Here is a 72,089-nt window from a genome sequence, read left to right as displayed (position 1 = left end):
ATCTCATGACCTAACATTCAAGGGCAGGGTCTTAAAATCATTGATTATATCTAAAATAGGGTTTGAAATCGAAATGCGAGGAATACCTAAAAAAATATAAAAAAGAAATAAAAAACATCATGTGGAATTTTATATGGGAGGGAAAAGTAAATTTAATTAAAAGGGACGTGTGTTGCTTACCAGTTAAGGAAGGGGGGGGTGGGTATGATCAACATAGACTCGTTTATTTAATTTAAACAAATTGAAAGTATGCAAAAGATCAGAAAATGATAATTAGAACACGATAGCCAAATGGTGGTTACAGAAAATTGATATCAAATATAATTGTGAAATTTTTTAGCAAAATGTTTTGATTTACGAGGATTACAAATGGAAAATTTTCCAAAATTTATCTTGATTTACTAAAAACGTTGTCTAAATTTTTAAGTATACGAAGTCCAATAAATAGAAATGATATCTTAAACCAACAATTATTTGGAAACATAAAAATTCAATATAACAGAAAACCTATTTTCTTCGCTAACTTCGGAAAAAGTAGAATTCATACAATTAAAGATATTTGGGATGAAATATCAAAAGCGACAACTTTTATATAGTAATACAAAATCCTTATCCTTAAAGATAAAAAAAAAAAAAAAAAACGGGATTTCGGAATGGACAAGACTGAAATTAGTTATTCCAAAATCGTTCAAGGACAGACTAAAAGACGTCAATTTACAACCCGAACCACACAAAAATGGTTATTACGTTAAAAATACTTTTGAATTATACGATAAACGGAATAAAGTAGTGAAAATATATTTGAAATTAATCCAATATTCGTTAAATTAGATATGGTTCCAAACTGTGAAATAAAATGGAATATTCAGTATAATTCGGAATTACCTTGGAAAAAGTTATGGAGAAATTTACATAAAAATTTGTCCTCTAGAAAAGCAAATCAAATTAGCTGGAAAATTGTTCATAAAATTATCTACACGGAGCAGAAACTATTAAGAATGGGCAAATCCAACATTATAAAGTAATTTGGGAACATATTTTTGATGCTTTTAAAAAGTATAATGGTTATTACGTTAAAAATACTTTTGAATTTTTACGATCAACGGAACAAAGTAATAATCCAAAGTGAAATATATTTGAAATTAATCCAATATTCGTTAAATTTAGATATTTTTCCAAACTGTGAAATAAAATGGAATATTCAGTATAATTCGGAATTACCTTGGAAAAAGATATGCAGAAATTTACAAAAAAATATGTCCTCTAGAAAAGCAAATCAAATTAGCTGGAAAATTGTTCATAACATTATCTACACGGAGCAGAAACAATTTAGAATGGGCAAATCAAATAATGGTATTGACATTTTTGTAAAACAGAAAATGAAAACCTCACACATCTTTTTCACAGCTGTATCATTATGAAGGTTATTTGGGAACATATTTTTAATGCCTTTAAAAAGTATAATGATTATTACTTTAAAAATACTTTTGAATTTTACGATAGACGGAATAAAGTAGTAATCCAAAGTGAAATACCTTTGAAATTAATCTAATATTCGTTAAATTTAGATATGGTTCCAAACTGTGAAATAAAATGGAATATTCAGTATAATTCGGAATTACCTTGGAAAAAGATATGGAGAAATTTACATAAAAATATGTCCTCTAGAAAAGCAAATCAAATAAGCTGGAAAATTGTTCATAACATTATTTACACGGAGCAGAAACTATTTAGAATGAGCAAATCTAATAATTGTGTTGACATTTTTGTAAAACAAAAAATGAAACCCTCACACATCTTTTTCACAGCTGTAACATTATAAAGGTTATTTGGGAACATATTTTTGATGCTTTTCAAAAGTATAATGGTTATTACGTTAAAAATACTTCTGAATTTACGATCAACGGAATAAAGTAGTAAAGTAATCCAAAGTGAAATATATTTGAAATTAATCCAATATTCGTTAAATTTAGATATGGTTCCAAACTGTGAAATAAAATGGAATATTCAGTATAATTCGGAATTATCTTGGAAAAAGATATGAAGAAATTTACAAAAAAATATGTCCTCTAGAAAAGCAAATCAAATTAGCTGGAAAATTGTTCATAACATTATTTACACGGAGCAGAAACTATTTAGAATAAGCAAATCTAATAATTGTGTTGACATTTTTGTAAAACAGAAAATGAAACCCTCACACATCTTTTTCACAGCTGTAACATTATAAAGGTTATTTGGGAACATATTTTTGATGCTTTTCAAAAGTATAATGGTTATTACGTTAAAAATACTTCTGAATTTACGATCAACGGAATAAAGTAGTAAAGTAATCCAAAGTGAAATATATTTGAAATTAATCCAATATTCGTTAAATTTAGATATGGTTCCAAACTGTGAAATAAAATGGAATATTCAGTATAATTCGGAATTATCTTGGAAAAAGATATGAAGAAATTTACAAAAAAATATGTCCTCTAGAAAAGCAAATCAAATTAGCTGGAAAATTGTTCATAACATTATCTACACGGAGCAGAAACTATTAAGAATGGGCAAATTCAATAATGGTATTGACATTTTTGTAAAACAGAAAATGAAACCCTCACACATCTTTTTCACAGCTGTAACATTATAAAGGTTATTTTGGGAACATATTTTTGATGCTTTTAAAAAGTAAAATGTGCTGAATAATACAACATATATCTCAATGAGAGAAGAACTTATCATACTAGGAATGTACGATAACAATAAAAAATATAATATCATAACCAATACGATTCTGAATACAGTTTTATGAATTATTTAGAAATGTAGGAATATAATCAAATATCAGTCTAAAAGTTTTACCTCCAGCCAATTGATATCACAAGCAAAACGGGAACTGGGCAGTTTAATTGAATCTATGGATATATCATTATCTAAAAAAAAAAAAAAAAAATACGCAGCTGAAATAAAACTTATTGCAAACCTTATACCTAAAATAAGTTACTTATCAATTTTGTACTTACATTCTTTTTCTATTTTTAACATTATACATCCACCAACAGTAATATAGTATAAATGAAATAACAACGTCAAGCATGTGACCTATTAAAATCACTGACCGACACATAACAATGTTACAGGTGTTAAAAGTACAAATTTCAACTATAAGTAAAGGTAATGTGTAGATTGTAGTGTGTCTTTTGATGTTTTTATCTAATGTAGAATGTTATACTGTTTGATCGCAAATTCTGTCTGTGTATTGAATAAGAATGTAACTTATGTGCTAAACATAGAAAATAGATTTTTTTTATAATAGAGTCCACCGTTTTTCCCTGGACGATGGAACATTGTAAACACAGGGCTCCTTGTGTATACCTCCCTGGGTTATACAAGGTAAATTACATTCAGGTGTTTTTCAATAAATGTATTTCAAGTATTAAAAAAATAATAATAAAAAAAACAAAAACAAAAAAACTATTCAAAGTTTTCTGATGGGGTTCCATCAATATATCCTCCATTACTAGAAATTAAAGAAAAAACAGACGCGGCTTCTTCCTTCTCATGTTTAGACTTATACCTCGAATTTGACATAAGCGGTTATCTCAGTACCAGAATCCTTGACAAACGAGACGATTTTAGTTTTGAAATTATAAATTTACCCCACCTTAGCAGCAATATACCAACTTCACCTGCATATGGGATATACATTTCCCAACTCATTCGGTATTCCAAGAGCTTGCAGCTGCTACTCAGACTTTATAAAACGTCACCAGTGTCTGAGCAGAAAGATGATGAACCAGGGTTATATCAAAGAACGTCTCGTCCTTTTTCTAAAAAAGTTAATCGGAAGATACCAAGACCTCGTCGATTAATATTCCGTATCAACTTCACAAATGACACATGATGGTCTTGAAGTATAGATTCTAGGTACTGACGTTGTTTATCATCTTAATTACGTGTTATAGTGTTCTTTTTATTTGTTTTTGTATATTTTTAACCTTTACTGTTTAGTCCATTTTTGGTAATATACTTTTGGCATGGCTCGATCTTTACACATCCCACCATTGTGTTATTGTGCTATGGCCATTTTTTGTATTCTTAAGATTATAACACAATGTTGACTGCTGTACCCCAAATTTTGACAATTATGTCTGTTTGTTTTGCTCACACATTGTTGTCAATATAATGGAATTCTATGCGAATGTCATACATGAGAAAGGTATAGCTAGCTATAAAACCAGGTTTAATCCACCATTTTATATAAGGAAATGCTTGTACTAAGTCCGGAATATGACAGTTGTTTTCCATTCGTTTGATGTGTTTGAGCTTTTGATTTTGCCAGTTGATAAAGGGCTTTCCGTTTTGAATTTTCCTTTGAGTTCGGTATTTTTGCTATTTTACTTTTCATGGAATTTTGTTTGTCAGAAACAAATCGGATGAGCACATCATTAGTGTACGACGGATTTACTCTCCGTATCTACAGAACACATAAGCGAGGGGATATTTGATGGCGATGCATCGTATATAATTGCAAAGGTATTTCACCAGATTCCCTTAATCCTCTAAGTCTTTGGGCATGACTACCATCAGTAGAATCCAGGCGTAGCATAAACGTTCCGGAATCATTCTATGCTCACTACAATGATCAATTTTATTCAGCACAATGTTTGTGTTTTGTGTTTTCTTAAAACAGTGGGCTTCCAATATTCAGCACGTTACGACATGTAATTATATAGAATCAGTACTTTTAATCTTTAGATTTGGTATGTTTTTACATTTTTATCTGTATATATTTCCAGGACTAAGTGCTTGTGCATAAATACGGACTTATCCTGCTCGAAAATAATAGTTAAATAAATACAACCTACCTGTATTTACCTGAGTTTACCTGTAAAAATATGCGCGCAAATGTAATCAAAAGCTGCGCGCAAACGTAATGGTAATGCGCGCAAATGTTATGCACTGCATCGGGGAGGATACCAAATAAAACATGTGTTTAAACAACAGAAAACGAAAACGATTCACATAAAAAATATAACCAAATATACAAAAAAAGCCTGTGACCATTCTGCTTTGTACCAAGTTTGATAAAATCCAACCAAAAATTACCCTCTTAATATTTAAAAAAAAAAATCATAGTTTCAGAATATGAAATACACACAGTAGCATAAAATTGTAGATGACGATACACATGTATTTTTTGTCGATTATGTGAATGTGTGTTGATCTAGAAAGACGTTGTCATGTTTTTTTTTTATCAAAACACAGCGTATAAGGTATGTGAATGCAATCTGAAGTTTTAGCACATATTTCATATTTTTATAAAAAGGAAGAAGATACTAAGAGGTTTATCGAACAGTAGTGCAAAACTAACAAGTCAAAGAACAAAGCGAATAAAAAGGAACAACGAGAGTCAGCCCTCAAAATCTACATAAACAACTTTAAATTGAGCACGAACACGAACCCCACTCTTACATTTATCTCAATATAAGCAAAAGCTATGTCATTCAACCTCAGAATTCGACTTTATCCAAAGTTACAGAAAATTAACAGTTGACTTCTATTCCGTACGCAATTTTTGGGAAAGTAAAATCTAAATTCAGAATCATTTCTGAAACTGAAACTACCACATGTGTGATAAAAGTAGAACATGACTTTTCTTCTTTATCATTGTCTTCAAATTCCTAATTTGAAGGGGTAGCGAAAATTGTTTTCTTTTATTGTGCTTTTGTGTATCATTCAGAAGTAGTGAATGAAAGTTTGTAGTCGAATTTTTCTTTTCTTTAAAGTCTCTGACCCTATAGAGTTTCTGACACTTTTTAACTGCAATTTTAACCCCTTCAAGATAAATGTAGAGTAGTTCATTTGATATTTGGTGGAATGAGAAATGAAATGAGTTCAGACTCTTACATTTTAATAGCGGTGTAAAGACGTTGTTTTCTTAATTTATCAATTTTCATAACTTCTTTAGAAAACTATCAAATAAAATACTCTTCTCTATCACCCTGGTCAAAATTTTACAACAGGCATTATATACATTCCATTTTCATTATAAACAGGTACATTTCTTAAAGCACTACACTAGGTTAACTCACATAGCATTACATTATAAACAGCCTCCTTGCATTACACTAGTTACATTCTTAAAGCAATACATTAAGTAAATATATATAGCATTACACTATACACAATGTTGAAGCATAACACTAGTAATGATCTTGTAGCAAATGCACTGGGTGTGCCGAAGTATTCAATTTGTTATCTTCTTGAATATGCATAAAATATGTGCCACTGGATGTTAAACTATAAAACTCCAATCGCTTTGAAGTTTATTTATTTTTAAATTTATATCCGGATTCTATTTTTGACTTTATTACAGCCATACAAATTTTCAAAATAATATAGTATATCATTTTAGGATAAACTGGTTTCATAAAAGTGAAAACTAATTCTTTTCAGGAAATAATTATAGTTAGTGATCGATTTGAAATTTACCCTCCATTCGTAATACGTGACGTCATTGATGCGTCATCCAAATCTGAAAAGCTGCCCGAATTCGTGGTCAAAACCCACCCACCTCCCTATTCATCACCAAATATGAAATATTTTTTTTGAAATGTCAGGTCAGCAGATGTGATACTACAGAGATAATTGTATGTGATATAGATGTAGAGTCGTGGATTTGTAAAAACAGAACGACTGGTATTGTGTTTCACAGAAAATTTTCAGTTTATTGTCAATGAAGGAACGATCATGCCATAGATTCTAGTAGTTAAGGATGTATTCTTCTGACGTTTCAGTCTCGTTGAAATCACGTTCTGTAATTATTTCCAAACTATATAATACAAGTGGAAAATATCAACGAATGTAAAAAATATCATAATCAAACTTAACTGTGTGAAAAAATTGTGATTTACAATAAGTATTTTTTGAGTAATAAAATTTTTCAAATTTTATAACCAATCAAGTCAGTCTCTTTAGCCAAAATGTCCTGAAAATGTGTGACTGGTATCAGAAAAGAGGGACGAAAGATACCAGAGGGACAGTCAAACTCATAGATCGAAAACAAACTTACAACGCCATGGCCAAAAATAAAAAGACAAACAGACAAATAATAGTACAGATGACACAACATAGAAAACTAAAGACTAAACAACACGAACCCCACCAAAAACTTGGGGTGATCTCAGGTGCTCCGGAAGGGTAAGCAGATCCTGCTCCACATGTGGCACCCGTCAGAAATGATTTTACCAGAAACATGTACATCCCATATCAAATGTTTCTTTTCAATTTTCTTAGATATGTATTTTTTCAATCATTTATAACAAAGAATAGAAAAATAATATGCTTTTTGTTCTAAAAAAAATTACAAAATTGACAACATAGGAAATTTGACACGAAAAAGCAACAAAATTTTCTAAAACTTTCTAATATTAACACTTACCTATAGTGAAACTGTGATATTTTGTTTTCATGATAATAGCCCAAAAATGGGTAAAAATTGATAAAAAATGGGAACATCATCAAAATTGGGTACTTTCAAATGGCCGTAGCACAAATGAAGTGCACCACCAAATGATTTTTTCTTCACCAATTATTTTTTACAGTCCTATAAACCCAAAAATCTGGTTAAGAAAAAAAGTTTAATTCTAGAAATTGTTGGCTCCTTAGAGGTGTACATTGTTAATACGATACCGTTTTGCTAGTTTACATGTCCGATGATCTAGACAGTTCGGAGTTCAGGTGTTCTCTTTGAATTTTAACAAGTTGTACATTTAAACCAAAGAGTTCTTGGGGGAAATATTTGCGACGCATCGGGGCTCATTTTCCATACGATCTCTCTATTTGCAATGAACGTAGAAGAGTGTAGTTTTCATTGCCTACCAGTGAAGCACAGGCTTGCAAAAAATAATGGTTTGGCGGTTTGTACGTTCTTCATAGTCTTACCTTATCTTGTCCGCACAAACAATTCATATTGTGGCCATATCCATCCATAATATTTGTTGTTGTCATTAACCTTGACTAAACAAAAAAAGATTGAATATGATATTGTTCAAAAACTAAACATGGGTCAGAATATAGGTTGACCGTACACGAAACGTCTGCAAAATGAATAGAACAGATATAAGATATGGTGTATCACTACATGACACAAAATCACTGCAAGCACACGGAAAACCAAGATCAAAGAAACAACGCCCTTCTTGTTGTTCTTCATCTCAAAATCACCGTGGGTTCTAACGACAGCCATTTTGAAACTTTGATAAATATACAGTTTTTCAGCCGTGCATGTGGATACTGAACAATTAATGGTTCATATTTTCCTTTGTTACTGCAACTCGGTTCAGCCAGCAAATTAAACAATATATCGTGCTTTGTCATATAGCTAAATAAAAAGCACAAGCGATCGAGAGATGACATTTTGTGAAATAAAATTGCAGAGTTGTGTGAATCAGTTAATATTGGTTTAGGTGTATACTAGACTGAGCGCAATATCTCGAATTCATAGCACTGGAAATAACTGGGATAAAAAGATGCAACAAATGAGGCTTTGTTTTGTGAATTCCTAATAGTTATCAAAGGTACCAGGATTATAATTTCATACGCCAGACGCGCGTTTCGTCTACATAAGACTCATCAGTGACGCTCAGATCAAAATAGTTTGATTAAAATATGTAGGTTTGTTATTCTGTCGACGCTGTGTTAACCGGGACAAAGTCACACTCTATCAGTAACTTTTGGTATTTGATTCGTAAAAATCAGGACAAAACATGCATTACACAAAAGGTGCGGACAACTGTTTAATTTAAAGAGAAGATGGAAGATGATCGAATTGACTATTGAAAGCCGACAGTAACTTTCTTGCACGTGAAGTACATTATATATTTATCATGCCAATTTGCATTTTTTATTGGTGGCAAAACATATTTATGAATATTAGTCAGCTTATTTTCTTATCAATTGGATACGCTTTTAATTTAGCATTTGTAATAATTAGCGAAATGGCTGATACATGTACACACTGACGCTTTTCATACGACATGGCACAATAGTGTTACAGCGTTACATATATACATGTTACACTATTGTTTCAGAAAAAGGGTGAAGGTTTGGTACCATTAAAACGTTTAAACCCGCTGCAATCTGATGTTCAGTAGTTGTCGTTGGTTGATGTGGTTCATAAGTGTTTCTCGTTTCTCGTTTTTTATATAGATTAGACCGTTGGTTTTCCCGTTTGAATGGTTTTACACTAGTAATTTTTTGGGGCCCTTTATAGCTTACTGTTCGGTGTGAGCCAAGGCTCCGTGTTGAAGACCGTACTGTGACCTATAATGGTTTACTTTTATAAATTTTGACTTGGATGGAGAGTTGTCTCATTGGCACTCATACCACATCTTCTTATATCTATTGTATAGCGTAGAAGTTGTGGCGACGTCAATGAAAACATCAATAATGTCGAAAACGTAATGATATCTTTTTCATAGAAGAACACGTGACATTGTTATAATTGGATTGATTGATTGGTGTTTAACGCCACTTACAACATTATTGTGCTTTTTCGTGGCGGTCAGTTTTTATTGGGGGAGGAAGCCAGAGTGCCCGGAGAAAACCACCGACCTTCGGTAGGAAAACTGACAATCCTAGTCAATTAAGATTGGAGTCGAGTGCACCTGCCCTGTGCACAACCTCAGTTTTGACAGGCTAGGGATACAGTAGTTCGACTACTTAGACCATTCGGCCACCGAGGCCCCGTTATAACTGGATGGTGCATACACCATAGTTAGGTATTATGCACAGTATGATATTTTTTTTCTTAAACTGAAGCATGCATACATTACGAAATAACTAAATCATAAGTAATAATATCAAGAATCAGTACCTCAGTGATTAATTTAAAAACCATCAAATATACCAGGATTATAATGTGTTAGGGAAGACACGCGTTTCGTCTGCTTAAGAATCATTGACGGCCCTCCAATCAGACCAGTTGGAAAGCCAAATCGAATACCAAGTTGATGAACATTAAAAACAACAAGACTGAAATCTCATTCTACATAAGACTCAACAGAAACGATTTACATATATACACCTGTTTAATTCACCTGAAACGTATTACCAATACATAACTGTTCTATCTTACTGTAGAGCAATATTACCTGTTTATCAGAAAAAAGCAGTAAAATTGTATCCTCTTTATTTTTCTTATCACTTACCGTTTATAAAAGATACGTCCTTCTATAGAAACGCCATTATTGATAAATAATACACAAATTCGTATATATTCATTACAAAGGTGTTCAGCATACAGTCTTGCATCCAAACCTTACAGAGTGAAATTTTCATATCTTCTCTCAATTATAAAATGGTTAACTAAAGCTGTAAATCTGTCACCTGATGCTGATAAAGGGTCAGATAATAATACTTAACAAACAGATGTTTAAAACAAAAAACTGAGTTTGTAATAACAGTAGAGATGATAATACACAATGTGGCTAGTTTCTGATATTACCATTCCAGAACAGGAACAATGAAATTAATTGAAATTTTGATTATTTTAACATTTTAATAACTACTCATGGAAATTAAATATTAAAACGGAAGAAGAAAAGTTTGTGATGTTATATTTCCCTACACATTAAAAAAAAATTGAAATTTTTATTTGTCTTCCTATAAATTTTAATTTGTATTACATGTTCACACTTGTAATTAACTAAATATTCACATTTGTATTTACTATTAATTCATTCATGCAACAATTACCACCAATTATCAAGAAAACTAAACATGTGGTATTCATCAACTAACAAACTTATAATTGGACTGACACATTTTTTGGAAAATTTTGTGTATTCTAAGTGGTGTTGGTGATAAGCTGATTTTCCAACCAAAATCATTTTGATGCAAATTCTTGGGCATAATTGTAGAACTGCATAGGGAAAAAACACCTCAATTCAAATTTCTTAACTATCGCATATCTTTAAAATGAATTTGTTACGGACAATAAACTTTTTTTTTTACATTTGGTTACTTTAATATGAGATTTTTCTACCCTGCTTTCTAGGGACAATGCATTTCTTGTTTATATCCCGGATAGTTTCACAGACTGGCAGTTTCGTATAATTTGTATTGCCATGCATTATATCAAAAATGTTAATTATTCTCATACAATTTGTCATATGTGTTTGATTGGTTGATTGTTGGTTGCTTAACGTCCAGTGGCAAATTCATATGTGTTTGTACTACACAATTATTATGATTTATCAACTGCTTTCTTGTGTTTGTTCTCCCCATGACTACATTTTGTTTTGTATCTTCTTTATTTTCCATATGTGTTATTTCAACATAACCGCGGGAAGCACGGATTATATTTATAAAATAACATTAATATCGACACCACTGCTGGTGGACTATAAGTCCACGAGAGTATCATAAGCTCAGTAGTCACTGCATTGGTACTGACAGGTTATAACAATCCTTTCTTAAATTCTTTGTGATAAATTCAGAAATTATAAAGAAACTAAGGTTCCAACTCAATAATGCAAAGTTGACCTTAGACGGATTTCGCTATAACTTTTAGATCCCTTTGGTGTATAGCTGTTCATTAGCGTGGTTCGGCATTTATCAATCCGGCTTGCAGATTTTTGGCTTTGAGCGTTCCTGATGAATGTAAGTCCAGAAAACATATACAAAAGTTAGTGCACTTAACTTTCTAGTTCTTTGACTTAATAATAAAACTTTGAAGATTTCGAAGACTGCAAAAATGTGAAACAAATGCTTCAAAAAAAAGTAAGACTTGTTATACTATACACCAATGTTCGTGAAATCTGGTAATTCTGTGAGTCATAGACCAATTTTTTATTTGAACATTTATTATATTTGTATGTTGTCAAATACATAAATTCTGGTCGACCTCAGTTGAAATCCATGTAAAATATAAATGATGTATCCTCGTTTGAAAAATCCTACATTCATACGTGTATTTATTGTCGTCTACCCTTCTAAAATCTACGAACTGTTTTAATATTGTACTTTAAGTTGTGAATGTTCTTGTTATATTGACGTCACAATATTATTGCTAGCTGGAGGTCATCAACTAACATATTAAATATAACTAAACCAGGATTTATAAAAACATATTTATTACATGTAATGTTTACATCTAATTAATATCAGTGATTACATAAATGTATGAGATATAGAACAAAGGTAACACAATAATGGCCAGTAACAACCTTAGTCGTAGTGTGTTTCTGCTAACGCCTCGGACCTTGACCTGAGTACGGGTGGCGAAGAACTCAACAGCTGGACGTTGAGACTTATTTTGCGCCATTACAATTCCACTTGAACAAATTCCTTGAATATGAAGGGAAAAGAAAAATGTTCTGTTGTGTTGTGTTTTTGTTGTGTCGTTGTTCTCCTCTTATATTTGATGCGTTTCCCTCAGTTTTAGTTTGTAACCCGGATTTGTTTTTATCTCTATCGATTTATGAGTTTCGAGCAGCGGTATACAACTGTTGCATTTATTTCTGTATATTTCAGATTTAGACAACTTAGAAGATTTTGAACTAATGAGCAAACCGACGAGAATGTTGGACGACAACATACACCAGACAAGGTGCATCTTACCATGATAAAGAGCTTTCCTGAAAATACGGTCAAAGTTAACTAACTGGGAAATAAATACCTATAAATACGCACGCAGAAGATCGCATTATGATTATGCTAGAAACGAACAATCCTCTCTAGTGAACCATATACTCTAGTGCCTTCTTTAAGTTCAATACTAACTAATGAAGAATCGGATATCTCGTTTACCAAGTTTGTTTTCGAGGTAACTTACACTTCATTGTCCACGTATGCGTTAAAATATCATCAAAAAGTTGACAAATATTTTTTTTATTAATCATTTGTGTATCGGAAATATATCAATCTTAAAGTTTGGGAATTCATATTCTCAACGGATAACTATATCCTATTTGGGTGATTCCTTCAAATCTGTTGAAAACTTTTTTTTATTTCTAGACAGACATTTTTTGAAGATGTTTTTGACAAGCCTAGAACAAATTTCTTTCCCAACAAAGAAAGTCAACAGTTTGCCAACTTCTGGCATACTTTAGATGGAAGAATTTACATGAATCGCATCAATTTTAACATACCAAACGGATAAAACCCACTATGCAGTTGAAGAAAACTAACTTTTGACCAGTTTGGTCTTTTTGTATTATAAAAACGTATAGCTTTAGCAGCCGCTTAATAGATCAAAAGAACCTAAAAAATTAACGCTATCTAGACAATCCAAAGAAGCGTGATTGATTATCAATATCGACGCCTTAGCATACCGTTCAACATAGATATACAAGCTGCTACGATATTGAACGCATTCCAGTTCTAAAACAAAAACTATTTCAGGTAGACCAGTTGTCATCAATTTCCTTAAGGATTTTACCTTAAAAGAGAACTAAGCTGCCGTTTTCTCTTTCTTTCTAGCAACTTGTGATACAGAGTCTCATACATATTTGGATAAAAATGTTTGACGCAAACCTCTCTTCCTTATTCCCGAGTTTTCATTATACTCTACATATCGATTTCTTTAAATGCATTTAACATACCAGGGATCCAATAAAAAATGCTTATCAAACCAAAATAAAAAGTGAATGTATTCCTTCAGGTATTGAAAAGGGTTGTCGAGTAGAGAAGACAATACCAGGACGTCGAGTAGATACATTTGTAGATTGAAAAGGATCATCAAACCTAGAACTTCATTATGACGTTAGATTAGACTTCGACTTGAGAAAATCACTTTAGACGGACCTCGATCTGAGACCAACGGACACACATACATGTTAAAGACTGCTAATTGGACATAAAAAAAATCTATATATAGCTATCCTTGACGATCGAGGATTACCGCTGTAATTTCTTCCAATGGTTCATATATATAACAGACATTTGTATTTTATTTATTGTTTTTTTTTGTACATACAAAACATGACAAACAATTTCTCCAGTCATCGTAGGACACTGGTACATAACTTGTCATCAATCACCAATGGTGTGTTCGATGAGCAAATTTGTATTCTGCGTGAATAAAAGTTAATAGGTGTTACTGTATTTGCTAATGAGTTTTATTTGATGATATCTATAATAAGTCTATCCATGGTGAAAGCTGGCCAAAGTCTCGGAGGCAGCAACGAATGATGTTTTATTTTATGTGTTGTTGTTTTCTGTTATTTAATAATAAAAAAAAATGGTACCCAAGCTAATTGAATGAATACTAAGTAGTAAATCATTGAAATGTTTTAGGAAACTACAGCAACATCGGTTTTTCGTAACAATTTCGATAAACAGCACATAAAAACGCATACGAGTCGCGAGTGACGTGGCGAGAACTTACAAAAGAACCAGCGAAGGTAAAATGAAACAGATGTCTGACGTACTTCAGCCTCCGACAGATGCTGTGCAAGTAAAAAAAATCACCAGAGATATAAGACTTTTAATTTTGTAAGTTAGGTGGCACTGTTCCTCTATAAAATACTCATCAGGGACGCTGTTATCAAAAAGTTAAAAGGCCAAATAAAGTACAAAAATATATGAACTTGAGGACCATAAAAATCTTAAAGGTTTTGCAAATTACAGCTTGGGTAATCTATTCCGGGGGTAGAAAATCCTTAGTACTTCGACAAATTCAAAGTTTGTAAACAGTTAATTTATATATATGACCATATCAAAGATATTTCATGCAAACACAGAAGTTTGACTACTAGGCTGGTGATACTATCGAGAAGGTAACCTCAACCAGTAGAAGTATCGACCCAGTGGTTGTAAATAAAACTCATCAAAGATACCAGTTTAACATGTTGTACATCAGACGCACATTTCGTCAACAAAAGATTCGTCAGTGACGCTCAAATCATATAAGTTAAAAGGCCAAATAAAGTACGAAGTTGAAGAGCATTGAGGATCAACAATTCCGAAAGGTTTAGCCAATAACAGTTAGTGAACCCATTCCAGGGTAGAATCCTTATTTTGTCGAAGAATTCAAAGTTTTGTAAACAGTTAATTTATATATATGGTTGTACCTGAAGTTGTACTGTGAAATACATGGAACCATTTTATGGTTACAATTACTCGTGCAGTCAGTTTATTCATAGCCATTAAATTAAATCGAGTATATGGAACATAATCAGATCTTTTTATAAATATAATCATGATGAACATCTTTCATATAGATAATATTTATAAAAACAGATCATTTAGGTCACAAAGTGCATGATAGAACTTCTATGAATGCATAACAACGTTTCCATGTAACAACCATTCATTGCATTAAGATACAGTTTTTCAATAGATCTGCGGGAGGCAAAGTAGTTACAAGTAATTGTAATTCATACTTCTTTTCGAACATAATTGATTTGTGATTTTTTTTTTTAGATAATATTTCCCTGATCTACGATACAATTATATTTAGTAACTGTAACAAAGATAGCATTGTTAAGGGTAAATACATTTTAAAGATAAAGAAAAATACTAACGGTTTACAATTTAGTTTTCAAACAGGTATAGAAAAGATATTTATATGTATTTCAAATATTGTAAATATCATTTCAAATTCCTTGAAAAGACCATAAAGTTTAACTGTATATTTATCAACCTTTGCAAAATTTGCTATTACATTGTCAAATGAAATAATTATTAATTGTAGGAGGTAATATTGGCTTTGAATGTATATAATTATTTGAATTTCTAAGAAAAAGGTGGTGCAGGTAATTGTGATTCATACTTCTCTTCGAACATAATTGATTTGTGATGTTTTTATTTAGATAATAATTTCCCGATCTGCAATACAATTATATTTAGTAACGGTAACAAAGATAGCATGGTTAAGGGTAAATACATTTTAAAGATAAAGAAAAATACTAACGGTTTACAATTTAATTTTCAAACAGGTATAGAAAATATATTTATATGTATTTTAAATATTGTAAATATCATTTCAAATTCCTGGAAAGGACCATACAGTTTAACTTTATATTTATCAACCTTTGCAAACATTGCTATTAAAATGTCAAAAGAAACAATTATTAATCGTAGGAGGCAATATTGGCTTTGAATGTATATAATCGAATTTCTAAGAAAAAGGCGGTGCAGGTTTTTCTTATATAAAACCATAGACTTGAGTTGACATTTAATTGTTTTCATACGATAATGCTAAACATTTAATCTAGCTTTTTTGTAAGTAAGGTAAGAATATAGTATATGATACAAAAGAAAATAATAGAATTACATAACATTTGATCTACAGTAAATGAAAATAACACTTTACAAATTTTGCGCGTCCGACATGCTTTAAGGGATTCACATTCATCAAACCCAAACATTTGAAAGTCAGGGGTGTATAAATGCGTAATAAAGTTACAATCTATATGACCAAAAGATACATAAAAAGAATAGCCAAATTTGGCTAAATAAATACATCTTATCTGTATGAGTAAAACAAATTTTATGTTAAGGTATTATAATGTTACACAAAGGTTAATCATTTTCATGACTCTAAAAAGCTTTAGTGTATTTCACCATTCAGTTTTATAATTAGAACGAAGGTTAAAACTATCTAGAGATATAAAATTAAAAGATTCGACTCTAATAGAGTTTCATAATCGTAGTTAAAATTCTCATTAAACAATGAACTTAACAAAGAATTATTGAAAGATAAAAAAACAACATACTTTTAACGTTGAAATCGCTTAGTTTCAACATCGTAACATATTGAAGGTTATACTACATGAACAACATTGTTTTCCTCAAATAATATAAACTAAATAGTTTTATTATTCCCCGAGGAAATCAAATTCTCATTTTCTTTAGATAATTTGGAAATTCGGAAATGGATCCTACACCTCTAACAATATTTTGAAAAGATCCATTGTGGTATCGTTTTTTAAATATGTTCAAGTTACATTTGTAATTAAACATAGATAGAGGTAGATGTGGCATAAACGTCTATGACACACCAATCAAACTAAAACATTATACACATCTAGATGTCCGCATACGGTAATCGACAATAAAATGGTGTCTGCACGTAGAGATACATATACAAAACTTTTTATATGCTTGGTGTACCTTTTGAACTCATGAATATTCTCATTTTATATTAATGTCCCAATTTTCCTTAAATCTTAAAAAAATGTTTAAATAATATAAATATGCATTTATACACAGAATCTTAAAAAACATTCCCTTAATAGATATGTGTGACAAGTATAAAGATGTCACTGCTATATATTTTAGTCGTGATGGTCAATCTTTCGTTTTCTGTGATTTGTTTTTAAAACTGATTGTCTTTTTGTCGTCTGTCGTTTTGTTTTTTGTCATTGCGTCCTCATTTTTGTGTAGAATTGAGTTTTTAATGGCCTCTTGGTATTTTCCACCTCCTTTTAACATTTAGAGATTTTTCAATTGAGATTTCTGGTAAACAGGAGATGGTGCACATTTAAAACATCTTCCAATACCCCATAACAAATGCATTATACATGTACATATGTTTGAAATGCAACTATACTTTATGTCATTTTCAGAGTCACTTTTTTAGGTCCGTTATTATTCAGGAAACAATGCAAAAAGACCAAATAATAGGCAAACTTAAACTTAAACTCTGAAATTACTTTAAAACCAATAAACATGTATTTTCAACATTTATACTTTGAATTTTTTTATGATCTCTTCATCTTTACTCATAACTCCAATAGTTGAATGCAACACATGCATTTTAAAATTATAAGTTTTGTGGAGAGAATAAGAAAGAAGTGAATGGGTAAGATAGATTAATTCGGTAAATTTGAATTACAAGGATACACATTCAGTTGTATGAATAATTTTTCACTCGAAATTAAACATTAATTTTATAATTGACACTTGAGGCTTGATGATTGGTGATATTAATAGCAATGTATGCAAAATTTCCTGGTAATCGTTTCTTAGAATTTTTAAATTTAAGATCTTATATCAACATTAAAATTAATAGCGTACAATGTAGGTGGGGTATGTTTACGTTTATATTTACGATGTACTTTTGGTTTCTTCTCATAAGGAAACATTTTACAAATATCAAACTAGATCATTCACAGAGACTTTCCAAGAGTTTTTACTTAATTTTATAACTTTACTGACATAAAAGAGAATAGTTGTTTTAACATGATGCAATAATTAGCATTTAATATCATCTACCGTATAAAAGTAGTTGATCTACTAATAAACGTTTTGATTTGCAATACATATTACCTGTATAAAAAAACTATTTCTTTGAAATTTTTGCTTGATATAGGATTGTCAAATGCTGAACTACAAGTAATTTTTTATCAGTCATCTTCGATTTATGACCTTATTTTGACATCAATAATTGCCGACCTCACAATACAGATGGTAATATGTTCTTCTGCAGTTATTAAGTGAGATACGTAAAAAGCCGAGCTCCTCACCTCCCTCCACCCACGCACTAACAAAAAATGTTTAACTTATGATGATTATATTGAAAGCGCTGTACATACATATAGTTGAGCCCCACGCTCACAAAGATGTAAATGCGACCAATTCAATTGAATATTCAATATTATTTACCGATCTCCAAGGGTGACACGATGTGTACTGAATATCACCAAAATGCACACACGACTTCTTCATGTTCCTTGTATTTAATTAAAATTCGAGTTGTCATCAATGATTTCTAAGGTAACTTGTCAGTTATGATATTATTCAATGTGTGTCCTTAGTTTCAATTTCAGGTATAACGTAATTTTTCAACCTTTCTGTTAATATTTCCCTGGTGGGGATATGTATACGTAACCTTTTTATAAGCATGGTAAAGACTGTTGTTTTTTTGTTCCTGTTAGTTACTGATTATTAGACGTGTTAGGAAAGGGATTTAAATACTGCGCTGATGTTAAATACCAATACCGATACAAGATTTAAGTGTGGACTTTCTCAAAATGCAATTGCATTGAAAAATATCCCTGCGTACATGTAGTATAATTTAGCTTTGTGGGATGTTTGATAAATTTATGAAGCAAACGGTTAACGTCGACTCTTCTAAGACGTGCATTGGTATTGCGTAGATATTCATACATTCATTTGTATTTGATTTATGAGTGCAAAACAAAACTTACAAAAAACATATGTAAGGGTCAAGAATGGAAATGACGGAATTACCAGGCAACAAGTCCAGAAATATACATTTAATATGAGTAGAATATGTTTAATAGTAAAAAAAACTCAGTTTGCCTCTCCACAAGTCCAGCACACAATTCAACAGTTTTATTTCATTCGTGTCTTGAATGTCTCCACAAAGTGCCGATAGCCGTAAAAGTTTTTAAACGTCTGATGGCGTGTTCAACATAAACTTGACATTCTGGAATTCTTCTATTTAGTTTTTTTTGCATTTTCTTTTTTCCCTTTGCGGTTTTGTCTTATTTGGTATCTCCAATATGGCGTAACAATTTGTAAAAGGTTCGAATAAATCTTATCACATAAATTAACACAGTTTGGAGGAAGATTCAATTCCAAGTTGGTGACAATTCATGGAAGAAGGTTGTCTTGCTGTGCATCGTTTTAATGTTCAAGAAAACCACCTTTTACGAGCCGTATGTGATTTGTATTGTCTATTTCTATCTGGGTATGAATGGAAAGATAGACGAAAGCACCCATCACTTTATACCTGCCAATTTAGAAAGCGGAGTGTATAGTGAATATTAGGCAAAACAAAATGAAAGAAATCGAGAAAAAAAAAATGGCCCGATGTATAATTTAACAGGCTTTGTAAGAGGTGAAAAGAAATATTCCATTTTCAAAAACCTCCTGACCCAACAGTAATAAAAAAACTTCCAATCCTTCTCCAAAACGTAAATATAACATGCTTGATTAATGCCTAAATGTGGTAATCTTTTAAAACTTAATTCGATAACCTCTTTTGTCCGAAAAATTAACTGTTGATAGAAAGAAAATGTCAGTTAAAATGTGATTTAGAATAATTAATGCACACATTTCAACAGGTTTTTTTTCCAGGTATTTTCCTTTTTCAGTATTACATTTAGTTGCCATAGTAACCTTACTAGATGAAATAAAAACAATAAAAATAATCAAATTGAATACGCTTTTGTTTCATTTTTTTTTTTTTTTTTAATTGTCAAGTACACAAATTTCTAGTTTTTTTTATTAGAATTTTAAGCTACACATTTCTCTATTATAGAAAATGATTTAAAAAAGGAGATGTGGTATGATTGCCAAAGTAGACAACTATCTACCAGAGATCATATGACGTAAATGTTTGCTACTTTAGGTCACCGTATGGCCTCCAACAAGGAGCAAACCCCATTCCGCATAAAAGCTAAGAAAGTTCCCGACATTGAAAAGTATATTTAAATGAATTTCAAATAAACGAACATTTCGAACAAAGATTTATTTAGAGTAAAAAATCGGATTCGGATGTGATTTGATTGCAGTGTTTTTTTTATTCATTTATTTTGATCACTTTGCAGATTTTCCTTGTAGTCGTTCAACAAAATAGTAAGAAAAGGGGGAACAACGATCTTAATCTTAATCGATCACTACTATGAAACAATGCAATTTTATGATAATAATATAAATAATAATCGTGTTGTTTTGCTGAATTTTCGTCTGTGTATTTCAGAATAAAATGTAATCATCTTATTGTTTAAAAATCATCTCAGCATTATTAAACGAACCCATACAGGTAAATATAATGAATGATTATCTGTGCTTTTTGAGATAGTCCCCACTAAAGCCTGTAGTGGTATTGGTATTTAACATCAGCGTCAAAATCCTATTGACTTTCCTAACACGTCTATTACAAATTAGGTAGCTAGAATTTTTAAAGATCTATACATATGAGGTAAGTGTCTGTTTCTTACAAGAATATCATAACGAAGTTATTTTTATGTTGCATAGTAATATTGATATGATGTTCGTCATTAATATATATGAAAACAAAAACATGTTTCTGAAAGACTGATTAAATTATTGAGAAAAAATAACGTTGTTGTGCGTTGTACACCTCTGAGGAGCAAAATATTTCTAGAATTAAACTTTTTCCTTAACCTGATTTTGGGGTTTATATTACTGTAAGAAAATAATTCACGATGAAAATATCATATGGTGGTGCACTTATTTTTTTGCTACGGCCATTTTAAAGAACTGCATGTTTAATTAGCTTCCCATTTTCATCCATTTTTACACATTTTGGGGCTTTTATCATGAAAAAAATCACAGTTTCACAACTAAACATTTTATCATACTTTCACTAAAGATGAAGTGGACCAATCTGATCAAATTTAACTTAAAAAAACTATTAGTTGGTGTGAATATTAGAAAGTTTTATAAAATTTTGTTGCATGTTCGTGTCAAATTGATCATGCTGTCAATTTTGTAAATTTGGGATTTTTCTCTTTTTTTTTTTAGAACAAAAAGCATATTATTTCAGCTTCTTTGTAAAGAATGATTGAAAAAATACATATCTAAGAATATTGAAGAGAACCCATTTTCTCAACATTTTAGCTGATGACACTGACCGTATTGGTTATAAAATTTGAAAATTTTATTACTCAAAAACAACTTACTGTAAGTAAATAATTTTTTCATAGAGTTTAGTTTGATTATAATATTTTTTAAATGCATTGATATTTTCCACTTGTTTTACATGTTTTGGAAATAATTCCCGAACTAGATTTCAACGATACTGAAACATCAGAAGAATACATCCTTGATGAAATTTTCTCGTGATATGTAATGAATTTTAATACAATTTAAATGTTAAATATTTTTTTCTTTAATAGGTTCCAAAGGTATGAGTGTGATGACCGTTTCAATGCAGACTTTTATCTTGTTTTTTCATTTCATCGTCTGTTTGAAGTCAGAGGTAAGTATGTGTATATACATTTATTTGTTTGATATTAAAATATTTGAAATATGCAGGCATGATTATTTATGTCCATTACGTCACCATCCTAATTCTGTTCTATCAATAATAGTACATGTACTACTATTGTCATAAAATTGAGAATGGAAACGGGGAATGTGTCAAATAGACAACCCAACCAAAGAGCAGAAAACAGCCCAAGGCCACCAGTGGGTCTTCAACACAGCGAGAAAATTCTACACCCGAAGGCGGGCTTCAGCTGGTCCCTAAACAAAACTGTGTACTAGTTCAGAGAAAATGGACGTCACACTCAACTCCGAAACATAAAAATGAACCAAAATTAAAAAAACATACAATACTAACAAAGACTAGAGGTTCCTGACTTGGGACAGGCGCAAACGTGCGGCGGGGTTAAACATGTTTTGTGAGATCTCATCCGTCCCTATACCTCTAGCCAATGTAGAATAAACAAACACATAGCAATACGCACAGTAAAACTCATTTTGAGGAAGTCCGAGTCCGAGTTAGAATAGGTAACAGAAGAAACTAAGCAAAATGACAATGATAACATAAATTAACAATGGACTACTAGCAGTTACTGACATGCCACCTCCAGACCTCAATTAAACTGATTGAAAGATTATGTCTTCATCATATGAAAATCAATCACAATCCCTCCCGTTAGGGGTTTAGTATCATACCATCATAAAATATATGAGAAGAACATAACCCGTATCATGCCATCAACTGGTTTTAGAATAAATGTGTTTATTTCCGATGCAAAGACCCTATGAGTGAATCAATATTAATTCCAAAAAATGCCATATTTAATGACCTGACAACAGTACCGTAACTATATTCCTTCTGAATAAGTCTGTTTGAAGGTTTCGTTAGCTTTTGAGGTGAATGACCATATTTTTGTGCTTTGTATAGAATATTACCATAAAAGATTCGATGTGAAATACCTGAACGTATAAGATGTCTACACGTAGATTTATATTTACGAATAATGTCCTTGTACCGATGATAAAATTTGGTAAATGTTTTGACACGTTTGTAATATCGAATACCCTGGTGTAATAATTTTTCTGTACTACAGCAATTTCTTTCGTTAAAATCAAATACGTTGTTACATACAGGAGCAAATCGAAGTTGATATATATAAACACCATAAGATGGTGACAAGGGAACGTCACCATCTAAAAATGGACAATTAACAATATGAAATGAATTATTATCTCTTTTATCGTAAATTTTGGTATTAAGCTTCCAGTTAAAGATATAGATATCAAGATCCAAGAAAGGACAGTGTTCATTGTTAGTATTAGCTTTATTTAAAGTCAGTTCAGCAGGATAAATTTCTTTAGTGTACATACTGAAGTCGTCATTATTGAGAGCCAATATATCATCCAAATATCTAAAAGTGTTATTCAATTTTTTATCATAAATTGTAACTCCTAACACTACAGAAACAGTACAAATGTCACAAATAGGGGCAGATGGTCTAATTCGGTAGGTCACATTCGTGAAAAGGGAACGGGATTATAGTTACGACATAAGGAACATATCCGATATCATCTGTGAAACGGATATTCCATAACGGTCAACCAACTCGTGATGGCGTCCGTAAAATTTACAAAGTGATGATTTCAACTTCACCATTTGGAACACTTAGTTTAAAAATGAAAAATCACAATTGAAAGCTGAAATCATCTCTTTTGTCGTAAAGTTTTGTTTTCAACCGACCCTCATAGTCAATTTCTAGATATAAGCCATAATCAAATGGCAAAATCAAAAGCTCAAACACATCAAACGAATGGATAACAACTGTCATATTCCTGACTTGGTACAGGCATTTTCTTATGTAGAACATGGTGGATTGAACCTGGTTTTATAGCTAGCTAAACCTCTCAAATGCATGATTATTGTTGTTTTGTTGTCGTTTTTGTTGACAAAATGTTGTAGTACTTCTACCATTATGAAGCCACCATCAATAAACTGCATGATTATTTTGCCACTTTTGGATGCACATGTAATACCATTATTGGAATCAATTTTTCTGCGCCAGATGTAAGTATTTAATAGAAAACAAGGGAGATTATTACTATACATTCCATATTCAGTGATATGTATAGTACTTTGCTACCAATAACATTTTATACGGAAATATTAACGTACTCGTATTTATCGTTGAAGATCTATTCGACTATATGAATACAAGAGATCTGTAACGGTAAATCAAACTCGAAATATTAAGTAACTATATTTATCTTAACGATTTTTGAAGATTTATTTTAACAATTGGTATATATAACTGAAAAATGTCAGGGAAATTACACAAAAAGTCTACTATAATGTTTCACCATTAACCTAAAGAAGTTCTATCAAATACAATTAGAAATAGATGTCGTGAAACGGATCTCGTTACTTAATTTTACACGACGGATGTCGTATGTGGAATAAGGTCTGCTTACCCTTCCGGAGCACCTGAAATAATCTCCGTTTTTTTAAGTTGGGTTCGTGTTGCTCAGTTTTTGGTTTTCTATGTTGTGTTTTGTACATTGCTGTTCTACATTTGATCGTTTTTTGCCATGTCATTGTTATTTTTTTTGTTTTTTTTTTACTTATGAGTTTTAGTTTCCCTTTTGTTTCTTTCGCCTCTCATTTACAGAATTCTCTCAACAACAAAAAATTGTTCCAACTTAGGGTTTATTTTCCCAATCAAATAAACTTTCTTTTCCTTTATGGTAATATTTTGCTTCGTGTGTTTTGGTCTTGTACATCCTTGGCTTTCAATTTTTTGGTTTGGACTCTCCTGATGAAAGTAAATCGATGAAAGCGCCTTTGACGCACAGCATCAGTCAAGTGTTATATTCATTTTATGGCAATTGGATACAAATGTTAAGTTTTGAAATAAACGAATCTTTAGATAACGAACGCTTCATAAAGTGTGCATTATTAGGGATGTCAACTCGATGAAAAATTACTAATCGGAAACTCTTTGGATTTACCAAGCAATACTCAAGTACTTGTTCAGAAAAATATCAACGAATTGGAAACACAATTAAAAGAATTTTAAGTTTTGTCACAGTCTAATGGACGTTAAACCCGATACATTATTATCGGGGACTACAAAATGGTTTCAGGAATTATATACAATAATTTTATAGCGCATTCTAAGATGACGACCTTATTTCCCTATGTAAACAAATCCGTGTTCTAATTAGCACAAAATATGTTTGACACATGTGCACAAGCTTACTGTTTACATTCTAGTTATTTTCATTATTATCGTAATAAAATATATATATTTAAGTTGCTTGCAGAAAATTATATTACATATTGTTATTTTACATATATTTACCCTGCTATCATTTTTTTAAACTTATCAAATATGTAAATGTAATGTACATATTTCATTGAGAGGAAACGGGAAAAACCAAGCATTCCCAAGGCATTTTCGTACGCGTCGACCGATGAAAGTACTGTTTTTGTCCTATTAGAATCGTAATAATTCCTTAATTATGTACATGTTCTGATTAAGAAAACAATAATCTTACCAATAATAAACATCTATTGAATATAATAATATGATTACAAAGTTAAAGCAGATAAGCAACAAGTAAATTGTGTAAACTTATAGAAAACACATTAACACAGGCGATAATTAGAAGTTACTGATGCTCACGACCGTCCGTTAAACGTTCTATTGTTCTTTGGAAGGATTTTCGCTTTGAATCTCCACCTATATACTTCAACTTCTCAAAAATTCAACTGTGATTAATCAATGATTACTATTTTAATCTCCGATTGGTGCTCTCAAGAAAATACTCCTTATGAAGAGAAGGGGACAATGTCCTAGCATGAAACCGAGTATTATTTTGGTATTCGATACTACCGAGCAGTGCTCCTGAACTGAGTTTTCGTTGAAATTCCTATTTTTTTATCAACATTTTAAACTAATATTTGATTAGTTTTTCATATTCTTAACTATTCTTGACTGATATAAACATTTTGCCATTAAAGTCGACCAAAGAGACTGAATCGACAAATAAAAAAAATAATCTTTAAATTCAGCAATAGATAGCTATACAAGACGTGATATTTCTTACATTTATGCAATGTGTTACACTAGGTTTTGGTATTATTGTCATCGGTAGCAGCCGATTGAAAAAAAAACATTTAACTTTGGAATTTTATGCGACTATCATACAAGTGAGAGGTTTAGCAAGCTACAAAACCAGGTTTAATCCACAATTTTCTACATAAGGAAATGCCTGTACCTGGACAGTTGTTTTCCATTCGTTTGATGTGTTGAGATTTTGATTTTCCCATTTGATATGGGACTTTCCGATTTGAATTTTCCTTGGAGTTTGGTATTTTTCGTTCGTATATAGCGTTCCTGATGAAGGTAAATCTAGAAAAGCGCTTCGGACGCATGAAATTATTAAACGTGTTGTTTTCAATTTTTTACATCACTGGGTCGATACCTATGCTGGTGGACTATCAGTCCCCGAGGGTATCATCAGCTCAGTAGTCAGTACTTCGGTACTGACATGATTTATAACTAACTTTTCTAAAATTGTCCGTTTATAAATTTTAAAATAAATTATAAAGAAACTGAGATTTCAACTCCCTCAGGCAAAGTTGACCTTAGATGAATTTGGCTATTTGTTTTAGGTATTTTTGTCATATAGCTCTTCAACTATTTCGGTATTTATACATCCCTCGGATTTCAAATGTTTAGCATTGAGCGTTCCTGATGAAGGTAAATCCAGAAAAGCGCTTCGGACGCATGAAATTATTAAACGTGTTGTTTTCAATTTTTTATTTCGTACCTATGCCCGCACACATTAGTAGCCCACGACCTGTACCGGTATTTTAGTAGGAGTCCAGTTGACGTTTGTATGATGAGATGCATCATGATGGTCATTAACATTGATTGTTATCCTAAGTGATAAGAATTATATATGGTGGCTAAAAGAGAGACAGAAGATACCAAAGGGACATTCAAAGTCTAAAAAAAAGCAAGGCATAAACACAAAAACGACGAAAAGAACCAAGTTAATTAGTTCATTAAACACTGTATAGCAAACTAACGATTGGGAAACATAAATTTACCCAAAATTTTTTTGGTGATTTAGGAAAGGTAAGCACATCCTACTCTTCTAGTTTCACCTGTCGTGTCACTTATGGTAAATACTTATTCGGTGGTGAGTCTCATTTTGTAATGTCCTATCCGAGCAAAAAGTGAACACGATTGTGTTTACGAAAATTTGAACAAAATTTTATTATTGTCATCTGTGACACATATCCGAAATGGTCAACCAACGAGTGATGTTGTCCGTAAAAAATGAAAACAACACGTTATAAATTGGATGCGTCCGAAGCGCTTTTCTGGATTCTATCCCACCAGGAACGCTTAAAGCCGAACACTTGAAAGTTAAGGATGCACAAGGACCGAACAAATCTACTGTTTTGAACACTTGGTTTAATAGGTTCATTGTAAACAGCAACCATTTATCAAGAAAATCATTATAGATAACGCACAGTTTTGAAATTGTTTATATAAGAGACATATAATCCATATGCAGGCTGTGCTGAAATATTGCTATATAGAAATAAAGTTCACAACTGGAAAGCTGATAATCATTCCTTCTGTCGTAACGCTTGGGTCTCAATCGACCCTCGTTGTCTTTTACAAGAGATATTATCTACAGCAACACAGCACACGAAACGTTTGTCTCATTTTAAATAAATATGTTTGAGCATCGTCTGATTGGTAGTCAATATCAGTTCAGGATATCTTGATTATACTAAGCAATTTTTAATGAAATTCTCTGAATATGTTATTTATCGTTTTTATCTGTGCCAAAAGTAGAATTTATATGGAGACAACAAGTAAAACAAGTATAACTGAGTAAGTTTAATACACACTGTATGCTTATTTTTCTCGAAAAACAAAATGTTGGTATGCATCAACAACTTTAAAAGTTTAGTATATCTTAGCTTTATTATGTTCAATTACAGGCTGTGGGAGGATATGTTTACTACCCTACTTTAAGCAGACATTGTATCCCGTATCTTAATTGTGAACCAGGTAAACTGTTTCATATTTGTATAGTAAATCTCAATCCGTGCAATTTGAATATGATTAGATATCCATGGAAAGCTTTCTGTAAATTGTTTCCCTAAGTTATAAGAGAAAATAATGAATATTAATATCATTAGTCATTGTAAGTATAGCTTAATTTTGGTTTGCAAAGTAATTAAATTAAATAAACACAAAACAATTATCTAGATTCTGGAGTGATCGTCTGAATAACCGACGGAAATAACAATCTTCTATGTTTATCATAATCCTGCAAAAATGAAAACAACTCGGACTAAGTTCTTGTACAAAGTTGTATAACAAACATTTTTAGACTTCTTAAAATGACACAGAAAAAAATGAGTGCTTCCTATTTCCATTCTCAATTTTATTCTAATTAGTTATCAAAGTTACCAGGATTATAATTTAATACGCCAAACGCGCGTTTCGTCTACATAAGACTCATCAGTGACGCTCAGATCGAAATAGTTTTAAAGACAAACTAGTACAAAGTTGAAGAGCATTGAGGATCCAAAATTCCAAAACGTTGTGCCAAATACGGCTAAGGTAATCTATTCCTGGAATAAGAAAATCCTTAGTTTTTCAAAACATTCAAAGTTTTGTAAACAGGAAATTTATAAAGATGACCATATAATTGATATTCATGTCAACACCGAAGTGCTGACTTCTATTCTAACCGATTTGCCCTTAGAACAGGGTTTGATTTTGCAAATATGAAAAACAAACACACATGCAAAAAATAAAAAATAGTACTATATATTTCTCTGTACAGTCCATAGATTATTCAACTTCGTGTTAAAATATATTTTCATAAATATATAAAAGAATTGCAGAGAAGAAATCCATGGAAAAATGCAAAACCACAGATTGAAAAACATTTACATCATAGAAAGATAATAAATTAAGAAAAACCAAATGACATAGAAAATGTGAGAAAGAGCACAACGCTAGTAAGTGGCCTTCAGTGTGGTCACAAACGAGGAAAAGAGACAAAGATTCTAGATACATATAGTTAATCATATCCGTTGATATATGGGACACAACTGTATTATATTTAAGCCAACTAAATCGTGATAGTGTCTTTCCAATTTCCTTATGGATGGCTACTTGTACCACATGGAATTCAAATGTTAATACGCAATGTTATTTTATTATTTGAAATTGCTATTGTATCATTTCCCTCTGATATTGGGGAAAGGGAGGGCCAGAAATATAAACTACTGATGTACTTTGATGCACCATTTGCATTTAAACAAAATATATAATCGGATTCATTCCTGATATAACGCATAATCTATGGCATATATGTAAATCTGAATTCGAAGTACGATGTGAATTAATTTTGCCAGCATAATATATTGCTGTGTATTAAATCACGTCGGTTTATTTTGTCAAATTAATGAGGCAATGTATTGCCTTTTGAAATTTTAAGGGTCTAGCTACGATTATTCAACTAAACTCTCTTTTGAAAAGTGTATTGATGATGATGATGATGATGATGATGATGATGATGATGATGGGAGTTTTTAACGACCTTGACTGGCTATACAGCCCTCGCACGGTCGGTAAAAGTGTATTGTACAAAGAACATTTATATATATATATGTGTGTGTGTATGCTCACGTGACACTGGTTTTATCCGATCATGCTGTGTGCCTGTACCCACTCACGCTATCTGGACCTTGTGTTGATCGTTGTAATGGTGTTTGTTTTATTCTATTTTATTGTTTTTGTACGAGAGAAGTCGATTGTTGGTATTTAAGTAGTCTATATTTTTAACGACCATTCTGTTAAAGAACAAATTCCGGGATATTTTGATAATACTGAGCTCCCTCTTATTTGTTATATTTACAAGAAATCTACCCGGAAATTTGTGTTTAATTATAGCCAATTGTGTAAAGATGTTAATATCAGTGAAAATACACCTACTTCATGTAATTGCAGTAATTCCGAATACATTTATGGACCCATTTCCCATGTTATAACAGGAGATCTTAACATCGTTCAAGACCGAGAGTTAAAATCATTCCTCAGTAAAGGACCTAAATATCGTCCCCCGTCAATTATTAATTGGAATGAGTGTCGTAATATCATCCACGACTCACTCCATACTTACTGTTTGAAATGGATAAAACGGGAAAAAGCTGACAAAAAATCTTTGGACTCTTTTTTTAAATCAGTAATGAACATAGTTGATATACGTATTCAACATTTTAAAGAACATTTTACTCTTAACAATAACCACAATAAACCTATTTCTCGTATCAAACATAAACTAAAAGAACTAGCCAAGGAATTTGTTTTTGTCCCGGCCGATAAAGCTGCTAATAATATTATTATTGTTTGACGTAAATTTTACATTGAGGTTCTGAAAAAAGAAATCACCAATTCACCAACATTCCAACTGACTCCATTTTCAGAAAACGACATCTGTAACAAACATAAACTTTTAGCTACCGCTTTACAAGCAGAACCAAATACAATGAAAGTCCCAACTATGTATTGGCTTCCGAAGCTACACAAAACACCTTACAAATATAGATTCATTTCGTCTTCAAGCCATTGTTCCACTACTAAATTGTCTATTCTTCTTACCAGTACACTTGGTACAATCAAAAACCTGATAATAAATTGTTCAAATAAGGCCTTCGAAAATAGTGGAATTAATTACTTTTGGAGTGTCAAGAACTCGTTGGAAGTACTTGATAAATTGCATGCATATATTGGTGATTTTGAATCTGTTCAAAGTTTTGATTTTTCTACCCTATATACCACATTGCCTCACATTCTCATTAAGAAAAAATTCACACACCTAATTAAATGGGCATTTAAAAAGTCAGAATGTGAATATATATGTTCAAACTCTTTTAGGTCATTTTTTAGTAGCAATAAACAAAAAAACTATGTCAATTGGACATGCTTTGATACTATATATGCCCTTGAATTTTTACTAGATAACATTTTTGTTCGCTTTGGAGATTCCGTATATCGTCAGGTTATCGGAATTCCAATGGGGACTAACTGTGCACCACTTATTGCGGACCTTTTTTTGTATTGCTATGAGTTACAATTTATGACAAAAATCAGTAAAGACCCATCGAAACAACATCTGATACACAAATTTAATAATACTTTTAGATATTTGGATGATATTTTGGCTCTCAATAATGACGACTTCAGTATGTATACTAAAGAAATTTATCCTGTTGAACTTACTTTAAATAAAGCTAATACTAACAATGACCACTGCCCTTTCCTCGATCTTGATATCTATATCATTAACGGAAAGCTTAATACTAAAATATATGATAAAAGAGATGATTTTTCATTTCCTATCGTTAATTATCCATTTTTAGATGGTGACGTTCCCTTGTCACCATCTTACGGTGTTTATATATCTCAACTTGTACGATTCGCTCGTGTATGTAACAATGTTTTAGATTTTAACGAGAGAAATGTATGTATTACTGAAAAATTATTACACCAGGGTTTTCGATATCACAAACTAGTCAAAACATTTACTAAATTTTATCATCGGTATAAGGACATCATTCGTAAATATAGCTCAACATGCAGACTTCTTATACGTTCAGGTATTTCACATCCAATTTTTTATGGAAATATTCTTTATAAAGCACAAAAATGTCAGTATTCACCTCTGAAACTAACAAAACCTTTAAATAGACTTATTAAGAAGGGATATAGTTACGATACTGTTGTCAGGTCATTAAAGATTGCATATTTTGGCGTTGATATTGATTCACTTATAGGGTCTTTGCATCTGCACTAAACACATTTATTTAAAAACCAGTTGTTGGCATGACACGGGTTATGTTCTTCTCATATATGTTATGATGGTATGATACTAAACCCCTAACGGGAAGGATTGTGCCTGATATTCATATGATGAAGACATAATCTTTCAATCAGTTTAATTGAAGTCTGGAGCTGGCATGTCAGTTAACTGCTAGTAGTCTGTTGTTATTTATGTATTATTGTCATTTTGTTTATTTTCTTTGGTTACATCTTCTGACATCAGACTCGGACTTCTCTTGAACTGAATTTTAATGTGCGTATTGTTATGCGTTTACTTTTCTACATTGGCTAGAGGTATAGGGGGAGGGTTGAGATCTCATAAACATGTTTAACCCCGCCGCATTTTTGCGCCTGTCCCAAGTCAGGAGCCTCTAGCCTTTGTTAGTCTTGTATTATTTTTAATTTTAGTTTCTTGTGTACAATTTGGAGTTTAGTATGGCGTTCATTATCACTGAACTAGTATATATATTTGTTTAGGGGCCAGCTGAAGGACGCCTCCGGGTGCGGGAATTTCTCGCTGCATTGAAGACCTGTTGGTGGCCTTCTGCTGTTGTCTGTTCTGTGGTCGGGTTGTTGTCTCTTTGACACATTCCCCATTTCCATTCTCAATTTTATTTTTTACAGAGTTTGTCTTTAGTGCCGTGTGGAGACAGTAGAGTGCCTCCCCGTGCTTCAGGTTTATGCTCTTATAATATACTAGATTATGGAGTGTGTGTCCGAGCGAGAACTTCTCTAGTTCATTACTTTAGGAATATTTATCAAAAAGTAGTATTTCAATATTCAGCCCCATTCTACTATTTAGTCAGACGTCAGTCGCTACCCTAATATACCCTTTCTTTTTCGGGTAATTAATACGGATAGCGTTTGACATCTTTAGCCGAACAGATTTATCATTTTTACATAATTTAATTCATTGTATGCTGGTTCATATTCTGGACGCCAGTCTTTGCTCCTTTCTAATATAATTCACAAACAAAAAACAAATATGAAGCTTAGAAATGGAAAAATATTAAATACTAAACTCGTTCAAAGGGTATCTACACGTCTCAATCTTCAAAATCGCTTATCTAAAAATACTACCATCGCTAACATTTTTAACAATAAAAATCGTGGTTACCCTTCTATCGATAAGTGTCATGCCAAAAAATGACTTACATGTCCCCGTCTTTCCACCAACAATACGGTAAGGTCCACGTTTAATGGTCGCACATTTTCTTTAAATTTTGAAACTGATATAACTTGAAAAACAAACAGTATAATTTATTTACTCACATGAAACAAACCGGGATGCGGTATTCAGTACGTAGGTGAAACTGGACGATATTTATCTAAACGCACTCAAGAACATCTGTATCGTTTTAAAAGACCCAATAAATTCAAAAGTATCATTTATCAACACCTTAAGAAGCACAATCATCCTATTAAATATTTAGCAGTTCAACCTTTAGAAGTAGTAAATAAGCAGCCTGGTGAATCTCATTCAAAGTTTGTACGATCGCGGAAAATAATTGAATTAAATTGGATTAAAAAATTACAGACTGTCTACCCTCTCGGTCTTAATGATAATATCATGGGAATTGGTAATATATCAAGAACCGATTCTGTTAACATTTTGGATATAGTTTCTAAAACTGTTCGTAAAAACCGTTCTCATGGTCGTAGAAAAAATCGCAATCAAAGAAAATTTCGGACCAATCATACCAATATTTCGGACCTAATTTCTATTTCAAAAAACAACGGCAGACATTATCTGTTAACAAAGCTCTGTTCATTACCGGTTAATAAGTTAAATAAAATTTTAGAGGATTGCAACACAATTTCATATAGCAGTCCTAAGTATGAAATCGTTCAAATTATAATGGCATATTGTTATTCTAAACTGTTTCCCAAAATTGATCGCCCTGAAGATCATAAAAAACAGTTTATTAAAATAAAGTATGTCAATAAAGGTTTTGATTTTGTAAATATTGCCGGTATTTTTAACGACCATTCTGTTAAAGAACAAATTCCGGGATATTTTGATAATACTGAGCTCCCTCTTATTTGTTATATTTACAAGAAATCTACCCGGAAATTTGTGTTTAATTATAGCCAATTGTGTAAAGATGTTAATATCAGTGAAAATACACCTACTTCATGTAATTGCAGTAATTCCGAATACATTTATGGACCCATTTCCCATGTTATAACAGGAGATCTTAACATCGTTCAAGACCGAGAGTTAAAATCATTCCTCAGTAAAGGACCTAAATATCGTCCCCCGTCAATTATTAATTGGAATGAGTGTCGTAATATCATCCACGACTCACTCCATACTTACTGTTTGAAATGGATAAAACGGGAAAAAGCTGACAAAAAATCTTTGGACTCTTTTTTTAAATCAGTAATGAACATAGTTGATATACGTATTCAACATTTTAAAGAACATTTTACTCTTAACAATAACCACAATAAACCTATTTCTCGTATCAAACATAAACTAAAAGAACTAGCCAAGGAATTTGTTTTTGTCCCGGCCGATAAAGCTGCTAATAATATTATTATTGTTTGACGTAAATTTTACATTGAGGTTCTGAAAAAAGAAATCACCAATTCACCAACATTCCAACTGACTCCATTTTCAGAAAACGACATCTGTAACAAACATAAACTTTTAGCTACCGCTTTACAAGCAGAACCAAATACAATGAAAGTCCCAACTATGTATTGGCTTCCGAAGCTACACAAAACACCTTACAAATATAGATTCATTTCGTCTTCAAGCCATTGTTCCACTACTAAATTGTCTATTCTTCTTACCAGTACACTTGGTACAATCAAAAACCTGATAATAAATTGTTCAAATAAGGCCTTCGAAAATAGTGGAATTAATTACTTTTGGAGTGTCAAGAACTCGTTGGAAGTACTTGATAAATTGCATGCATATATTGGTGATTTTGAATCTGTTCAAAGTTTTGATTTTTCTACCCTATATACCACATTGCCTCACATTCTCATTAAGAAAAAATTCACACACCTAATTAAATGGGCATTTAAAAAGTCAGAATGTGAATATATATGTTCAAACTCTTTTAGGTCATTTTTTAGTAGCAATAAACAAAAAAACTATGTCAATTGGACATGCTTTGATACTATATATGCCCTTGAATTTTTACTAGATAACATTTTTGTTCGCTTTGGAGATTCCGTATATCGTCAGGTTATCGGAATTCCAATGGGGACTAACTGTGCACCACTTATTGCGGACCTTTTTTTGTATTGCTATGAGTTACAATTTATGACAAAAATCAGTAAAGACCCATCGAAACAACATCTGATACACAAATTTAATAATACTTTTAGATATTTGGATGATATTTTGGCTCTCAATAATGACGACTTCAGTATGTATACTAAAGAAATTTATCCTGTTGAACTTACTTTAAATAAAGCTAATACTAACAATGACCACTGCCCTTTCCTCGATCTTGATATCTATATCATTAACGGAAAGCTTAATACTAAAATATATGATAAAAGAGATGATTTTTCATTTCCTATCGTTAATTATCCATTTTTAGATGGTGACGTTCCCTTGTCACCATCTTACGGTGTTTATATATCTCAACTTGTACGATTCGCTCGTGTATGTAACAATGTTTTAGATTTTAACGAGAGAAATGTATGTATTACTGAAAAATTATTACACCAGGGTTTTCGATATCACAAACTAGTCAAAACATTTACTAAATTTTATCATCGGTATAAGGACATCATTCGTAAATATAGCTCAACATGCAGACTTCTTATACGTTCAGGTATTTCACATCCAATTTTTTATGGAAATATTCTTTATAAAGCACAAAAATGTCAGTATTCACCTCTGAAACTAACAAAACCTTTAAATAGACTTATTAAGAAGGGATATAGTTACGATACTGTTGTCAGGTCATTAAAGATTGCATATTTTGGCGTTGATATTGATTCACTTATAGGGTCTTTGCATCTGCACTAAACACATTTATTTAAAAACCAGTTGTTGGCATGACACGGGTTATGTTCTTCTCATATATGTTATGATGGTATGATACTAAACCCCTAACGGGAAGGATTGTGCCTGATATTCATATGATGAAGACATAATCTTTCAATCAGTTTAATTGAAGTCTGGAGCTGGCATGTCAGTTAACTGCTAGTAGTCTGTTGTTATTTATGTATTATTGTCATTTTGTTTATTTTCTTTGGTTACATCTTCTGACATCAGACTCGGACTTCTCTTGAACTGAATTTTAATGTGCGTATTGTTATGCGTTTACTTTTCTACATTGGCTAGAGGTATAGGGGGAGGGTTGAGATCTCATAAACATGTTTAACCCCGCCGCATTTTTGCGCCTGTCCCAAGTCAGGAGCCTCTAGCCTTTGTTAGTCTTGTATTATTTTTAATTTTAGTTTCTTGTGTACAATTTGGAGTTTAGTATGGCGTTCATTATCACTGAACTAGTATATATATTTGTTTAGGGGCCAGCTGAAGGACGCCTCCGGGTGCGGGAATTTCTCGCTGCATTGAAGACCTGTTGGTGGCCTTCTGCTGTTGTCTGTTCTGTGGTCGGGTTGTTGTCTCTTTGACACATTCCCCATTTCCATTCTCAATTTTATTTTTTACAGAGTTTGTCTTTAGTGCCGTGTGGAGACAGTAGAGTGCCTCCCCGTGCTTCAGGTTTATGCTCTTATAATATACTAGATTATGGAGTGTGTGTCCGAGCGAGAACTTCTCTAGTTCATTACTTTAGGAATATTTATCAAAAAGTAGTATTTCAATATTCAGCCCCATTCTACTATTTAGTCAGACGTCAGTCGCTACCCTAATATACCCTTTCTTTTTCGGGTAATTAATACGGATAGCGTTTGACATCTTTAGCCGAACAGATTTATCATTTTTACATAATTTAATTCATTGTATGCTGGTTCATATTCTGGACGCCAGTCTTTGCTCCTTTCTAATATAATTCACAAACAAAAAACAAATATGAAGCTTAGAAATGGAAAAATATTAAATACTAAACTCGTTCAAAGGGTATCTACACGTCTCAATCTTCAAAATCGCTTATCTAAAAATACTACCATCGCTAACATTTTTAACAATAAAAATCGTGGTTACCCTTCTATCGATAAGTGTCATGCCAAAAAATGACTTACATGTCCCCGTCTTTCCACCAACAATACGGTAAGGTCCACGTTTAATGGTCGCACATTTTCTTTAAATTTTGAAACTGATATAACTTGAAAAACAAACAGTATAATTTATTTACTCACATGAAACAAACCGGGATGCGGTATTCAGTACGTAGGTGAAACTGGACGATATTTATCTAAACGCACTCAAGAACATCTGTATCGTTTTAAAAGACCCAATAAATTCAAAAGTATCATTTATCAACACCTTAAGAAGCACAATCATCCTATTAAATATTTAGCAGTTCAACCTTTAGAAGTAGTAAATAAGCAGCCTGGTGAATCTCATTCAAAGTTTGTACGATCGCGGAAAATAATTGAATTAAATTGGATTAAAAAATTACAGACTGTCTACCCTCTCGGTCTTAATGATAATATCATGGGAATTGGTAATATATCAAGAACCGATTCTGTTAACATTTTGGATATAGTTTCTAAAACTGTTCGTAAAAACCGTTCTCATGGTCGTAGAAAAAATCGCAATCAAAGAAAATTTCGGACCAATCATACCAATATTTCGGACCTAATTTCTATTTCAAAAAACAACGGCAGACATTATCTGTTAACAAAGCTCTGTTCATTACCGGTTAATAAGTTAAATAAAATTTTAGAGGATTGCAACACAATTTCATATAGCAGTCCTAAGTATGAAATCGTTCAAATTATAATGGCATATTGTTATTCTAAACTGTTTCCCAAAATTGATCGCCCTGAAGATCATAAAAAACAGTTTATTAAAATAAAGTATGTCAATAAAGGTTTTGATTTTGTAAATATTGCCGGTATTTTTAACGACCATTCTGTTAAAGAACAAATTCCGGGATATTTTGATAATACTGAGCTCCCTCTTATTTGTTATATTTACAAGAAATCTACCCGGAAATTTGTGTTTAATTATAGCCAATTGTGTAAAGATGTTAATATCAGTGAAAATACACCTACTTCATGTAATTGCAGTAATTCCGAATACATTTATGGACCCATTTCCCATGTTATAACAGGAGATCTTAACATCGTTCAAGACCGAGAGTTAAAATCATTCCTCAGTAAAGGACCTAAATATCGTCCCCCGTCAATTATTAATTGGAATGAGTGTCGTAATATCATCCACGACTCACTCCATACTTACTGTTTGAAATGGATAAAACGGGAAAAAGCTGACAAAAAATCTTTGGACTCTTTTTTTAAATCAGTAATGAACATAGTTGATATACGTATTCAACATTTTAAAGAACATTTTACTCTTAACAATAACCACAATAAACCTATTTCTCGTATCAAACATAAACTAAAAGAACTAGCCAAGGAATTTGTTTTTGTCCCGGCCGATAAAGCTGCTAATAATATTATTATTGTTTGACGTAAATTTTACATTGAGGTTCTGAAAAAAGAAATCACCAATTCACCAACATTCCAACTGACTCCATTTTCAGAAAACGACATCTGTAACAAACATAAACTTTTAGCTACCGCTTTACAAGCAGAACCAAATACAATGAAAGTCCCAACTATGTATTGGCTTCCGAAGCTACACAAAACACCTTACAAATATAGATTCATTTCGTCTTCAAGCCATTGTTCCACTACTAAATTGTCTATTCTTCTTACCAGTACACTTGGTACAATCAAAAACCTGATAATAAATTGTTCAAATAAGGCCTTCGAAAATAGTGGAATTAATTACTTTTGGAGTGTCAAGAACTCGTTGGAAGTACTTGATAAATTGCATGCATATATTGGTGATTTTGAATCTGTTCAAAGTTTTGATTTTTCTACCCTATATACCACATTGCCTCACATTCTCATTAAGAAAAAATTCACACACCTAATTAAATGGGCATTTAAAAAGTCAGAATGTGAATATATATGTTCAAACTCTTTTAGGTCATTTTTTAGTAGCAATAAACAAAAAAACTATGTCAATTGGACATGCTTTGATACTATATATGCCCTTGAATTTTTACTAGATAACATTTTTGTTCGCTTTGGAGATTCCGTATATCGTCAGGTTATCGGAATTCCAATGGGGACTAACTGTGCACCACTTATTGCGGACCTTTTTTTGTATTGCTATGAGTTACAATTTATGACAAAAATCAGTAAAGACCCATCGAAACAACATCTGATACACAAATTTAATAATACTTTTAGATATTTGGATGATATTTTGGCTCTCAATAATGACGACTTCAGTATGTATACTAAAGAAATTTATCCTGTTGAACTTACTTTAAATAAAGCTAATACTAACAATGACCACTGCCCTTTCCTCGATCTTGATATCTATATCATTAACGGAAAGCTTAATACTAAAATATATGATAAAAGAGATGATTTTTCATTTCCTATCGTTAATTATCCATTTTTAGATGGTGACGTTCCCTTGTCACCATCTTACGGTGTTTATATATCTCAACTTGTACGATTCGCTCGTGTATGTAACAATGTTTTAGATTTTAACGAGAGAAATGTATGTATTACTGAAAAATTATTACACCAGGGTTTTCGATATCACAAACTAGTCAAAACATTTACTAAATTTTATCATCGGTATAAGGACATCATTCGTAAATATAGCTCAACATGCAGACTTCTTATACGTTCAGGTATTTCACATCCAATTTTTTATGGAAATATTCTTTATAAAGCACAAAAATGTCAGTATTCACCTCTGAAACTAACAAAACCTTTAAATAGACTTATTAAGAAGGGATATAGTTACGATACTGTTGTCAGGTCATTAAAGATTGCATATTTTGGCGTTGATATTGATTCACTTATAGGGTCTTTGCATCTGCACTAAACACATTTATTTAAAAACCAGTTGTTGGCATGACACGGGTTATGTTCTTCTCATATATGTTATGATGGTATGATACTAAACCCCTAACGGGAAGGATTGTGCCTGATATTCATATGATGAAGACATAATCTTTCAATCAGTTTAATTGAAGTCTGGAGCTGGCATGTCAGTTAACTGCTAGTAGTCTGTTGTTATTTATGTATTATTGTCATTTTGTTTATTTTCTTTGGTTACATCTTCTGACATCAGACTCGGACTTCTCTTGAACTGAATTTTAATGTGCGTATTGTTATGCGTTTACTTTTCTACATTGGCTAGAGGTATAGGGGGAGGGTTGAGATCTCATAAACATGTTTAACCCCGCCGCATTTTTGCGCCTGTCCCAAGTCAGGAGCCTCTAGCCTTTGTTAGTCTTGTATTATTTTTAATTTTAGTTTCTTGTGTACAATTTGGAGTTTAGTATGGCGTTCATTATCACTGAACTAGTATATATATTTGTTTAGGGGCCAGCTGAAGGACGCCTCCGGGTGCGGGAATTTCTCGCTGCATTGAAGACCTGTTGGTGGCCTTCTGCTGTTGTCTGTTCTGTGGTCGGGTTGTTGTCTCTTTGACACATTCCCCATTTCCATTCTCAATTTTATTGTAATAGGCGGTATTTTTGGCGATTCCTGTTATCCTCTTTTATGTTTTATTTATTATGATTGCATCTACAGGCGGATACATGGGCTGTCACTAAGTGCATTATGATTTACACTTAAAACTTGATGTGTGTGCTCGTTAGCCCTTCTTCTCGCATCCAACAAACAAAAATGATATATTATTCACTTTTATAAACCATGTGTTAACAGTTTCATTTTTAAATACCTTCCTGACTAAATTATAAAAAAAATGAAAAAGCTATGAAAATTCGTATTGGTGACACTCTCCTGAAAAAAAATCTGAATCCACTCCTTGTATTCATATTGCCAAAAGATAGTAATTCTGAATTAAAAATCAATTGAAAATATGTTATAATAGGAAAAGTAACTACGCTGATCTAATTTTCATATACTTTGATATCTTAATTACATGTTTTGTTCTGTTGCAAGAAATTAAAATTGAAGTTTATCATATTTTGTATAGCATGGATACATCAAATAATTTACCTCTTAACATATTTTTTTTAATTATTACTTTGTGCAGAACTCTTTCAATTCACATCTGCCTGAGGGATTAATACAAATTCCTGAAATACTAATCAAAATTGGCCAATTGGTTATTAAGTTAATCTGCTACACAACTATTATAAAGAAATTAATTTGATATTAAGCAACAATCTAGATTTTAATAAAATATGATAATACATTGAGGTTGTATCTGTAACATAATAAAAATGCTATTTCGTAATAACAAAAAAGTATATGCAAAGGGAATTAACAGTTCGAAACTTACTAGTATGGTGTATTTTATTTTTTTAAAGCTCATTCAATTATCGCCATAAAACGCTTCATAAATGTATATGAATTGCAGCTGATGTCATATAATGTATGACACCTCCTGATGAAGGTCATACAGAAAAGCGCCTTTGACACATACAATTTATTACGTGTTGTTTTCATTTGTTCGAAACAATGGGTCGATACTGCTGCTGGCGGACTATCAGTCCCCGAGGGTATCACCAGCTTTGTAGTCAGTAATTCAGTACTGACATGATTTCTAACAAACCTTTCTAAAATTGTCTACTTAGAAATTTAGAAATTACAAAGAAGCTAAGGTTTCAACTCCGTCAGGCAAAGTTGACCTCAGATGGACTTAGACCGTTGAGTTTCCCGTTTGAATGGTTTTACACTAGTAATTTTGGGGCCCTTTATAGCTTGCTGTTCGGTGTGAGCCAAGGCTCCGTGTTAATGGTTTACTTTTATAAATTTTGACTTGGATGGAGGGTTGTCTCATTGGCACTCATATCACATCTTCTTATATCTATTAGCCGTTATTTTTAGGTCCTTTTTGGTCATATAGCTCTTAAACTGTTTCGGTTTTTACACATCATTGACTTTTAAATTTTTGGTTTCGAGGGTTCCTGATGAAAGTAAATTCAGAAAAACACTTCGAACGCAGGAAATTTGTAAATTGTTGTTTCTATTATATATACATATATTTTACCTGCTCTAAATTTTTAAACATGTATACTGTAATTTTTCTAATAAATACACCACGAAGTTAAGCCAGAAAAAGCAATAGTTTTTCCACCTTTGAAAAAAAAAATGCAATCGCTTTTGTTCGGTTTTTGTTTTACACGAGACAAACTATATACTTGATGTGCAGTTGACTGTTGAATGTTTTTTTATACAGGAAAAAGCTGTTTTAAGCAATATTTGCAAAATGTCCTTTTCTTACGTACCTCAGTGAATTAATGACACGTTACGACTAGTTTTTTTAGTGTTGTCTATATAACTTTCTTCAACATTTTGCATAAAAATATCCTTAGATGTAGCTCATTAACCATCTATGTGTTCTCTTTGCACATATTACATTCCTAAACGACGCTTTGTTAATAACCTGTTACTCGACTTTATGCAATAAATATTAGGAAACTAGACAGGTTTATCATCTCTAGTTATTTTACCTATAAATAGTCGTCTGTTTGCTAGATAAACAGTCATTACGACTAAGGGATTTTACACCAGCTGTTTTTTTTTTAATAAAAAGTGCGAAATTATTAAGATGTTCACAAAACACAAAAGAATCCTATCATAGTTTTTTAAAAAGAAACAATCTCCTTATAATCAAGAATAAGATTTACTGTTTAAGTTAAAGCAAAGCAACAATCATCCATGTGGTTGCATATTTTCATTGATAATAAATATAGAGACGGTACCAGCGTGCCACTTAAAAGTCCAACAAAATCCATGAAGAAAACGAAAAGACAACCAATATTCCACAAAACCCTACCCAGAAAACTAAAAATTGAGTAATTCGTTTCCTGCAAAATACCGATGGTTCACTAAAAGGGTAAGCAGTTCATATTTTACTAGTAGCACCCATGGCTTACTTATTGCAAATACAAATTTACTTATAATACATGTTTATATGTTTGTTTGTGGCTTGCTGTATCATTGAAGTATACCTTACGTCTGTTGTTTCTTAAACATAATGGGAATTTGCAATGACTGATTGGTGAATACGTATCGCATTGTGGGAAGAAAACATTTAAAAGTGATTCAATAACGACTTAGATAAGAAACTTGAACATCAATTCTTAAATTACAGGTAATGAGATACAACCTTGTACCGACAATTACATGCACGATCTATGTAAACCCTGTAAGTCAGATATGGTACAGCCCGATCTGATCTCCTCCACTGAAAACATTAGTAAATCTTTATGTTTTCAACCAAGAAGCGAATGTCTTGCAAGAGGTAAGTTTCTCAACTTTTAGTTAAACACTTTTATCTCATACAAAGCTTATTTGTATGTGAAAGAATGAACTTAACATTTCTCGGTTTGTTTGGTGTAGATATAGGATGTGGGATGATTGCCAATGAGACAACTCTCCACCAGATACAAATGGTATAGAAGATCACAACTATTATTATAGGTCATCGTACGGCCTTCAACAATGAGCAACCACATAGTAAGCTATAAAGGCTCCGAAATGATAGTGTAAAACAATTTAAACGAGAAAACTAAATATTCATTTATAGAAAAATAGATGTTCATTTCATCGGTAGATGTCGTTTTGTGTATTTATTTTTTTTTTGCAAAAACAAATTATTATACCTCACTCTAAAAATTTGAGCTTTAGTGCATTCACCTTTTCTGTCCGTCCGCCTGTGTGTCCGTACATCCCTTCGTCTGCCATTCGTCGGTTCATCCAACAAATGTTTCCGTCACAATTGTCTCAGATACTGCTAAACGTAATGCTTTTTTACTTATTCAGCAGTTTGGCAGTGATCGGTTGTAATGTGTGAATACTTGTCGGACCTGTCGAACACATACTTTCTGTCTTCTGAAACTTTGAGTTTTTTTATGTTTTTAAGGAAATTTAAAATTGTGCAACACTTTTCTCAATTAATACTAACAAGAAAGACTTCATACTTGGTCAGCAGATTCACAGTGACTGTGAGCATTTGTGGGGACTTTCTGGTCACATAATTCCGATTCTTTAACTTTATCTATATGTTGAGTAAAGTTTTTTTGTCATTTTTCTGAAATACCGCTGAGCAGGATGACTTTATATTTAGTCAGCAGCATATACGTGATTAGTTGTAATATTTGAGCATAATCTGGATCTGTCAGATAACTTCTTCCTGTAATCCTATACGAGTAGTGGTATACATAGCCCGACATCGCGTGTTTTCTTGTTTGTCCTTTTTTGTTATTGTTTAAAGTACGAACAAAAGAAAAAACAATAGTCTGTAGATTAAAGCTCGTGCGTAATCATTCTTTTTTTCACTTGTCAGCATGTATCACACGAGAAAATCTTTGATGGCATTGTTTCATGAAATTTTATTTTTAATCTTTCGTTAAATTATGACATGTATTTTCTATGTAAACAATATTAATTTACGATCTTTAAAATATATACAAATCAGATTTAATACACAGCCGCACGGAAAAAGATGTCTTTTGTAACAGTTTGAAAGGGTGCAAATGTGACACAACAAAATGTTACTTTGGGGATCCCTGTCTATGTGACAGCAACAAACCTTGTGCAGTAGGACACACAATGAATGAGAAAGGAGGTATGTGAGCATCTTAATATGATATTGTTAAGTATTCTCTTAGCACCAGATAGTGTTTTTTTTCAGAAACATGTTCTACTTAAACGTTAAAATTGAAGTTGAATCCCATACCACAGGCCATATATAACCGGTTTATTCGTTGATGAATCATTATGCCAATATTCGTGTTGTACAATTTTATTTGAAATGAAACTTATAGCAAAATCATGAATGCACTTATTGCTACTTCTCATATTAAAGTTACAATTTTGGTTAATTTTTTCTTAGTTTTTTTCCATAAAATAAAGATATGCATAAAGAAGATATTCAACGTTTTATTCATTTAAGTACTACAAATAAACAAGAATCGCAATTTAGACGAATACTGACATATTTCCCTTTGTACTGCATAAAAAACTTCCACTGAATGTACAAAAACCCAAAAACATTTTACTAATTCGTAACTATAGGTCAAATTTAACAACTAGCCCGCAGTCAAAGACGTGTATACAACTTAGGCTGACTTTTCACAGGAAATATAAAGAGTATAAAGACACACTCATTAATGTTTGTACAATATGTTCATCATTGTTTAAAGTTTTAACGCCATTAGAAATAATTGTTTTATATTTGGACATCAAAGAGGCATGCATAAAATTAATTGAGTGTTGCATGCAGTGACGATTAGTTCTTGTATGTTCAGGACGATGACATGCATATGATAAACTATTTATGATTTTAACGTTTCATTTTACCTTCCTGTGAAACCACTTTTTTATTCATATTTGATTTCTCGAAGTTTAATTTTGTGGGTCTTTATTTATGTAGTTAATAGCACAGAATGGACAACAATGTTTTATGTATATTAAGTGACTTCGCCGATGTGAAATGTTCGAAAACTAAGTTAGTTCTAATTCTGGCAAAAGTTATCGTATAAAGTCTTAACATTGAATAGTAATTCGGCAATTTTTCTACAATACGATATAGAAAAACGACAAAAAAAATATTTCGAACTGTTTGTGATCAATCAATTAATTAATTTAACTGTTTTGTTTAATATTCAGTTTGTAGCCCATGTCCAAAAGACACCTTTAAAAATGAGACAGGATGCGGACCATGCAGACGTAAAATTAGGTATTTTGCATGACACAATATTAAGAGAATGATATAATTACAGTGTTATAGAAATGTTCAGAATGATTTATATTGATCTTAAATTTGGGCTTAAATGCTTTAATTTAATGCATATATCATTTGCAAAAGAAAACAATTTCGGTGCATATTGGTCAACATTTAGACCTAGTATGGCTGATGTACGCAATGCTTTGGCTTTGTTAAATTGTTCTATTTTCTTTTTTTTTCGGGGGGAGGGGGGGTCTTCAGTCTTTTTTCGTCGCTGTTTGATATCCTGTTATTGTTATCAAACTTACAAAGGAAATCATTTACATTCTAAAAAGCATTTATGTATTTAAATGTTTATTGAGAGAATACGTAGCTTTTTTTTATCATGATCAGTCATTTTCCAATGAAAAAATGACATTACATTTTTTTGTAAAATAATAATAATCAAAATAGTCACAGTCAAATCTATATTCACTTTTCGTATTCGTCTTGCTTATTTGTTTAAATTGCATTATAGTGTCGACTTCATGCCTAAGAAAAACAGTCAATCATTACAAACTGAACACCACATGAATTCGGAACCACAACAACAGCTATCGACGGACACTTTAATTAAAGGTAAGTAATAGAAAACATGTAACAGATGACTTTGAAATCCTCTGTGTCATTAATTAGAATTTACATGAGTTTATAAATTTTTCTACTTGTTTTATAAAGAATGATTTTATTGCTGTAAAACCTTTAATGTTTGTTTCTGCTTTCGAACGTTGATCATGATGTGCGAACTTCGCATGCGTCGTGTTGACATTTACTAAAAATCACCTATAATAATATTTTACTCGAAAAACTCATGACGCGCCACCAATCATTTAATATGTTAATGAGTTTCATGGAATAGATAATTTTTTACAACTAATAATGTTCATATTGATGATATTCTAAACAATATAGAACTGAGCATAACTACATTTGAAATTTGACGACTTGAAAAAAAACTTGTCTATTTAACAAATGTAAAACTAAATATATTTTCAATCTTATTTCGGTATTACCAAATGTTTCATTACAGTTTCCAAGTTAAGAAGTAGTAAAGCCGCACAGAAGGACAATTCAAAGATGTTTATTATGTTAGTATTTTGACGTTTGATTATTAAATAAAGGCAACAGTAGTATACCGCTGTTCGAAACTCATAAATCGATGGAGATAAAAACAAATCCGGGTTACAAACTAAAACTGAGGGAAACGCATCAAATATAAGAGGAGAACAACGACACAACAAAAACACAACATTAAAATGTAACACACACAGAAACGAACTATAATATAACAATGGCCATTTTCCTGACTTGGTACAGGACATTTTAAGAAAAAAATGGTGGGTTGAACCTGGTTTTGTGGCATGCCAAATATCCCGCTTTTATGGCAACGTCAAACACAACACCAAAACGACAACATTAACAGCGACAAAAACCCGTTTTAAGTTTTGTCCTACAAATTTATTACGGGATTACTTTACAAATGTCATGCCAGTATACTTATATTACCCTTGATTATATGTGTAAGCTTCTCACATTGCCTTACTACTGCTGTATAAAATAAGGAGATCTGTAGTATGATTGAGACAATTATCCATCAGAACCAAGATTACAAAAACTTATCAACTATAGATTAGTTTACGACCTTCACCAATGAGCAAAACATCGCTGAATGTTAAACAATTCAAACAAGAAAACTAACGGCCTAATTTACGTATAAAACAACAAACAAAAAACAAATATGATAAACAGCAACAAACGACAATCACTAAGTTACAGGTTTCTAACTTGGGACAGGCACATACAGAATTTGGTGGGGTTAAACATATGTGTTGGCACTCAATTCTCCCCTAACCTCAGACAGTGGTGTAACAACACTACATAAGAACAAACTATAACAATCAATTGAAAAGGCTTGACTCATTAGATCCCAACAAAAACACAAAAAACAAGTATGAAAACATTAGACACAAAGTACCGATATGAGAGTACCCGCAGTTACTGAAAGCCAGCTCAGAGCCAATAACAAGCAATTCAACAAGTATGTATCCAAGACGAGTCTGTTTTATCGTTTGTTACATGAAAGATGTAGTACAATTAACAATTTAGATGCTGAAATATTTAGGAATATAATTTTAGTATATATAAAGAGACACCATAATTCGTAACTTTCAGAATCGCAGTACTTGGAGTGTCTCTGGTAGTGTTGTCAGTTTTTATCATAACTATATGTAAGCGAAAAAATGGAATAACCTTATCTGGTAGCATCAGTCTTACAGATGGTAAGTATATATGCAGAAAACAATTACAATTTGTTTTTTTGTTTCAAATGTGTACTTGAATTTTATCAAAATTCGGAAAGTCATAGAATATTTGAAAGTTTTCCAAAAAGTGAAAAGATTTCATAGACAGAACCAAACATATCTTGCATAAAAACAGAATGTCAGAATACACGTAAGTAGACTAAGGCGACATTAGTTTAAAGATATCCAAATTTCATAACTCGTTTAAAAATATGCAAAAATAAATGTAATAAACTTAAACTATTGCAATGGCATTAATCCCAAACGTAATACAGGGTAATGGTCCCCTGTAATGAATGCATCACTCGCTATTAGCGAATCTACACTTAGTCAAAATATAAATGCCACAGTCGGGAGTAGTACACAGCGGATAAATTACAGATAAGTCTGGTATCCAAATATCTTAACTCGAGAAAACATGTGAGTTGAGACACAGACCTATCGTATAGGTCGGCTAATTCGTAATGGCGCCGAAAATTTAAACGCATGATAATATTTACGTATACACAAATGGTGAGTCTGGATTCAGTTTCATCAGGTACACTTAGTTGCAAACAATTATAAAGTCGTACATATAAAATGTTGGGGCCTTTGTTTCAAAAGGAACTTAGGAGAACAGCCACACTCCTCAACGGTTGCCACGCCATGCAAGTATAAAAAAATAATCATTAGGCGAATTGCCCTCGATGATGGGATTTCAACGGAGGAATCACACATAGATGCATCAACACATCTGCATGTGGCCCCTTATGCCCTTAATTTACAAGAGGTATATTTAAGATGTTATTGATCCACCATATGTTATTCAACTTAATTTATTCACTGTCCTGAATAAGCCTTATGTAGATGCAGATTGAACTGGTGTCTAATAAATATAAATGTAGTGACAGATGACACAATAAATAATATCAACGTTATTTTGTTTTAGTTTTATTAAGATGTGTCAAAATTGAAACAATCCATACAGGAACACTTTAAACTGTAAATAAATGGAAAGAGAACTATTTTGTGTCTTCTTATGAAGGGAAAATAGTGTTTTATACTTGGTAACTTATTTTTTTGGGCATCAGCCATACTCCCAAACCCGAATGATGGTGTCACATGTAGGGCAGGATCTGCATACCTTTTCCGGAGTAGCTGATATCATCTTTGTTTTGTTTTTTTTCGGTGGGTTCGTGTTTCGCGGTCTTTATTATTCCATGTTGTGTTTTTTAAACTAGTTTTTCTGTTCGTCGTGTTCGTTCTTTGCCAATGATATTGTCCATTTGTCTTCGACTAATATCCCTTTAATATTTTTGGCCCCTTTTAATTATATAATAAACAATCATAAAAGAGAGGCGAAAGATACCAAAGGGACATTCAAACACGTATTTAAAAAATAAACTGACAACGCATCTCAAAAAACGAAAAAAAGACCAAACGACAAACAACAGTATACAAAACACAACGTAGAAAACTAAAGATTGAACCCACCAAAACCGGAGGATGTTACATACAGAAATATGCACTCTCTCAGACCATTTAAACTAGACTTGATTCAACATTTCAAAGTCTACAAGTGTTCATGTCTTTCATAAAACATAGCTTTTATCTAACTACAGGTAAAAGACAAGACAAACAACGGGATGGAAGACGCATTCCTCTCCATGATCAACTACCTTTATTGCATGGAAATCAAGGTACTACAGGAAATAAAACTTGTGCATCCTTATCTCGACTGAATCTTTATTAACTCTTGCATATGAATGCAACTAAATAAATGTGAACAGGAGCTATCAGATAAAATGAAATCTTGATATTGTTCAACACTAATTGCGATTTATAACTGAGCCCAAATAAACAAAATTGTAGATATAAAGGTTGTCTTTATAATCATATTAAAAAGAATAATTTCACATGCAGAAATTAACTTTCACTAAGCTTACTTGCTTCAATATTTCATCTTGCAAATTTCTTAATATATGTCTTAAAATAAAGCTTGTATTCAACTACAGGTACACAACAAGACAAACAACAGGATGGAAGACCAGTTGCTCTTTGTAATCACTTTCCTTTATTGCATAAAAATCAAGTACATACCATAGGAAATCAGACTCTTGACAGTTACCTAAATAATAAGTATCTGCCAGAATATTCTACTGAAGGAAGTAATTCGGACCTGATTTCTGGAGTTTCAGGTTTCAAAGATCTGGACCATGTTGGATGGGATGGATCAATCGAGGAACAAATTGACAATTTAAAACTGCAAGTATTTTCGATTAACTCAGAAGGACATCAAACAACCTTACAAAGCAACAGACGTATTCTTCGAAAAATACCAACTGAATCAGAGTACAAAAATTATGTGGCAACGGTTCCGATGTCTGATTTGGATGAAAAGGACGAAAATTATAACAATGTCTTATCAAATAGTGTCATCACATCAGGGAACACAGATGCTGATGAACACTTTGGATTTGCGTATCAACAGAAAAGAATTCATTCCTATATTCAGCAAGGATCTGTCGATGGTAATCTAGAATTATTTGCAGTATGGTTAAATTATAAAATATTTAATCTGTTTTGGGGGATGACTATCAATTCACATATTTTTAGTTTCAAACAATAATATAAGGTTTTTGTTATGATGTTTTGCTTTCAAATTATGTACGTGTATGTGTTTTTCTAGGCATTCCACAATATTATATCTCATTTAACTCTTGGTGAAGTTTCTGTGTTAAATTAATCCGAAGAACAGAAATTGACACGAGAATGTAGGACAGCATAAGTTCATATCATCAGGTTGATAAATAGTAGAGGTTGTTTTACCTCTCGTTGAACATTGTACACTGTATAGCTAATACTTATCATAAACACCGCTTTACCACTTCTGATTATGGCGTACACACCATATTGCTTATTTAAATTTTATGTTCTTCAACTTCGTACTTGATTGGTCTTCAAACTGTTTTGACTGGAGCCTAAATGATGGTTTGACAAGCACAGCGGGGGTCCAGCGGACAATTTTAAGCCTATATCTCTGACGAGTATGGAATATTTTGTGTTTGTTTTTTGACGCTCTTTGGATAAATCCTTAAGCCTAGAGACATTTGTGTTATGTTATTATGCTATTCGCCATACCAAATACCAATGTAGACAATGAAAGACTTATTTTTTCACATAGGTTTTAAAAGGAGAATTTTGACTACATGAACATCTTTGTTTAGCCTTACATAGTTCTTCAGTATATTTATATGCTATTTCCATAATTAACAGAACCTGCCAATGACAGCTATTCAAGTGGATACAAGTCTAGCATTTTAAACTGTAAGTCTATATATAGTTTTGATTCTATACTTTTAATCAGTATAAAAAAAAGACATGTCAATAGTAAATCAATTTTGATCTGAAACGAACATTTTGATGACAACAGCCCTTAAAAGACCGGCAACAACTGATTTTCAGGCTCTTGACTTTGGACAGGCACACAAGAATATGGCTGAGCTACACACATGTTTGTGAGCGCTCAACACTTATGTATATTTTTTGTAACCTCCGAAAACGATAAACTTGGCTTACGAAAGCACAAATGTAAGGTTCATGAATTTATTGTACTGTATTCATATATTCACATTATTCATATATCGAAAAATAACATTAATTATTGGCAACGCTGAATAGTTCAATATTTGTGAAAAAAATGGAAAAACACAAAACATCATAAGTCTATTAATATGCAGATATAAATTCAATTAAATTTAACTTGAAATAAAGATTGCTTTTTCAAATATCAATTAAATACATCAGAACTATTAATTTATCCAAAGCTATATAAAAGCTATAAGAACACGATTATCTCCCTTTCTGAATATTACAATTCTTAACATTTCTCAAATCAAAATATGAACACAAGAGAAAGTCTTCAAAGTAAACAACATTTTTTTTATGAATAATCAATAATGTTTCAATTAGAAATATCAAAAATTAACTAAACATAATCATAATATCAATCAAGGGCACATAATTACAATTCAATATACATACCCTAAATAAGGAAATGGTAGACAATTTCACCTCAAAATATCATCCTCTAGTAGGAAAAACACATAGATCTACCTGTGAACAATATTGACTTTATCAGAACCTTTTATATTTAAAATGTAAAACAAATCTTTCATAGTATAAATATTTCTCAACAATGCCTATCAATTAGTTCAATAAAACTATAATTATATTTTTCAAATGATTATACAAATTTCGAAATCATATTTGCATTTGCAAAACTTCAGATAAAAATATAGAATGTTATTTACATGCACATGTCATATTTTTGTTCTTTTTGTATTTTATAAAACTCTTTTATATAAAACAGTCATATTCAAAATCATTATAAATATTTACAAAATACACCAACCTTAAATCTTCAAATATTCTTGTTCACAAAACTGAGACACAACTACACCTGTCGATCAGTTATTTATCAATAGTAAAAACATACAATGTAGTGAACAGTTTTTACCTGTACACTAATTACTAGAATGAAGTAAATAATATTTTGAAATACCTTTAAATAATATTTGGACAAAATAATCAAACTGTATCATAAATATGATTTAATAAAATATATAAATGCTAATATAAAAATTATCTTTTCTGTTTTTTCTTAATTTTATTTAATTTCCAAATTTTACTTCAATTGCTGAACTCTATACAAAGAGAGATAACTCAAAAACTTCTAATGTAGTTTTTGACATATTACAAAACTTCAATTGCTGAACTCTATACAAAGAGAGATAACTAAAAAATTTCGAATGTAATTTTTGACATGTTACAAATCTGCCTAGTTTTCTTTTTGTTGCCCTCAACAAACAATATAAAAATACACAACTACATATTCAATATCATTATCTTTGTTATTATAATGATCTAGCATAAAAATATTGTGATCGTTTGACTATACAAATAAAATATTCTTTCTCTCAAAATTAACATTTTTCAACATAAATCTAATTGTTTGACATATTATGCTTTAACCATCCTTCTTGGAGCGTTTGTCCTAAACTCTGTCCAAGACTAGTTCCTAATGCAGCAATTGCTTCACCCAATTGTTCAAATTTCACTGGTTCTATGTTTGCATGAACAGATGCTTCTTTTAACAAGACAGACGTTGGCAAGTTAAAAGGATTTGAATGTTTTCCAGCGTTTGTTCGTTTTGATCTCCTTCTTGAATTGTCATCATCTACCGGTGGTGTCATATCTATGCTAGCTGTTGTAACATCTTGTTCATCTTCGCCAGATTCCTGATGTTCTATTTGAATTGGTAACGGAATCGGGTCAACAATGGTCACATTCCATCCTCCAAAACTCGAATTACTGTCCTCAGTAATATCTGAACTTGAGTTTTGCATCATGTCTAATTTTCCTGTGTCACATATTTCTCTTCTAGTGACATTCCTAACGGGACCACTACCATCCGCTAACTGAATCCCATACACATTGTCTTTAAAACGGTGAACAACTCTGTACGGTGTTGGATGCCAATTGTCCTGCATTTTGTTTCGTCCCTGTACATGTTTCTTCAATAAGATGTTCGAACCAATTTCTATAGACTTGTCATCTGTTCCTCTATTCATAACTTCTTGTCTTTCACTCGCTTTCTTGTGAATGTTCTCATTAGCTGTCTTCAAGGCTTCAGTCATTCGCTTTTGATGATTAGCTAAATAAATATCTAAATCGGTGTCTATTTCCGTCATATCATTATGAAAAAGATTGTCAATAGGGAGTCTTGGCTCATGACCAAACATCAGGAAATATGGAGTATATCCAGTTGAAGAATGCGGTGTTGCATTGTACATGAAAGTTAGTTCTGGCAGATACTCAGGCCATTTAGCTTTCTTTTCTGGCATTAATGTTCTTAATCTGTCATGCATTGTCCTATTAAATCTCTCAGTTTGGGCGTTTCCTTCTGGTTTGTACGGTGTTGTCCGTGATTTTTTAATGTCATATATTCTACAGAGTTCACGTATCACTACACCCTCAAAATTCCTACCCTGATCACTGTGTAACCGTTTTGGTATCCCTAGTTTCAAAAACCAATCCTTAACCAAAACTTTAGCGACAGTTGTTGCTTTCTGGTCTCTCGTCGGAAATGCTTGTGTAAATTTAGTAAACACATCAGTTAGTACTAAAACGTTTTCTCTACCATCTGAAGATTTCTCCAAAACTGTAAAATCCATAGCTAGAATATCTAATGGTTTACATGCTATTAACGAACCCATTGATGGACGAACTTTTGGTAAAGGATTTTTAGCAACTAAACAACGTTCACATGTTTTTATCCAATGTTTTACATCGTTTATCATATCTGACCAGTAACATCGTTTATGCAATAGCGCTAATGTTCGTTCTGTACCTTGGTGTCCGGATAAATTGTGTAGTGTTTCAAGAACGTAGTGTTTCAATGTTTCTGGTATTACTAACTGTTTACTCTCACCACATTCTATGTCACTGATTTTTCTGTATAAAATACCATTGTCTATCACCAATGAATCAAATTTCCTCAGTAACTTCTTCACTGGTTTCGTTTGTTTCATCAGCATCTGTGTAGTCAGTTTACCCTGCTCTACAAAATTTAAAACAACAGAGAGAACATTATCACTACTTTGTAATTGTTTTATTTCATCTACAGTATACTCTGGAAATGTTGACATTGTCTCTATTTGATCAGTCAAATTTATTTGGTTGATATGCATGTGTTGTACATTGTTGTTTTTACACTCTCGCAATTTGTTTAAAGAAGAACTTTGTACTATTTGTCTGATATTTGTCTCAACATCTAATGGATTCCTGCTCAATACATCTGCATTGACATTAGATCGTCCTGATCTATATTTGACCTCGAAGTCAAATTGTGCAAGTTGAGAAACCCATCTCATTTCAGTCGCACCCAGTTTTGCAGTTTGCAGGTAACACAAAGGATTGTTATCAGTATAAACTATAAATTTACTTCCTATCAAATAGTCTCTGAATTTTTCGGTCACAGCCCATTTTAGAGCCAACATTTCAAGTTTCATCGAACTATAGTTATCCATATTCTTTTCATTCGGATGTAAGCTGCGTGATGCATACGCTATGACAACAGTTCCTTGTTCTTGTTCTTGCGATAGAACAGCGCCTAAACCTTCTATACACGCATCGGTTTCTAAACGAAATGGCTTTTTTGAAATCAGGAAAACCTAAAATAGGCGAACTTACTAATTTCTGTTTTAACTCTTCAAACGACTCTAAACATTTCGCATCCCATTTTTCTTGAAACTCTTTAGCGCTTAGTAACTTCAATTGTTTTGATTTTCCCTTCTTTCCATTTGTTTTTGTAATGAGTGAATGTAACGGAGCAGCTATCTTACTGAATTTTGGAACAAACTTCCTATAGTAACTGCATAGTCCTAGAAATGATCGGAGTTCTTTTTCAGTGGTAGGTACTTTCCAATCTTGAATTGATTTTGTTTTGTCTGGGTTTGTTTTAATGCCATCTTGTGAAATAACGTGTCCTAAGTATCTTACCTCCTTCTTGAAGAAATGACATTTAGACAATTTTAATTTCAAACCATGCTGTCTTAGTCGCTGAAACACAAACTCCAGGCGTTCTAACTGTTCTTCTACTGTCTTTGAAAAGATAAGAATATCATCTAAATAAATTAGTAATATTTCAAAATTTTTGTCATTGAAACATGCTTCCATTATTTTTTGAAATGTAGCCGCACTATTAGAAAGTCCCATCGGCATTCTTAGGTACTCATAAAGACCTCCCGTTCCAACACGAAATGCAGTCTTATGAATATCCCTTTCATCGGTCGCCACTTGATAATAACCTTGGGATAAATCTAACGTTGTATAAAATTTTGTTCCGTGCAAAGTGTCTAATGCCTCTTCGATCCTTGGAAGTGGATAAGCGTCGCGTATTGTCTTTTTATTCAATAATCTATAGTCAACACACAGCCTAATAGACTTGTCATGCTTACGGACTATTACTACGGGCGCAGCATAAGGACTACAACTCTTACGAATAATATTTTGATTTAACAATTGTTTGATATGTGCTCTAACTTCTTCCATTTGATTAGGCGGAATACGTCTATGCGGAATCGCAATTGGTTTCTCGTCTGTCGTAAGAATTCTGTGCTTTACAATGTCTGTGTATCCTAAATCTAAATCATTTTTACAAAATATATCGGTATTCTTGTTTAACAAGTCTTTAACTTTTTCTATTTGTTCATGCGTAAGGTTTTCCTGTTCTATGTCGAGGTCATTCAATTGTATTTTCTTATTGTTCTCTATATTTGTTGTAGCTTGCTTACAAACAGCAATATCTATTTTCTTTATTTGAACGTTAATTTGAGTCTCATCTATATCAATGTCAATATTGTCCTGTGACACCTCGTGTATTAGTGAAGCTGAATGTAATGTACCAACTCTTGTTTTCTGATTAATCCATACATCTTCTAATCCTATATTAATCATACGTACCGGTACTGTTCCTTGACTTATCTCAGCATAACTATCAACTACCATAATGTTTCTTGGTAAAGAGCCTTGGTTACCTTGTAATGACTGAACAACTGCACAATGCTTTTCATTATTGTCTTTTTGTCTGGTTGTACACATAACTGTCTTCATTGAATTTCCAGGTATATGTACTGGACTGCTACCTGCTATCTTAACAAAAGATATCTTTGGAGAATCTATTTCACAGTCAAAAGAATTATTGTATAAAGTTAAGATACCTGACAATTGCTTCCCAATAAGAGTGTTTTTTTCAGTTTCATTATAAACTTCTAAGGTTTCTTTCATCTTCATAAAAAAATTGCTTCCTAGTAAAAATGGTAATCTACTTTTACTATTGTTATCAGTGTCTTTCACAACAAGAAAACCAACATTCGGAATCATTGTTTTCACTACTGAAATGTTAAGTTCAATATAACCTAAATATGGGATAGGTAAATCATTGGCTCCAGTGACTTTCATCCATCTTGTTATATCATGTAGTATTGGTTTCGTTTCTAATAATGTATTAAAATATGTTTCAGTAACTGTTGAAACCTGGGAACCAGTATCTATAAGTGCTATAACTGGTTGATTTTCAACAACAATTTCTGTCTCTGGACTTTTACTAGCAATGTTTTTAAAAATATTACTTTGAAATGAATTGGAGTCTACTTGTACTGTAGTATCTTCTACTGATCGACTCACCGCAGTAGAAGCTACTCTTTTACCTCTTCTGAGTCACTAGGAACAACAGCTCCTCGACCTTGATATCTGTTACCTCTTTGGTTATATCTACCACGATAACCTCTTCCTCTACCTCTAAACTGTCCACGCGTATGTGTTTTCTGTGTATCTTCGTCACTTCTTTGTGCTTGAAAAACTGATGGACATTCCGGACGTTTATGACCCTTACCACCACAATTATAACAAATAATTGGTTTATGGCTATTATATACATCATTGTTTGTTGAATCACTATAGTTTTTAACATTAGACAACCTATCAATTTGCTGTTGTTGTTTTTCTAACATTTCCTGTTGTTTTGTGAGAAGTTTTAATATTTCGGAATTGTCTTTCGATGTGTGTTCAGATTTTATCCTGTCGACGACGCCATTTTTGTAACCTCCGAAAACGATAAACTTGGCTTACGAAAGCACAAATGTAAGGTTCATGAATTTATTGCTTGATTGCTAACAACTTCGGCATCTTGCATTTGTAGTTTTACTTTCCAACTTTGTGTATTTTCATTCACCCAAAGTAGCACTTCTTGTCTAAACTCAAGAAATTTCATTGTTTTGTGCTCATAACTGAATCGTTTTACTTCTCGTTTCAAGTGTGGTTCTTTAATACCTTCAATAAATCGATCTTTAAGAACTTTATCTTTATCACCCAAAACTGTGTTATCTCGCTTGTTTATTTGGTCAAATATTTTCATCAGATTCAAAGAATAGTCTTGCAAAGTTTCATCATCTTTTTGATTTCTTTGAAAAAACAGTTGTTGTAATTGACTAACGGAATCATCACCATCATAAATACTATGAATCAAAAGCAAAATTTTATCAGCAGAATCTCTTTCTAATAACGGTCTTAGTCTTATCTCATCTTTAGCTGGAGATATTAGATTTTGCATAAGAAAGTCAATTTTGGCTTTTTCGTCTGGTATTGTAACGAGATGTTCTCGGGCATCTTCCAACCAATCACTTATTATCGGATCTTTGTCTTTTTCGGGCCTTTTACCGGATAATTTTGTAAACGGTCTCTCTTTTGCAACATATACAGTTTTTGTTGATTTTTGTAATTGTTCAATGATTTTGTTATTATGTTCTAATTGTTGCTTTAATTGTAAGTTTTCACCTTTTTCTTTGTGCATATGGTATAATTTCTTACTCAATTCGTCTACCTCTTTCTGTAACTTTTCTTCTTTAGTTTCCATCTTGCTTGTAATATCTAGCACTTTAACCCCTAGAAAATATTGTCTAACCAACGTTGCCAATTTTTTATATATATATATAGTGATCCTGTCGACGACGCCATTTTTGTAACCTCCGAAAACGATAAACTTGGCTTACGAAAGCACAAATGTAAGGTTCATGAATTTATTGTACTGTATTCATATATTCACATTATTCATATATCGAAAAATAACATTAATTATTGGCAACGCTGAATAGTTCAATATTTGTGAAAAAAATGGAAAAACACAAAACATCATAAGTCTATTAATATGCAGATATAAATTCAATTAAATTTAACTTGAAATAAAGATTGCTTTTTCAAATATCAATTAAATACATCAGAACTATTAATTTATCCAAAGCTATATAAAAGCTATAAGAACACGATTATCTCCCTTTCTGAATATTACAATTCTTAACATTTCTCAAATCAAAATATGAACACAAGAGAAAGTCTTCAAAGTAAACAACATTTTTTTTATGAATAATCAATAATGTTTCAATTAGAAATATCAAAAATTAACTAAACATAATCATAATATCAATCAAGGGCACATAATTACAATTCAATATACATACCCTAAATAAGGAAATGGTAGACAATTTCACCTCAAAATATCATCCTCTAGTAGGAAAAACACATAGATCTACCTGTGAACAATATTGACTTTATCAGAACCTTTTATATTTAAAATGTAAAACAAATCTTTCATAGTATAAATATTTCTCAACAATGCCTATCAATTAGTTCAATAAAACTATAATTATATTTTTCAAATGATTATACAAATTTCGAAATCATATTTGCATTTGCAAAACTTCAGATAAAAATATAGAATGTTATTTACATGCACATGTCATATTTTTGTTCTTTTTGTATTTTATAAAACTCTTTTATATAAAACAGTCATATTCAAAATCATTATAAATATTTACAAAATACACCAACCTTAAATCTTCAAATATTCTTGTTCACAAAACTGAGACACAACTACACCTGTCGATCAGTTATTTATCAATAGTAAAAACATACAATGTAGTGAACAGTTTTTACCTGTACACTAATTACTAGAATGAAGTAAATAATATTTTGAAATACCTTTAAATAATATTTGGACAAAATAATCAAACTGTATCATAAATATGATTTAATAAAATATATAAATGCTAATATAAAAATTATCTTTTCTGTTTTTTCTTAATTTTATTTAATTTCCAAATTTTACTTCAATTGCTGAACTCTATACAAAGAGAGATAACTCAAAAACTTCTAATGTAGTTTTTGACATATTACAAAACTTCAATTGCTGAACTCTATACAAAGAGAGATAACTAAAAAATTTCGAATGTAATTTTTGACATGTTACAGTTAATAGAAAGAAACATACATATACTACTGATTGATTTTGAACAATAGGAAAAGAACACTACGATGCACACTATATGATAGTTGTGTCTTTTGTTTTAATACAAACTCTTTTGTTAAAATACTACATATAAAACACCTACAGAAATATTAATCAGCAAAAAGTAAATTCGAGCATACTTCTCTTACTAATAAGGTAAGAGATGATATAAGAAATTATTACATGTTAAAAGTATATTGTACACGGTAAAATTTAATTGGATGTAATACCTCTCTTATATGTTAAATTCATAATTCATATTTATAGTAGGTGGTATTTTTTGTAACTTTGATTTATCACTTTTTAATCGATATACGCGATTTGTTCGTACATTGGTAAACTATTTTTTTACCTCTGGATATGGACCCTTGTATTCCAAATGTCATAACAATGCTTGCAATTTCGAAAATAGAACGAAAATAGTTGTTTTTATCTTTATTGCTTATGAGCAATGCTGACGGCTTAAAATATGCTTATGAGTACTTTACTCTCATATGAACACACGAAAACTCATACCATAAGAAAGCTTAAAAATATGATCATACAAAGAGCAAAGTATAACTCTTATGACAAACATATGTAAACTGATATTTGTTAAGCCTTTTTTCAAATATAAAGACATCAATCGTTTCATAATGCAATAATATTTTATTATTAGACGCCATGGACAATAATGATCCAATGTCCGGAAGCTTTATCACTATGCACTCCCCTGGTAAGTTGACATGCATTTTTCTGTATCTAGTCGTAATATTTTCTGATGAATGCCAGAGTTGTTTTATTGTTTTCTTGTTTTAATTATATCTTGTTGGCTCAAGAGAACAATTTGTCTTAACCTTCTTAAGCAGGTTTTTTTTCTGTCATTTTGTGAACCACTAATTTTAATTATATTACATAATCTCTTATTTGGACTTTTTTTTTTAAATTATGAAACAGACTAAATTTTTGGACCACTACTTTTAATCATATTATATACATTTTTTTATCACTAATTGTTATCATATTCTAGATTCTTTTTTTTGGACCACTGCTTTATATCATATCACAAACTAACTTTTTAGGACTACTTCTTTTAATCATATTAAAGATACGTATTGTGAGTTATATCATATTCTTGACGAGAACTGGTTTATGTCATCTTAATATATGTACTTCTTTATATACACATTTACCTATACTGTAAACCTTTACTTGTTAGCCTATCCTTTGGTATTTTCCGTCCATCTTTTTTAATTGTATAAGCGATAGAGGAACAGTTGTACTAAGAAGGTTGATTCCAGTTGTAAGTCTGTAATATATATGTTTAGCACAGTTTGGGCTTCTGGATCCCAATTATTGTCACGTTAACCAATTATGTCTGTTTGGGTAGCTCACCCAATTTTGCAATGTAACGGAACTATAAACAAATAAAGGCAACAGTAGTATACCGCTGTTCCAAAGTCATAAATCGATTAAGAGAAAACAAATCCGGGTTACAAACTTAAACCGAGGAAAACACATCAACTATAAGAGGAAAACAAAGGAACAACAGGAACACTGAAGTGCAACAAAAACAAGCACCAACATACATAGAAACTATTTGATAACTGCCATATTTCTGACTTGGTACAGGACATTTTAAGAACAAATGGTGGGTTAAACCTGGTTTAATGGCTAGCCAAACCTCCAGCTTTATGTCAATGTTAAAATATATTGCTAAAATGACAACACTACGTGACAGAAATACAGCACAAACACGCGCAAGAACATTCATCACAGAGAAATGCATAATAATATAATAGTCGACACAACATGAAAACCGCAGAACAACCGTTATGCATTTGGGAGGTCATAAAAACCGGTTTAATCCACCATTTTCTTCGGAAGATGCTTGTACTAAGTCGGGAATACGACAGTTATTTCCCATATGTCCCGTCGGATGATATAGTTGAGCGTTTGATTTCGTCATGTTTTATGGACTTCTCCCTTGTTCACTTTACACTTGAGTTCGGTAATTTTTAGACATATTGAAGACCGATTCAAAGAAACAAGGCAAAATTACAGACATGTAATTGGATAAGTTAAGGTTCTCTATCCCTCGAAAAACAACATAAACACCCTTCTATCACTATCCTTGTTACTAAAATACGAAAAAGGTGGTAATGGTACTAGTTTTATGGTTTATTGAAACTTACGATGGATGGAACAATATCTACTATTATAAACACATGTGTTGGCAATATGCTCTAATTGACTTTATGGGAATACGGATTCAATGTTACTGTTTAGGAGTTTTAATCTTTAATCTGTAATCATGAATTGAGACATGATGATTATGCGTGTCATGCATTGCCGCTTGCAGGTTTATTCAGAATCTGCAAAATTTGAGTGTCATCAAATTTAATCACATGATTTTAGAAAACAAATCGATAAGAGATCTTCTCTATGATTCAATGCAAAGCCAATTAATTCAATGTGGTTTGCCATGAATGGACAGACATCAATAATAACAAATGTTGCTTAAAATATTGCCGATACCAATTTTTTCGAAATTCAATTCATTTGACTAATTGTTTGACAACTTATTGTTTCGCTAACATAATTGATAGAATTTTTATTTGTTTTTACTAATTCTCTTATGTATTAATTACAGTCTTTGATAGTTTGGCAACAGAAGAATTACCAAGTTCAATTGAAACCTATACATTCAACATGAATGGAAACAACGGATTCTGAACACCAATCATCCTACAACGTTGTGTCATGCAAACGTTACAAGTCCAGCATTCGATTGAAAACGTTTGAAACTGTTTTTTACAATTTTGTTGATTATGCCATACTGGAACAAGAACGTTTTTAGCGCTTATGTTGTTTGCTTTCTTTTATTAGATCTATTTTGTTGCAGGTTCCCTTGTATTGCTTACGATAATTTTACGAAAAACAGAAGGAATGTTTGAATAATCACATATAGTTCATAGTTTTAACAGTTAACCATGTAATAACGCATAGCAAGATTACAGGAAGTACCAATCATAATTGGAAACAGTATGTATAATCAAGATTACCAGACTTGGTGCAGGCACATCGTTTTGGTGGGTTTAACAAGATTAACGTGCGCCCAAACTTCCCATTTTCAAAACTGGATCATGTGTCATCAACATTAAAACCTGCTCAGTATAGCTACCAATGGTTGCAAGAGAGTAGACAGTTAGATAATAGTTCATTTGTGTTAATTAGTAGATAATCTGTTGTTAACTGTTAGCGATAGTATTTATTGAAATATAGTTGTGTATTGTATTTAATTGTAAATACGAGAGTAAATAATTAATTGTTGTAATTGCAGAAATCCCATTGCTTCATTTGATTTAAATAAACTCATCAAATATACAAAATTTAGAGTACAAACGAAACAAAAATTATCAAGATCTCAAATTAAGTAAACAATTTGTTATTCGGTAATTCGGTAATCAACATACATGTACGCATATACCTGGTTTTTTTACTTGGACGACTACAAAGAGCTATAAATCAAGGCACAAATATACATACTTCATTGATGTTTTAAATAGAAAATATCAAAATTGATTGAAAAGACAAATCAAGGTAAAAAAACAACCAAAAAAAAAACAGATGGAATCGCATGAACTCCTAAAGGAGCGAGTCAGGTTTGTCGACAGGATAAGATGCCTGCATCACTCGCAATACAAATCCACACTATGTCAAAATGTCACAAAAGGGGAATAGGGTACGAGCAGTTAAAATACACGTCAGCCGACTTTTCTGTCATCTAAAGATTTGTGACTGCGAAAACATATTGCTGTAGAGATAAGACACAGACATATTGTATCGGTCAACCAATTTGTTATAGTGACTGTAAGATTCAAATAGTGTCGATTACGTTTTACTGTCGAACAAAGAACCCCTGCTTTGAACTAGACAATTACAAGGTACATTGCGACAATGTTGAGTAAAAGGCCGTGAACATACAAAGTTTCAAGAAGAGTAATGGATCAGTAACAATCGAAACGAAGAACAATCGTCCATTGGGTTTGATGAAATTTTGTTAAATGGTTTCATTTGTTTTCTATTTATCATGTTTTTCAAGGTAACATGTGGAGACATGGCGAAAGTAGAATTAACAAAACAAAAAGTAGATTTATCCTATAGCACAAATAAAAAGTATACAAATACTATTTTGCTTTATTTTTATAATATACACATAAAGCCTTCTGGCATTCTTTTCTTTGTTGAGCAAACTACTAGGTTACTACTTCAGTTGATTTCATGGTCCCATTAACTCTCCGCGCTACCACCATATCGATATCTATACAAATCAAAGACAACTCTAAGAAATTTGAAAAGTAAGAATGAGTTTTGAAGTATAAAAAAAAGGCGGAAGATACCAAGGTGACAAATAATACTCGTACGTGGAAGACAAACTGACAACGCCATGGCAAAAAAACGAAATAACACAACAAGAAAAACAAGTTCAAAATACACAACATAGAAAACTAAACACTGAGTAACACGAACCCAACGAAAAACCAGGGGTGAACTCAGGTTATTTCGAAAGGTTAGTTCCTGCTCCTCATGTGGCTCGTGTCGTGCCGTTTATGTAAGTACAAATCCTGTGACAAGTTACATTCGGTGATGTCACAATCACAGAAAAGAGGACGGGGTTGTGGTAACGAGTTTTGGAACATATTCTTGGTCATATGTGTCAAAGGTATTCCATAACGGTCGACAACCAGTGATGGCTTTAGTTAGACTTTAGAAGGAATGCCTTAAACTTTACCACTGAATCCATGATTAAATAGCTTCCTTGTAAGTACTTACTCTCTATCATAGAAATGATGTTAGGAAGAGCAAACTCTGGAATATCGTGTCAACTATGAGACGCTACACTATTAACAGGCGCTGCTGGAATGTTGCTACATGAAAATGGAAAGTTAACAATTGGGAAGCTGACATAATTTCTCTTGTTGTAAAGTTTGTTCTTAATTGTAAATATCTAGATGTAAGACACAATTTGAGACAGACTTAACTGTATTCTGTGGTACCCCATATTTCAAATTCGATAAGATATATGCATTTAAAATATGGTCACCAAGCTTTGCATTATTTTGTGAGAGCAAAATCATCTATAAAAACGACCGTGTAGTTGAATGATTATGCTAGCTTCTTTTCATTGTTCCCGAGAAGCTCCTTTTAAATCTCTATTGCAGGATATCAGCAAATCACAAAAGAATGTAAGCAACTTTGAGTCACCATATGGCCTTCAACAATAATCAAAACTCATATCATAGTAAGTCATAAAAAGTTCCGACATCACAAAATGTAAAACAATTCAAACGAGAAAACTAACTGCCTATTGAATGAAAAACACCTAACGAAATACAAATATGACAGACAGAAACTTACGACAACCGCTAAATTACAGGCTCTTTTTCTGGGAACAGGCACATATATAATGTGGTGGGGTAACAAAAATGTTTTATAACAAAATATATAAAAGAAATCGCACAAATTCTTCAAAAAAAAAAGTTACAATGGGTAGTATAAAAAAGATGATAGGACAGTTTTTGGTCCATGATAGGTATGCAAATCAATTATTTGCTAAAGGGGGGTTTTAAAATATGTAAAGTCACATATTAAGAGGCATTCAAAATCTGTACAATTGTTAAATTTGTGCAGACATGTCGACTGTCTTGTTATCGAAATGTACCTTAGTATACCGTTTAGTCAATTAAGTTACTAGTAAATTTGAACATTTTTAGCAGTTTAAGTCAAGTAGATATTCTGTTCGATAGGACAAGATTTATGATAAAGAATATTGCCTTGATTAATTGGATCAAGACTTTTGTTGTGTCAAAATGTTTTTTTAGAAATGATCATTTCTACATTACATCTTTTCAAATGCCAACATGTCTGAAAGGTATGTGACAAGCAATATCCGTGATTACTGCTGTAAGTATGTTTGGGCTAGATTGGGATTAGAACTGTGTTTTTCCAAACATACGTTGTTCAGATTATGAAGTGTTTACAGTAGTTAAGGCTATAGCTCAATGCAGATGTGATTTATACCAAGCAGATTCCCTATAAATGGCAGAAGGTTATTTATAGACACATCATGAAGAAGAGTTAATGCAAAATGACGATGACTTTGTCTGCAGAGTTGAAAATGTTCACATTTACCGAGATGCAGGAGGAGATAGATAGAATTCTGCCATCCAATTTGGCATTGCACCCAAATAACAAACACACATAATGCATAAGGTACATACATAGGTAAAGCACGTAAAATATATATCATAAATGTCACATACGTGCAGCAAATTCAGTCCCAATTTAATTAATAGCAGATATGTCAGCAATTTCGATCACTCCAAACTTCATGTATTCATACTTTGCGTCACTTAAGTGGTTATGTGGGTTGCGTGAACATTTTTCGTTAGTTGGCTTTATTATCAAACAAGCTTGTCACTACTATTTCAGGTTAGAGTGAAGGTTGGCGCCTGTTTAAACGTTTAAACACGCAGCATTTGTATGCACCTGTCAGGAGCCTATTGTTGAGTGGTTGCCGTTTGTTGGTGTGGTTCGTAAGTGTTTCACGTTTCTCGTTTTTTATATAGATTAGACCGTTGGTTTTCCTGTTTGAATTGTTTTACACTAGTCATTTTGGGGACATTTATAGCTTGCTGTTCGGTGTGAGCCAAGGCTCCGTGATGAAGGCCGTACTTTGACCTAAATTGTTTACTTTTTACACATTGTCACTTGGATGGAGTGTTGTCTCATTAGCACTCATACCACATCTTCTTAATTCTATTTTGGAAATTTGGATAATGATAAAAACTTTACTGTACTAACAAATATTGCACAATTTGGCCTATCTTTTTATTTGCAGATTTAACCCAAATTAAATGACCCATGACCTTCACTGTTTATTTTAGAAAACAAACAAAACAAATTGCAATCGCCCATTATGTTTAAACATTTGTCGTACATATATCTTTGTTATAAACAACAAATAGGTGACACTACGCACACATACATGTACATATTACATAGAAGAAAAATATTTGTTTTGTAATTGTTACCGGCTTGTTACTAAATAACGGCCATGTCGTTCGTTCTCTTTTTGGAAAGAGTTCCATATGGTACCCCTACGGAATAAACTGTTATACGTTATTGTGAACTTTTAATACGGTGGGGGTGCCATATGTAACTCTTACCCTCTTTTTTTCTTTTAGATACTTGCGTATAATGTAGATGCATATATAAGGTTCTTGAATTAGCTTTTTTTCCTGCTGTCATATCATAATTTGAAGTTGTTTGATGTCTTTGGTTCTTCGGTTTGGTAGTATTTCCTTAATAAACTGTTAGTTTCAACCAAATATTGGGTGACGTTGTGAGTAAATGGAGTGGTGTTAGCTGTTGAGACTGTGTGGCGCATTAGAATAAACTATTGCCCTGTGTTCAATTTGACCAATGTCTGGTCGTGCTCTGCTTTTAGTGTTAAATATTATTAATTGCACTTTGATACCCCAGAAATAGATTACCTTATATATAATTAATTAGATGTATTTCACAAAACCGTTTGGATTGTGGGTTCTCAATGCTCTTCAACTTCGTACTGTATCTTGCGGTTTAAATTTTTGTCATAGATCTATCTTTTGCGAAACGCGCGTCTGGCGTAGAAATTTATAAGCCTGATATCTTCTGTGCGTTTTTTTTTTTTTTGCATCAAAAACACTCAGTATAGTAGAAAAGAACTCTTTATTATATTTCCTGGAAAGGATCGTCTGGGAGAACTCTGAACAGTAACTACCTTTACTAACAAAGAATGTTATTTTTGTCTTGGGGAATCTGATGTTGTGTGAAATCAGTTTCAGTAGTATACGGAGTCTAGGGTAGATGTCCTCTTAATTTCGGGACCAAGGTGCAAAGACCAGTAGAAACATTTGACAACCCACCAATGCCTGTAAATTGAATACAATTATTAAAGTAAATATATGTGCTGTTTAAAGAGAACATACATCTGTTTAAGCTGAGATACAAAATCAAATAAAAAACTACAAATTATTGATATTCAATATATAGATGAACCAAAATACATAAAGATACAGTACTCAAATGTAAGAACTGCATGTTTACCGATGACTCATTCAACAATTTATGTTTACATATAGAAAACAATTATCACACTAATATGTGTATTCCATAATTCATTTTCAATTTTGTAGTGCTTTACTATGTTAATTTAATCACTTTTAACCGCCTTAAATAATCTTGCATTGGGGTGACAATCTGAACTCATAAATAGGCAACACTATTTGACCGATGTTCAAATGTGATGATTCGATTGGGAAGATATAAATCAAGATAACAATTAAAACATGAGGGAATTGCATGACCACAAAAAAGAATCGAGTGTCTCCTGTCTCCTTTGCATAAACCAACCGCAATGCGAATCCACACTCAGTCAAATTATTCACCATAGGGAATAGGAAACAATCGGTTAAATTACAGATCACATGACTCTTCCTATTTTTAAAGATCTAAGAATTTAAACAGTTTCATTGCATTCGTTTTGATCATCATGATGCGGGATCAATGAATATCTTTTAATGTATTGTTCTCTTCAAGGTACCTTTCAAATTTGAATATATAGATTATGATAAAAAAAAGATTTCAAACACATTGTATCCAAGGAAGTATAGTTCTGTCTTCCCTGTATGAACAGTAACATATATCGGTGTCTTTGTTGATGTTATTTGCAGAAATACCATCTTCATTATCACGTTTTATATATCTATGTGTGCGTTATACATCTATTCATATTTAAATAAAAAGCACTGATGATCCAGGAAAAAAAATTTGCCCGATTCTTTTCGTTCGTAAATCAATTTCGAATATCAAAATCATAAATAGGTCATCTATTACTTAGTCTTAACTTTTACATTAAAACCACATGTGAAAACAAATGTTTCAATGAACATGTCCAGTATGTTTTCTCGTTTTGAAAAGTTCTCTACTAAATATCTTCATAACAAGCATTTATTATGGAGCAGTTATCAGCAATGGATACCAAAACCGAAGAACCATTTAACATCGTTTTTGTGTAATATTGAAAGCGTTTGGTACATGTAGGGATACCTTTGTACAAGGGTGATCGGCATACTTAGACATTTCTCATGCAAATTGACGAAATAGTATATAAAATGAAGTGACAAATGATCAATACAATGAAATACTATCTTGTGATAAAAAAAAAAAACATTAGAGAAGAAATAATATATCAACTAAAACACTAATAGGGATGTTTTTCGCCTTGTCATTGTATCTTGTCTTATTAATAAAATATTATGACACGTTGAAACTCCTGCGTCATATTCCGTTAGATCGTAAGTTTCGGATTTTTTTTTCTTGCCAGAGATATATTGTTCATTGTAAGCGACTGTAAACGCCTTTTTCTTTGCATATTTACTAAATTCTAATTTATCACATATTTATCGATTTCGTCCCTAATAAAACATTCACACTATATTATCAGTGGGTGCTAACTGTAAAATTTAACAAATCCAAGATGAAAATTCTGCAAACAACATTTGAATAAACAACTTTTGAAATGGAAACATGTTAAACTTAATTGTCAATTTTAGAAACGAGCACTCAACATGGGAACATTGGCATCAACGTGTAATGACAAGCCGTATGAGAAAATAGTAAGCCTTTTTAAAGCAATACGTCATAATAATTTTAAACGCGCCAAAATCATCATGTCGTGTGGAATAGATATCAATTGTATTAATTATTCTGGTGCTACTCCGCTAATTGAAACTTGTCGCTGTCGATATCTGCCTCAAACACAGATCGAGCGGGAAGAATTTGTGCAATTTTTAATAGACATGGGGTGCGACATCAAACGAATTGATATACACTGACGAACAGCCCTACTGTACGCTGAAATGAAAACAGAAAGAAAAAACCAGGTAATGCATTTATTTCAGCCACACTTACTAAACTGATTCTTTTTTTAAATATCATATTTTATATCAGGATATAATGATATAAGCGAAAATACAGAAACTTTTTTACAGAATTTGAGGGTCTTCCTGTAAAGAATCACCCACCCTAGTAGCGGAAAGTTTATGTATGTCTTCGTGGTTCTTCTTGACAAATCCGCTCATTCCACCTCCGCTGATTGAATCAAATCTTCTTTTAGCCATGTCTTTTTTTTACAAAACCGCTCATACCACCTCCGCTTGTAGAATCGAATCGCCGTTTTACCATGTCTTCGTCATTTTTTTTGACAAAGCCACTCATACCACCTCCGCTTATAGAATCGAATCGCCGTTTTTCCATGTCTTCGTCGTCCTTTTTGACAAAGCCACTCATACCACCTCCGCTTATAGAATCAAATCGCCGTTTTCCATGTCATCATCGTCCTTTTTGACCAATCCACTCATACCACCTCCGCTTATAGAATCGAATCGCCGTTTTTCCTTGTCTTCGTCGTCCTTTTTGACAAATCCACTTATACCATCTCCGCTTATAGAATCGAATCGCCGTTTTTCCATGTCCTCGTCGTCCTTTTATTACAATGCCGCTCATTCCACCTCCGCTTATAGAATCAAATCGACGTTTTTGTAAGTCGTCGTCTTTTTTCACAAATCCACTCATTCTGCCTCCGCCTATAGATTCAAATTGCCGCTTAACAAATCCGCTTAACCAGCTGATCCTATTCGATCAAATCCACGTTTGGTTTTATCATCATCTGCATCATTTTTCTTTACAAAGCTAGAGAATCTGCCGGCATTCCCTATCGAGTCAAATCGTCCTTTCACAAATCCTGGCACTCTATGTCTACCGATCGAGTCAAATTTTCTTTTTTCTTCTACAATTTCGTCTGTTCTTTTATCTTTCTCGTCTAATTCTAATTGATTCCTAAAAAAAAAGAAAAAATATAATTGAATTTATAAATGAGCAATTATATGTACTCAGTTTAGAACCTCTTGTCCTGTGTAGTCTAATTTTGTATCTAATACCCAGAATCGTTTCTAATATCAAGATATTGGTCTCTAACGTAACTTTGGAAGTTCAGTATAGATGCCCGTATCGTAGACCCCAAAATCGGTATCCCATATCGGTAATACACAATCTGTATTCTATATCGATTTTACACAATCGGTTCATATATCGATTATACACAATCGGTATCATATTTCTAAAATAAACAATCAGTTTACTATATCGATAATGCTAAATCGATATCTTTTATCGAGTATACACAAGAACTACAACACAGAAGGGAAAAAGCATTTCAAAGGTACAATAATACATTTCGCTGAAAATTAAATTCTTCATTTCCTGGCACTGATAGCATCATACATCATTAAATAGCATGACATAGATACTAAAACACACATTAAGTTCTGGTAGATAACGGAATATTATTTAACGGTAATATTTCAATTAATGGAAAATAACAGAAACAATTACAATTCAAACCTTGGTACGTGATACAGTTTAAATAAACAATGTCAAAAGATGATAAAACATTACATGAAAGAATAAATTATTATATAAGGATAGGAAATTAAACTACAAAATGGTAATGGATGCAGATATGGATAAAAATTCTTTTAAAATTAGCAACACACATACACTCGCATTAAAAAACAAAAACATTTCATCATCGATCCTTTTGAGCTTATCTTACTTGTTGTCTTTTATAAAGGTAATTTGTGCCATAAATTGACATATAGCAGATGTCACTGAAATTAATGTGTTATATTCTGTGCTCTGCCGCTAACAGATAGCAGAAAATTCTGCTCATTTCTTGATCCTTCTTCCGTCAATTTATGTATACCAGAATGTAAAACAAATAAAGGCGATACTTATAAATAAAAGGTATACATAAATGAGACAGCAACCTGGAAAGAAATGTGGGATATACGTTAATGACCCAGCACCCTGAAAGGAATTGTGGGATATACGTCAATGACCCAGCACCCTGAAAGGAATTGTGGGATAAACGTCAATGAGACAGCAACCTGGAGAGCAGTATGTGGTATACGTCTATGAGACAGCAACCTGGACGGAAGCGTAGGTTATTTGTAAATGAGACAGCAACCCATAAGGAAGTGTGGGATAAACGTGAATCAGACATCTAAAGGGCAACTTGCAGTTTTCAACAAAGACAGATG

At 32.1% G+C, this 72,089-nt stretch overlaps 2 protein-coding genes across 3 annotated transcripts; one reads left to right on the top strand and one right to left on the bottom strand.

The window, feature by feature from the left end:
- The first annotated feature begins 21,817 nt into the window (after nt 1–21,817).
- On the top strand, nt 21,818–64,073 carry LOC127720711 (uncharacterized). Of its 2 annotated transcripts, XM_052227470.1 has the most exons (13): nt 21,818–21,910; nt 27,941–28,010; nt 43,102–43,251; nt 44,428–44,577; nt 45,621–45,690; nt 46,196–46,296; nt 46,748–46,805; nt 47,890–47,996; nt 49,619–49,696; nt 50,012–50,527; nt 51,273–51,323; nt 60,560–60,616; nt 62,534–64,073. In XM_052227470.1, the coding sequence occupies exons 1-13, from the start codon at nt 21,839–21,841 to the stop codon at nt 62,614–62,616; spliced, it is 1,563 nt and encodes a 520-aa protein (XP_052083430.1). In that variant the 5' UTR covers nt 21,818–21,838; the 3' UTR covers nt 62,617–64,073. The 2 variants fall into 2 exon arrangements, with proteins under 2 accessions (XP_052083430.1, XP_052083431.1); XM_052227471.1 differs by lacking the exon at nt 60,560–60,616.
- Nucleotides 64,074–69,974: 5,901 nt separating this feature from the next.
- Nucleotides 69,975–70,699, bottom strand: LOC127720809 (uncharacterized). The gene is made up of 4 exons (XM_052227559.1): nt 70,677–70,699; nt 70,355–70,621; nt 70,189–70,283; nt 69,975–70,111 (listed from the first exon to the last, which is right to left on the bottom strand). The coding sequence occupies exons 1-4, from the start codon at nt 70,697–70,699 to the stop codon at nt 69,975–69,977; spliced, it is 522 nt and encodes a 173-aa protein (XP_052083519.1).
- Between the last annotated feature and the right edge of the window lie 1,390 nt (nt 70,700–72,089).

The sequence above is a fragment of the Mytilus californianus genome, unplaced genomic scaffold (assembly GCF_021869535.1).
Source record: "Mytilus californianus isolate M0D057914Y unplaced genomic scaffold, xbMytCali1.0.p SCAF_11, whole genome shotgun sequence".
Lineage (NCBI taxonomy): Eukaryota > Metazoa > Mollusca > Bivalvia > Mytilida > Mytilidae > Mytilus > Mytilus californianus.
The sequence above is the reverse complement of the archived record's forward strand: the minus strand, read 5'-3'. Positions and strand labels throughout refer to the sequence as shown.

Excerpts from the sequence above, each read along its gene's own strand:
- LOC127720711 (XM_052227470.1), top strand. The coding sequence starts at position 21,839 with ATGAGTGTGATGACCGTTTCAATGCAGACTTTTATCTTGTTTTTTCAT. Across the intron at positions 44,578-45,620 it reads CACAATGAATGAGAAAGGAG|TTTGTAGCCCATGTCCAAAA; the intron begins GTATGTGAGCAT and ends TTTAATATTCAG. Across the intron at positions 60,617-62,533 it reads TATCACTATGCACTCCCCTG|TCTTTGATAGTTTGGCAACA; the intron begins GTAAGTTGACAT and ends TATTAATTACAG.
- LOC127720809 (XM_052227559.1), bottom strand. The coding sequence starts at position 70,699 with ATGCCGGCAGATTCTCTAGCTTT. Across the intron at positions 70,622-70,676 it reads CCGGCAGATTCTCTAGCTTT|GATCAGCTGGTTAAGCGGAT; the intron begins GTAAAGAAAAAT and ends TTGATCGAATAG. Across the intron at positions 70,112-70,188 it reads GTATGAGTGGCTTTGTCAAA|ACATGGCTAAAAGAAGATTT; the intron begins AAAAATGACGAA and ends TGTAAAAAAAAG.